The following is a 72,089-nucleotide window of genomic DNA, read 5'->3' on the forward strand; positions in this document are numbered from 1 at the left end:
GGTATAGGTTTTCTCCTGAGTTTTCTGGTTATATCTCTGTCCCCCAGTGTCTCTCCCTGCTGCAGCTCCAGATTCTGAGGGCAGTAGCCATGGAGACTCAGACTTGTACTTGGTGAGTCTCTGGGGAGTCCTCTCCTCCCTTCAGCTGTCCCCTTGTTGGTGGAACAGACTGGAGGTGGTGTCTCAACTGATAAACCGCCGGACTGTTAGCAGCCACTTAGTCTCTCCCTAGGCTCTTCTGTCACCAGCCACGTGTGTTTGCACTCACCGGTGATTTGGTGGGTTCCTGTAGTCGTTCTAGTCCTGTCTTGTTTCTGTCCCAGGTGGTCTCCTTTGGTATTCCTAGTTGATCCTGGAGAGGAGAGGAGAGGAGAGAAAGAGATCAGCTGCTGCTCGTAGCCCTGCCTCTGGAAGTCTCTTTGCAAAGATTCTTAATAACTGTTTAGCCATGTGTTCTTAACCTGCTGCACTACCACCCAGCCCCTGATTTCCAGTAGTTTCTTGGCAGAGTTTTTGTGGTTCTTTAGGTATACCAACATATCAACTGCAAATAATGAGAGTTTAACTTCATCTTTTCTGATTTGGATTCCTTTGATATCTCTTTCTTGTCTGATTGTGATGGCAAGAACTTCTAGGACTATGTTGAATAAAAGTGGTAAGAATGGGCATCCTTGTCTAGTTCCTGATTTTACAGGGAAAGCTTTCAATTTTCCCCCATTGACTATGATGTTAGCCACGGGCTTATCATATATGGCTGCCTTTGTTATATTAAGGAATTTTCCTCCACCCCCAGTTTCTAAGGGACCTTTATCATAAATGGGTAAATGGGTGTTGAACCTTGTTAAATGCTTTTTATGCATCAATTGATAACATCATGTGATTTTTATGTTTATTTTTGTTGATATAGTGGATTACATTGATTGATTTGTGTATGTTGAACTGTCCCTGTTTCCCAGGAATGAATCCCGCTTTATCTCGGTGGATTATTCTCTTAATATGTTGTTGGATTCAATTAGTCAAGATTTTGTTGAGGATCTTTGCATCAATGGTCATCAGGGATATAGGTCTATAGTTTTCTTTTTGGTGGTGTCCTTTCATGCTTTGGGGATCAGGGTGATGTTAGTCTTGTAGAATATGTTTGGGAGTGTTCCCTCTTCTTCTATTTTCTGGAAGAGTTTGAGGAGGATGGGTGTTAGTTCTTGTTTGAATGTTTTGTAAAATTCATTAGTATAACCACCAGGGCCCGGGCTTTTGTTCTTGGGTAGGTTTTTGATTACTGTTTCAATTTCTTTACGAGTGATTAGCCTGTTAATTTTATCTAATTCCTCTTGTGTCAAGGTTGGCAGTTGGTATGACTAAGAATGTGTCCATTTCTTCTTAGTTGTCAACTTTGGTTCCATATAGATGTTCATAATATTCTTGCATATTTCTTTGAATCTCTACCTCACCAACACCAGTAATTTCCTGTTTTATTTATGTAAACCATTCTCATAACTGTGAAGTGGACTCTCAATGTAGTTTTAATTAGCATTTCTCTAATGATATGTTAAATGGAGCACTTCTTCATATGTCTCTGGGCCATGTGTATCTATTCTTTAGAAAACTGTTTAGTTCTTTGGTCCACATTATTATTATTGTTGTTGAGCTGTACCAGTTCTTTATTAATATTTGATGTCAATTGCTTGTCATATGTGTGATGTATAACTATCTTCTCCCAATTAGAAGTACACTTATGTTTGCCATATGATAGTAAACATGATAGAGCCAACCCTTTATCAACAGCTTCTGTATTGCAATTAATCTATGTATTTTTTGATAAGAAAGAGAGAAATTGAGAGGGGAGGAGGTGATAGAGAGGAAGAGGGACAGAGAGATGCCTACAGCACTTGCTTCACTGCTGGTGAAGCTTTCCCACTGTAGGTGGGGACTGGGATCCTGAACCTGGATACAGCTAACTATTGTTTTAATCCTTCCTAGACTTTATGGACCTTGAAGTCAGAGATGGTTTTTGGTTCACTCTTATATTTCCTGTGCTTGCCACACAACAGAAAAATCAGTAAATATTTATTGATCAGTTGAGTTGAAATATACTATTTTTATTGTCTAGGTATAGCAATGTGTAGGGAATGGAGCTATCAATTTGTGTGTAAAACATGGCAAAGTTAAAGGCCTTGACTGAGAAGGCAACTGAAGGAATGAACCCCAAAGCTTGCATGCCCCACAAAGTTTATTATGCATTGGATATCTGTTCTGAGGACTGAATTCTATGTACAGGCATATTTCAAAAGGAGATAAGGCAACAAACCAGGATAATGATTAACACACTATGAAAACATTTTATAAACCATTATGTTTCTAGGAAATTATCCATAGTAACCACAGAGCCAAACATGAATGAATATGAACTAATTTTCCAAAGAGCAAACATGATCCAGGAAACTGTGTTATCCCAGGAGAAATACTGAATACATGTTTACTAAAACTGTTTTGAACAAAAGGCTCTGTGTGAAACAAAAAGGTAAAGAGGTATGAATATGTGAAGGCTTGACCTGTTCTCATTTCCCCCCCTAATTAAAAATGATTTTATTTTACTTTTTATCAGTGAATTAATAGTTATCTACAAAATTGGTGTCTATAAATGAACCTATTACTGGTCTCAAAAATGCATCTTATGATTTAATCAAGCATGTTCTCACCAAACCTGGTCTTAGACTCTAGTCCCCAGAACTGCAGGAAATAAATTTTTATTATTTAAGCCACCCAGTCTATGCTATTTTTTAAATTTATTTATTGGGGAATTAATGTTTTATAGTCAACAGTAAATACAATAGTTTGTACATGTATAACATTTTCCAGTTTCCTATGCTATTTTCTTATGGCAGCCCTAGTAACCTATTTCATTATCATCTGATTAAGTAAGAATGATTATATGCTAGAGCTACATCAGGACAGAGTTCTTGGGTTGGAGAAACTGAGAGCTGCCACATCACAGACATGACCTCCTTGTGGCAGACCAGATTAAAGAAAGGTGGAATCTTTTATAGCTTCTAGTTGATAAAGACCTAATAGAATTGATGTTTTATATATACTATTCAAGGTATGTCTCAAGAGCAGGAGTCCCTTTGTATCCCACCATTATGGCATTAATTTTACCTATTAAGTGTAACTGAAAATTTTAAGTGATTAATACAGAAATAAATTACTGTTCACTCAACAGATAACTTTCAAATTGGCTGTAACATATCCTGAAGCAGTTTTACAGACAGAAGGGATGGTAGAGCCAGACTTGACATTGCATTCTGAATGTATCCAGCATCTGGATTTTCTGCTAAGGACTATTACTTTCTTAGATGCTTTTACTTTCTCTTCTTCTTCTTCTTTTTTTTTCAGTTACCAGCACCAGCATCTGACTTTCATTTGGGAGATAATATTTATATAGAGACAGAATTTTAGTCACTTCATAAAAGTTACAACATATAAGACAACAATAGAAACATGATCAAATTGTGTTGGGATGCAGGTTCAGGAATCACATGAGGGATAGTCACTAGATAACTTGGTGACTTTATTCATACCATAGACCCTGCAGAATCTAGGATTAAAATTTGTGTTTTTATGATATGTTAAATCCAAGAGCCAAGTTTTTTGTTCTTAAATACTGCAGACTGGATGAACTGAAGAGGCAGAGGATAAGTAAGAAATAGCATTTTCCAAGAATAATCTGAAATATAAACAAAAAATGTTCAAGCCAGATATAAATACCCTGTGCCTGGTGGTTGACAGTTATTGCCTGATTTGCAGTGTGTAGGGAAGAGGAATTCTGGTTGTGAAGTCCCAGCATACCCTGTGTTGTTGGCAGGGTATTGACAAGTACAGTAAATTGGATGGTGTTCTTAGTATAGAAACAAAACTTTGCCATGCTCATTGTTTTATTACCTTTACAAAGTGTTGAGGTAAAAAAAAAATATCTTTAGTTATTTTATGCAGATAGCCAAACTCAGAAATAATCATTATAATCAAGAATCTGATTTCCTCAAGGACCCCTAAATAAGAGGACTTTTTCCCCTTGCAGTAATCTGCTTCAGTGATGTTTTTAAATGATTTTTCTTTCCTTGGAGAGGCTAGGTATTATAAATATATCCTCCCAATGGCAGGCTAGGCACTAACATTAGTAGCAATCCTATCTTCTTCCAGAGACTCAAATATCCAGAGGTCTAAAGTTAAACATATTTCCAAGGTTACTTATATAAAGAGGCTTTTACAATTTTTCTTTTTTAAAACTTTTTTCTTTTAAATTATTTTATACTTTTAAAATTTGATTGGACAGAGAGAAATTGAAAGGTGAGAGGGAGAAAGAGAGAGACACCTGCAGCTCTGCTTCACCATTTGTGAAGATTTCCTCCTGCAAGGAGGACCTAATGGAGGTTGAATTGTTAAGTGGAAAACTGGGAACTGTTATGCATGTACAAACTATTGTATTTTACTTTCAACTGTAAACCATTAATCCCCCAATAAAGAAATAAAAAAAATTTCTCTCTACAATTGGGGCCTGAGGGCTTGAACCCAGGTTCATGTGCAATGCAATGTGTGCACTCAAACAGGTAAACCACTGCCTAGCCCCACAAAAGACTTCTTTAAAAATCATCAGCTTCTGCACCCCATAATTCCCCTTGGTCCATGCTCTCAAAGGGATAAAGAATAAGAAAGAAAGCTATCAGGGGAGGGGATGGGATGTGGAGTTCTGGTGGCAGGAATTGTGTGTAGTTGTACCCCTCTTATCCTATGGTTTTAGTCAGTGTTTCCTTTTTATAAATAAAAATTATATGTAGCAGATGAAAAAAAATCATCAGCCCCAAAAGGTTCAATCAATATACTTTTTAAAAAAGTTTTGGGCAGGTGTAGATAATGTGATGGCTATGCAAAGAGACTGTCATGCCTGAGGCTCCAAAGTCCCAGGTTCAATCCCTTGCACTACCATAAGCCAGAACTGAGCAGTGCTCTGGTTGAAAAAAAAATTTGACTTAGAGAAGCCAATTTCAAGCACCTTTTCAGTGCTAACCTTTGCATATTGGATTTACTTTTTCCCACTGTCCTTGCCCTGATCACAGACAGGTCCTCTCTCTCTCTCTCTCTCTCTCTCTCTCTCTCTCTCTTTCTCTCTCTCTTTCTCATCCATATGGCCTCCAGCTCTCAATCAACTCTTTATGACAATGATGCCAGCTGCTTCTTCAGTGACTCTATTCCCCCAGAGTCCTTGATTATCTTTTTTTTTCCTGTTCAAGAGTAAGACCTCAGGGGCACTGAACAAATTTTCTTCCCTTTTTGTCTTGATGCCCCAGGGGACTTCTGGTATCACTGACTTCTGAGCCTGTCTCCTTGTTGGGAGAAAGCAATCAAAAGAACAAAACCATTAAATTGACCCTTGAACCAAACCTGAGGCATTGAACACCCCCCCACCCCCAACAATGTGCATTCCCAGCTGCTGCTCCAAGGATACAGCCTTGTGGTGGTGCACTATGCTATGCATTGTGTTGCTAAGGCTACCTGGAATACACAAGTGACTGAACACAACTAAAGCTGCTATGATTTGATGGGGAACAGTATTGAAAACTACTCATTCACTTTAATCTTTGCAGTTGTATCCATATTTGGAAATAGTGAAGTAAATGATACTAGAAGCCTGGTCAGTGCTCTGGAGCAGAATTCAGATGAGCAGCTGCTCTATCATCTCCCTTAATTGTGAGCAGTCAAGGCCAACCTGGAAAAGCCTTTCGCTGAGTTGTTCAAGACAAAGTCACTAAGTAAGTTCCATTACTCATTCAAACTGCCAACTACCGACACAGAGTAGCTTGACTTTTTCTTTAAACTCTTACAGCCCTGTGTGCATGGGTACAAGTTTCCAGGGACACTTGGGGTCTTGTGCCTCAACGCTGCTGTGTCTGGCTTGTAGTTAGAGACACCCACCCTTGGTTTTGTTCTGGTCTCTGACAGCTTCCTGAATCAGAAGAGCTCTTTGTTCTCTGTCCTTTGCATACTTTCCCATTTCCCTTCATTTCTTTTAAAAATTTATTTAAACTATCTTTTATTTATTGGATACAGTCAGAAATAGAGAAGAAAGGGAGAGATAGAAAGGGAGAAAGATGAGCCCCCACACCTATGGACATCTAATCTTTGACAAAGGGGTTCAGACTATTAAATGGGGAAAGCAGAGTCTCTTCAACAAATGGTGTTGGAAACAATGGGTTGAAACATGCAGAAGAATGAAACTGAACCACTGTATTTCACCAAATACAAAAGTAAATTCCAAGTGGGTCAAGGACTTGGATGTTAGACCACAAACTACCAGATAATTAGAAGAAAATATTGGCAGAACTCTTTTCTGCATACATTTTAAAGACATCGTCAATGAAACGAATCCAATTACAAAGAAGACTAAGGCAAGTATAAACCTATGGGACTACGTCAAATTAAAAAGCTTCTTCACAGCAAAAGAAACCACTACCCAAACCAAGAGACCCCTCACAGAATGGGAGATCTTTACATGCCATACATCAGATAAGAGGTTAATAACCAACATATATAAAGAGCTTGCCAAACTCAACAATAAGACAACAACCCCATCCAAAAATGGGAGGAGGACATGGACAGAATATTCACCACAGAAGAGATCCAAAAGGCTGAGAAACACATGAAAAAATGCTCCAAGTCTCTGATTGTCAGAGACATGCAAATAAAGACAACAATGAGATACCACTTCTCATTCCTGTGAGAATGTCATACATCAGAAAAGGTAGCAGCAGCAAATGCTGGAGAGGGTGTGGGGTCAAAGGAACCCTCCTCCACTGCTGGTGGGAATGTCAATTGGTCCAACCTCTGTGGAGAACAGTCTGGAGCGACTAGAAATGGACCTACCCTATGATCCTGCAATTCCTCTCCTGGGGATATAGACTAAGGAACCCAACACACCCATCCCAAAAGATCTGTGTACACATATGTTCTTGGCAGCACAATTTGTAAGAGCCAAAGCCTGGAAGCAACCCAGGTATCCAACAACAGATGAGTGGCTGAGCAAGTTGTGGTATATACACACAATGGAATACTACCCAGCTGTAAAAAATGGTGACTTCACCATTTTCAGCCGATCTTGGATGGACCTTGAAAAAATCATATTGAATGAAATAAGTCAGAAACAGAAGGATGAATATCAGATGATCTCACTCTCAGGCCGAAGTTGAAAAACAAGATCAGAAAAGAAAACACAAGTAGAACCTGAAATGGAATTGGCATATTGCACCAAAGTAAAAGACTCTGGGGTGGGTGGGTGGGGAGAATACAGGTCCAAGAAGGATTCAGAGGACCTAGTGTGGGTTGTATTGTTATATGGGAAACTGGGGAATGTTATGCATGTACAAACTATTGTACTTACTGTTGAATGTAAAGCATTAATTCCCCAATAAAAGAAAAAAGAAAAAAAAGGGAGAAAGACAGAGATACAGCTGCAGCACTGCTTCAGCACTCACAGTGCTTTCCCACTGCAGGTCCTTGTGCAGTGTAATGTGTGTTTAACCAGATGCGCCACCACCTGGCCCCCATTTCCCTTTGTTTCTGCATTTTACCATATGGATCATCCTTGCCCCATTCCTTGTCAACATGACCCTGCTATCCTCGTATGTGTGGAGACCCCCACATGTCTGAGGGACTTGGATCTCCTTGCTGATCTTGCAGATGCTCTGAGTTCCAGTTATTCTGGCATTTCTCCAGCTTGGCCTGGACAACTCATGAGCCCACATTTGAGGGAGGTGATGTGGCAGCTGCTCATCTGAATTATCTTCACACATTGACTAGGCTTAACTTACATTTACAAAAATCACCACAGCTGGGAATGTTCGAATTAACTCAATTCTGTACAGGAAGAATGTCCACTCTCATTTCATCTATATATTGGGATACTAGTTGTAATTAAATTTTGGTTTGGAATCAACTCTTTAAATCTTGGGACAATGACAACATATTTTGTGGTGTGTGTGTGTACTTTGGAGTCTTCTTTCCTGAATTACAGATTTTAGATATGAACACTACAGTGAGGATTGGAGAGATAGCATAATAGTTATGTATAAAATTTTCATGCCTGAGGGCACCAAAGACCCCAGGTTCAATCCTCAGCACTACCATAAGCCAGAGTCGAGGAGTGCTCTGGTAACAACAACACACAATGATATTTGATCTTCTGAACTTCAGGTGGTTTAGGAAGGCTCATGAGACCTGAGATAGATGTAGTTGAAGTTCTTTGATAACTAGCCTGGGAGGTAGTCTATTAGAAGTGGAGGGGGTTGAACCAAGAAGAACTACAAAATCTAAATGCACCAATCACAGACAAAGAAATTGAAACCATTATTAAGAATCTCCCCAACAACAAAAGTCCTGGACCAGATGGTTTCACAAACGAATTCTACAAAACTTTCAGGGAACAGTTAGTACCCATACTTCTTAAGCTTTTCCATAAGATTGAAGAAACAGGAATACTCCCTTCCACCTTCTATGAAGCCAACATCACCCTGATACCAAAAGCTGATAGGGACAGAACAAAAAAGGAAAACTACAGACCAATATCTCTGATGAACATAGATGCCAAAATATTAAACAAGATCTTGGCCAACCAGATACAGCAACCTATCAAAAAGATTGTTCATCACGACCAAGTGGGATTCATCCCAGGAATGCAAGGCTGGTTCAACATCCATAAGTCAATCAATGTCATTCACCACATCAATAAAAGCAAAGCCAAAAACCACATGATTATCTCAATAGATGCAGAGAAAGCCTTTGACAAACACCCATTCATGCTCAAAACTCTACAAAAAATGAGAATAGATGGGAAATTCCTCAAGATAGTGGAGTCTATATATAGCAAACCTACAGCCAACATCATACTCAATGGACAGAAGCTGAAAGCATTCCCCCTTAGATCGGGGACTAGACAGGGCTGTCCACTGTCACCGTTACTCTTCAACATAGTATTGGAAGTTCTTGCCATAGCAATCAGGCAAGAGAAAGAAATCAAAGGAATACAGATTGGAAGGGAGGAAGTCAAGCTCTCACTATTTGCAGATGATATAATAGTATACATAGAAAGACCTAAAGAATCCAGCAGAAAATTACTGGAAGTTATTATGCAATATAGCAAGGTATCAGGCTACAAAATCAATGTACAAAAATCAGTGGCATTTCTTTATGCAAACACTAAATCTGAAGAATAAGACATCCAGAAATCACTCCCATTTACTGTTTCAGCAAAATCAATCAAATACCTAGGAATAAAGTTGACCAAAGAAGTGAAAGACTTGTGTTGTTAAAATTTCGGAGGCTCTAGCCGGGCGGGCTGGCTTCACGGGCAGGTAACAGAGACGCGGAGACAACGGCTGGGCAGGGCAGCTGTATTTCTTTATTCAGGAACAACGATTCATAAACTAAGACAAACTAATCACCAAACAGAACTCTGCTGTCTCTTTGCGGCGGCGCAAGCACTCTCTCTTTTACTCTGGAACTCAGGAACCCTGTCACTGGGGAACTCAGGAACTCTGGCACTCTTGAACTCAGGAACCCTCTCTCTTACTCTCGAACTCTGAAACTCTCGCACTCTCGCACTCTCGAACTCCGGAACTCAGGAACTCTGTCACTCTGGCACTCTCTCTTACTCTGTAACCCTGAAACTCTCGAACTCAGGAACTCAGGAACTCTGGCACTCTCGAACTCAGGAACTCTCTTTTCTCTCGAACTCAGGAACTCTCGGACTCCGGAACCCTCTCCCAGGGTCCCTTGGGGCGGGGCCAAGCAGGCCTGCGAAATTAACAGGACTCATCCAATTCTCTTGGAGGGGGAGGGCTAGAACAAGCCAATGTAAAGCATACGACAATTCCCCCTTTTCTTTTTAACTAAATGACTATAGTATCAAGGGTGTGGGGTGAACAGAAACATATATAACCAAAACCAGCATGTTGCCAAGGGAAGGCCTGAGGGGGCCATATCTGAAAAAAAAAAACATTTCTTGCCTCTGGGGGGCTACTTGCCTCGACGGGCATTTGCATGGGGGCGGGGAACGGCCTAGGGTCCCAAAGGCAGCTGGCTGCAACTTACTTACTATGAAACAAAACTTGTTATTAGCATATCTACTGCACGATCTAGCATTTTTAATAGAGAAGGAATTTGAGACTTTTACATATCAACAACGTCTTTTAACCTTTTGTTACACCCATTTAAGATGGAGACACACCCTAGGTGTGGGCCGGAGAGGAAACCTCAGGCATGAGAATAATTAGCATAGCCATTGTGTGATCTACCATTTCTAATAGAGAAGGTAGTGTTTTACATATCAACAAGTCTATTTAACCTTTTGTTTAGACCAACTTAGTTGAAATATATTGATTGTTAACTAATTTTTACCTCAGACTTTAAATGTAAGTTAATTTTTATCTTTATGAGAATTACGTTGAAAACCTTTTTTATTTATCTTTGACTAGTAAGAATTTAGCCTTAAAGCTACTGTTTACCAAACTTTAAACATACACATAAACATAGTCATTAATACACGAGGAGAGAAACCTTTGTTACGAAGACATATCATTTTAAACACGAATTTAAATCTATATTGTCTTAGTTGTTGGGGGGGGGTTCACCATCTGGAGGTGGCTTCTCGCGCAGCTCTACTTTTAGGAATTGCAGGTTGTGATCTCTGCACAAATCTCTGCGTACTCTAGCTTGTCTGTCTTCAGACCGGACCGGCGGCTGGAGATCTCGTGTGCCCAGTTTTGGCAGGGAGCCCGGGGGTCCGGGAGGCCCGGGATGGTTCTAGAATTCATAGAAAGAGGGCAGGCAGGCCATCTTTGTAGAAGGCGTGAGCCTAGGTGCCCAGGGGTGGCGGCCATGATAGAACGCCGCGGCCCTGCCCCATGGCCCTGCCATGTCTGCTGCCCTGTTCGCAGTGGCCGAGCAGCGTGGAGGGATCAAGCGTCCAGTGTCCTGCACCACGCGGTTGAGAGCCGGCTCCTGTGGGCTGGCCTCAGGCTCTTGCATGTTGGCCTCGGGCTCCAGCATGTTGGCCTCAGGCTCTAGCATGTTGGCATCGGGCTCTAGCATGTTGGCCTCAGGCTCCAGCATGTTGGCATCGGGCTCTAGCGTGCTGGCATCGGGCTCTTGCATGGTGGCGTAGGCCTCCTGCGGGCTGCGGGGCTGCGGGGCTGCGGACGCAGTGCGCGGGGTTGTCTGGGCGCAGCCGGCTGGCTGGCTGTTTGACCAGGTGGAAACAGCAGCTCCGCGCCTTGTCTCCCGCCCGCTGGCTCTTCCCGCTGGCTGTTCTGAGTTTGCCCGAGCGAGTGGAAACCACAGAGTGGTCCAGAGATAAATGTTCCAGAAACAGCAAAACAGTCTCGTGAAGAAAGAGCAGAGGCCTTTGGAGATCTCTTCACAAGCAGAAGAGAAGGCCATCGTACATAGGTAGCCAAATTGTCTTTACTTATCTGAGAGATGTGCAGGTCAGGTCCACGTGGGCGCCATTTGTTGTTAAAATTCGGAAGGCTCTGGTCGGGCTGGCTTGCTTCACGGCGGGTAACAGAGATGCGGAGACAATGGCTGAGCAGGGCAGCTGTATTTCTTTATTCAGGAACAACGATTCATAAACTAAGACAAACTAATCACCAAACAGAACTCTGCTGTCTCTTTGCGGCGGCGCAAGCACTCTTTTACCCTGGAACTCAGGAACCCTGTCACTGGGGAACTCAGGAACTCTGGCACTCTCGAACTCAGGAACCCTCTCTCTTACTCTCGAACTCTGAAACTCTCGCACTCTCGCACTCTCGAACTCCGGAACTCAGGAACTCTGTCACTCTGGCACTCTCTCTTACTCTGTAACCCTGAAACTCTCGAACTCAGGAACTCAGGAACTCTGGCACTCTCGAACTCAAGAACTCTCTTTTCTCTCGAACTCAAGAACTCTCGGACTCCGGAACCCTCTCCCAGGGTCCCTTGGGGCGGGGCCAAGCAGGCCCGCGAAATTAACAGGACTCATCCAATTCTCTTGGAGGGAGAGGGCTAGAACAAGCCAATGTAAAACATACGACAGACTTGTATACTGAAAACTATGAGTCACTACTCAAGGAAATAGAAACTGATACCAAGAAATGGAAAGATATCCTATGCTCATGGATTGGAAGAATAAATATCAAAATGAATATTCTCCCCAGAGCTATATACAAATTTAATGCAATACCCATCAAAGTTCCACCAAGGTTATTTAAGAGAATAGAACAAACACTACAATCATTTATCTGGAACCTGAAAACACCTAGAATTGCCAAAACCATCTTGAGGAGAAGAAACAGAAATGGAGGCATCACACTCCCAGACCTTAAACTATATTATAAAGCCATCATCATCAAAACAGCATGGTACTGGAACAAAAATAGGCACACAGACCAGTGGAACAGAATTGAAAGCCCAGAAGTAAATTCCAACACCTATGGGCATCTAATCTTTGATAAGGGGGCCCAAAGGATTAAATGGAAAAAAGAGGCTCTCTTCAATAAATGGTGCTGGGAAAACTGGGTTGTAACATGCAGAAGAATGAAATTGAACCACTTTATCTCACCAGAAACAAAAATCAACTCCAAATGAATCAAAGACCTAGATGTCAGACCAGAAACAATCAAATACTTAGAGGAAAACATTGGTAAAACACTTTCCCACTTACACCTCAAGGACATCTTTGATGAATCAAACCCAACTGCAAGGAAGACTAAAGCAGAAACAAACCAATGGGACTACATCAAATTGAAAAGCTTCTGCACATCCAAAGAAACTATTAAACAAACAGAGAGACCCCTCACAGACTGGGAGAAGATCTTCACATGCCATACATCAGACAAGAAACTAATCACCAAAATATATAAAGAGCTCAGCAAACTTAGCACCAAAAAAGCAAATGACCCCATCCAAAAATGGGCAGAGGATATGAACAAAACATTCACCTCAGAGGAGATCCAAAAGGCTAACAAACATGAAAAACTGCTCTAGGTCACTGATTGTCAGAGAAATGCAAATTAAAACAACACTAAGATACCTCCTCACTCCTGTAAGAATGGCATACATCAAAAAGGACAGCAGCAACAAATGCTGGAGAGGTTGTGGGGACAGAGGAACCCTTTTACATTGCTGGTGGGAATGTAAATTGGTACAGCCTCTGTGGAGAGCAGTCTGGAAAACTCTCAGAAGGCTAGACATGGACCTTCCATATGATCCAGTAATTCCTCTCCTGGGGTTATACCCCAAGGACTCCATAACACCCAAACAAAAAGAGGTGTGTACTCTTATGTTCATAGCAGCACAATTCATAGTAGCTAAAACCTGGAAGCAACCCAGGTGCCCAACAACAGATGAGTGGCTGAGAAAACTGGTATATATACACAATGGAATACTATGCAGCTATCAAGAACAATGAACCCACCTTCTCTGACCCATCTTGGACAGAACTAGAAGGAATTATGTTAAGTGAGCTAAGTCAGAAAGATAAAGATGAGTATGGGATGATCCCACTCATCAACAGAAGTTGAGAAAGAAGATCTGAAAGGGAAACTAAAAGCAGGACCTGACCAAATTGTAAGTAGGGCACCAAAGTAAAAACCCTGTGGTGAGGGGTAGACATGCAGCTTCCTGGGCCAGTGGGGGGTGGGAGTGGGTGGGAGGGATGGGTCACAGTCTTTTGGTGGTGGGAATGGTGTTTATGTACACTCCTAGCAAAATGTAGACATATAAATCACTAGTTAATTAATATGAGAGGGGGAAAATCAATTGTATGTCTCGAAGTTTTTCAAAACACAAACTGAATCTTTTTAATATATAGGCTGTGTATTTGATATGCGGACTCTCTCAAAAGCCTAGACCAAGTAGATTAGAAGCATCCAATAGCACAGCTATATACAAGATACTGGATACAGAAAACCATAACAAAAGGACTTTTCAAAGTTAACCCAATTACCAAATAATGTGATGATAACATTAACTATTGATTGTCTTTTTGAACCCTAAGACAGCAGGAACCTCACATCTCCACTATAGAGCCCCTACTTCCCCCAGTGCCGGAACACTTGGATAGGGCCCACTTTCCCGTATGCTTCTCCCAATCCATACCAAATAATATTGCATCCGCCGATCACAACCTAACCAACGCAACGATTGCCACCTCAACATGCTTCACCTCAGACTGTGTCCAGAGACTTCACGTGTGGAATGACAACCCTTCAGCTTCATTACTCGGGTGAGACCTTTCCTTTTATAGTACACTCTAATTTCATCTCAGGTGGTTCACCTTCTAACAAAGTCCCATAACCTAGATATACACCAGTTTCTGTGAGAGAGAGCTTATGTTCACACGTATTCATAAACTACTGCAAAATATATACCTGAAAGCAGAAGTACACTAGAGTTTGCAGTTCCAGATGCCACCAGGATGCTGGCCAGGCTTCCCTGGATTGAAGACCCCACCAATGTGTCCTGGAGCTCAGCTTCCCCAGAGACCCACCCTACTAGGGAAAGAGAGAGGCAGACTGGGAGTATGGACCGACCAGTCAACGCCCATGTTCAGCGGGGAAGCAATTACAGAAGCCAGACCTTCTACCTTCTGCAACCCTCAATGACCCTGGGTCCATGCTCCTAGAGAGATAGAGAATGGGAAAGCTATCAGGGGAAGGGGTGGGTTATGGAGATTGGGTGGCTTTTCTCCATCCTTCCAGAAGCACTTTTTGAACTATTAGGTTTCTTTTTTCCTTTTGTTGCCCTTGTTGTTTTATCCTTGTTGTGGTTATTATTATTGTCATTATTAATATTGTTGTTGTTGGATAGGACAGAGAGAAAGGGAGAGAGGAGGGGAAGACAGAGAAGGGGAGAGAAAGATAGACACCTGCAGACCTGCTTTACCACTTGTGAAGCGACTCCCCTGCAGGTGGGGAGCCGGGGGCTTGAACCAGGTTCCTTACGCTGGTTCTTGGTGCTTCTCCGCCATGTGCACTTAACTCACTGCACTACCACCCAACCCCCTGAACTATTAATTTTTATTTACTTATTTTTACTTCCTGAATTTGTTGGCTTATTCTTCCCATAGTTTTGTGAAATTCCACTTAATTCAATTTCTTCACATACTCATCAGATAACTTATCAGTTAACATTTTATTTTTTCTTGGACCATGCCATACTAGAGCTCTTCTCATTTGGTTTCAGTCGTAAATATTTGGTCTCTGGATGGTTTCCCATCCTGGGTAGTCTTTTTGTTTTCCATGCATGCTAAGTCCTCTCTCTCTCAATTGTCCTTCACCTTGGCTTTTAGCATGAATCTCCAAGGATTGAACTGGACAATGGTTGAAGGATAGATATTATTCTGTACTAGTAATTACTCCACCTTTCCTGGCCCAGCAGTCTTTAAGTCAGACTGATTCACTTTAGTAATTTCTTCCCTTGGGGGAATTATGTCCTGAAAGACTCTATAGTACTTCATGTAAACTGACTCTTAGAAGGTTTGGCTTACCAACCTTCCACTCAAAAGCAGAGATGTTTGAATAACACCAAATATTACATAGTGTCTTAAAGCTTGCATCTAGGGAAGTGAATGGAGCAATACCTGTATTGTTACCTTGGGGTCTGCAGGAAAAAATAGTGGCAAAAGGCTGAGTTCATAAGTACTCATAAGAAGTTTATACTGGGTAACAGAAAATAAGCTACAACTCTCTCTCTCTCTCTCTCTCTCTCTCTCTCTCTCTCTCTCTCTCACACACACACACTATCTAGAAACTCTTCCATATCCAGCTCCAGACCTTTACCCTACCCCTCCCTGCCACTATTCAATATAACTGGGTTTATTTTACTAAACACACATCTACTGTACCTCAGATCCTGAAGACTAGTACTCTAAAATGTATAAGAGTCACCCAACCCCTCTTAAAAATTTTTTTTTAAACCGGAGTACTACTCAACCCTGGCTAATGGTGGTATGAGGGATTGAACCTGGGACTTTGGAGTCTCAGGCATAAGAATATTTTTGCGTAACCATTATGCTATCTACTCCTGCCCCTCAATTATTTTTTAATTGTTATAAGGGTTATTGCTAGGGTTTGATACTGGCACTATGAATCCACCACTCCTAGTGGCCATCTTTACCTTTTTTTTTTTTAATACTTTATTTGATAGTACAGAGAGAAACTGAGAGAAGCATGCAGGAAGTGAAGGAGACAGAAGTGGAGGAGACAGAGGAAAAAAGATAGACATGCTTCACACTCATAAAAGTGCTGTCCCTTCCTGCATGCTTCTCTCAATTCATATCAAATAATATTGCATCCGCTGATCACAACCTAATCAATGCAGCGAATGCCACCTCAGCATGCTTCACTTCAGACTGTGTCCAGAGACTTCAGGTGTGGAATGACAACCCTTCAGCTCCATTACTCTGGTGAGACCTCTCCTTTTTTTAAATAAACAAATAAATAAAAAAGTGTTGTCCCTGCAGGTGGGGAGCTGGGGCTTGAACTCTGGTCCTTGCACGTGGTAATGTGTGCTCAACTAGAGTTCCACTCCCCAGCCTCTAAAGCTCCCATTTGTAAGTGGTGTTCAATCCAGAGCAATATGGAAATCTTGCCAGGGGCAGGGTAAGGTATTCCTATCCAGTGATTGGTGAGATTTCTTGATTTGACCTGGCTTCTTTGACTGAAGTCCTTACTTACATCTTTATTGTTCTCCACTCTACCCTCTGTGCATCTACCTTATCCCTTCAACAGTAGCTGTCTAGAGTAGCCTTTGGGAAGATGAGACTTCTTATGAACTATAGAAATTTCCTGATTAGATGATGATACAATTTGGTCAAAGGCTTATTTGGACTAAAGACTCTAATACTCAATTCTTTCTGATTTCTACTCCTGGCAATCCCAGATGGCTTTCTCAAATGGTTTTCCCAAATTCCTTTCCTAGCCACAGTTTTCAAACCTCATTTATCTCTTCTAGTCCTTGTTCCAATCTGATGCATCTGCAACATTAAATCTTGGTGGGGAGAACTCCCCTTAATCTAATCTTTGTCTCAGGGCATAGTCTTGCTGGGTCATTTTCCTTTAAAATTTCCATCCTTCAGATCTATTATTGTTTAGGAAGTTGAAATAGTAGGCTTTCTCAATCTTTAGAGGTCCTAGATTTAATCTTTCTTTTTAGCTACCTCCATCTCTTATTAAATGGAGGAAAAAGGAATGAATCTTTTCTCCACTGCTTGTCTAGAGCCACAGGCTCAGCTGACACATGAGCTGCATCTCAGGTTATGGCAGGGGACAGTTTAAATATCATAGCCTGGAATATCATGGGCCTTACAGTTTCTGCTTTGCTTACTGGTTGTTGCTAAACTGATGCTGTTTAATTTAGGTTTCTCTTATGCCAGCATTTCTCTTGTTATAAATTGTCTTTTTAAAGTATAGTAATGCTAGCTACAATAACCACAAGTGCTCAACAAATAACCCTTCAGATTGCAGTGACAATAGGAATTTCTTTTTGTCATTCTCTTAAATTCAAGTGAGTATTCCTAATCACAATTCTTCTAGAAGTCGAGACAACGTCATTCTGCTTTTGGGCTTCAAAGTCATCTGCATTTAATCAAATGAAGAGAGAAGAGGAGTAGTCATGCCTGAGACTTGTTTGTGAGTGAACTTTGGCACATACCTTCTGCTCACATTCTACTGGTTAGAACTGATTTATTCTTAATTATTTCTTTATTTGGCACTTACTCATTGTTAGGTGTGAGGGCCGTCATACCTCGTTACAAAGGAGGGAAAGGAAATTTGATCTTGTTTATAATCAGGAAGAAAAGAAGATGGGCTTAATGGAAAGTGAAGCTTTTTCAAGCGTCTTAACTTAAAATGTGCTTTAATACTGTGACCCACCTGAAATCTTTTTGGAACTAAGCATGTTATAAATTAATATTACTTTATTATTTTAAAAATATTTATTTGTTATTAATAGTGTGTGACAGGATTATAAGATTATAATGCATAGTTCCACACCCATAACCAGAGTTCCATATCCCCACCCTCCCGCCTCCCAAGGATAACCACCATAGTTCTTTCAAGTCCTAAAAACAGTTTGCTTGTTTCTGTGTAAATTAATTTTAAATGTGAAACAGTCTGCCTGCTCTTTAGATTTTTTTTTTACTCTAGAAAATATAAGGTAAGGAGAAATAATTTACTGTTCTTCATCTGGAAGTTCATCAATTTGGTCCCATACCAATGATACTGGTCAGATCATCAGAAGTATTTTGAGTGCTTCGGGAGGTGGCACAGTGGTTAAAGCACTGGACATTCAAATTCAACCCTCAACAGCACATGTATCAGAGTGGTATCCAGTTCTCTTTATCTCTCTCCCCTGTCTCTTTCTCTTTTTTTAAATTTTATTATCTTTATGTATTGGATAGAGACAGTCAGAAATCAAGAGGGTAGGGGGAGATGGCGAGGGAGAGAGTCAGAGAATACCTGCAGCCCTGCTTCACCATTCATGAAACTTCCTCCCCTTCAGGTGGGGATCAGGGGCTTGAACCTGGGACCTTGTGCACTGAAATGTATGCACTTAACCAGGTGCGCCACCACCTGGCCCCATCCCCTGTCTCTTAAATAAGTGAATAAATAAATAAAATCTTTAAAAAAAAATCTTCTGAGTACCCAGTACCGTTACTGGAATTTTACCCAGAGTTTAGTTACTTCTTTCCTTTTCAAATAGCCTAATTCTTATGCATCTCATAAAAATATATATTTATTTATTATTGGATAGAGAAAGAAAGAAATTGAGAGGGAGAAGGGAGATAGAGAGTAAAAGAGACAGAGAGATACCTGCAGCCCTGCTTCACTACTCATGAAGCCTTCCCCCTGCAGGTGAAGACCAGGGGCTTGAACCTGCATCCTTGCACACTGTAATATGTATGCTTAACCAGGTGTGCCACTACCTGGCCTTTCTTCTTCATCTCTAACAGTGATCAACTTCTCATCTGCCTTAGTTTGGACTAAGGTTAAGGCTTTGATCTACGTACTTACATTTGGATTAAGCACTGTCTTTTGTAATTTTGCCTAAGACTCATAGCTTATACCTAGTTAGCACTAACTCTCTGCTTCAATTTATTCAAGGTAAGAGATTTTATTGTATCTTTTTATTGTCACCAGGGTTATCACTAGGACTTGGTGCCTGCACAATGGTGGCCTCTTACCTTCCTACTTTCCTTCCGTCCTTCCTTTCTTTTTAACTTTTATTTATAAAATGGAATACTGACAAGACAGTAGGATAAGAGGGGTATAATTCCACATAGTTCCCACCATCAGAACTCCATACCCAATCCTTTCCCTTGATAGCTTTCCTATTCTTTATCCCTCTGAGGATCAAAAGCATGGACTGAGGGTCACCATGGGGTGCAGAAGGTGGAAGGTCTGGCTTCTGTAATTGCTTCCCTGCTGAACATGGGCAATACCCATGTTCTTTTTTTCACTTTCTCATCCTCCTTCTCCTCCTCCTTCTTTTATTAGATAGGACAGAGAGAAATTGAGAGGAAGGGGAGACACAGAGAGAGAGAGATAAAGAGAGACATCTGCATACCTGCTTCACTGCTCCTGAAGTTTCCCTCTTGCAGGTGGAGAGAGAGGGCTTGAACCAGGTCCTTGTGCATGGTTATATGTGTGCTCAACCACCTGGCCCCGGAGTAAGATTTTACAGGCTATGGAGTTTCAAGGTGACCAGTCTTGTGCATAGTCTGGTAGGCTATGACCCCTGGAAGTTGGTCTGGGTAGTAAAATCCTTATTGTGACTTGTACTTTCCCTTCCCACTTTGCCCTTTCTCTCAATCTGGCTGCCCTTGCAGAATTCAGGGGCTACCCAACTGCCTCCTGATGGGCCATCTGTGGGCGCATTTGCTTTCTGGCACACTTCTTTGTGTAAGTGTATTTTAAGTATGATTTGTGTGACTCATCTAGGTTTCTGATTTTCAGTTCACATACCAAGTATTTACCGTCCCCCTTTGGTCATTGTGGTCTGCAAAATTTGAAACCTTCTTATCTCCCCTCTACTCTTCTGAACCTTTTACATAATAAAAAGCAGGGTTTCAGCATTATTCATTGTGATTAATGTGATTCCACTAATAACTTTTTTTTTTTTTTTTTTTACTTGGGAAGGCTCCAATTATGGCTGTATTTTGTGTTTGGATTTGTGCCAGTTTCTAACCCAGTGATCCAAATTTTCATTCATTTCATGATTTCACAGCATGGACATTAACCTCTCCTGGATCCATTCTCTACTATGAATTTCAGCCAAAGCCAACCTTCCAGCCTGTCTGTTGACCCACCCCTGGTTAAAATAAGGCAGCTGCCTGGGAGGGAAGGTCTGCCTCTCTCACACTTTCAGTATGCTCAGACATAAGCCTATTTAATATTCTTGATGTTTCCCCCAAAGGTGATGTCAAGTCACATTTAAGCTTCATAATTCTTTGGCTTACCATTCACCTTATAATTACCAATTACCTTCTAATTAATAATGGAATCCTGCCAGAAACTTTTTTTTCCTCTAAAGAATGTTCTTCAGGGAGAGCATTCAAAGGACTCTTCAGTATGAACTCTCCACAAGGTCTGTACTTCTTTCAGACATGGTGGGAGAAATAGACTAGCTCTTCAGAGTGGTCATATGATCCAGGGGGGAAAGAATATGGTATCCAAAGTAAAGATTAGTTGTGTGACCTTGAGAAAATTGTTTGCCTTTTGAATATCAATTTCCTTATTTATGAAATGAAGATGGGATGATCAATATTGCAGGAATGGAATGAGGATTAAATTGAATAGTGCATCTAATATGTCTGGGGTTTTGTTTCCAGTAATAGAATAGTCTAAGTAGTCTAAAGACCTACCCATGGGAAGATACCTATAAATGCTGAATAGAATATAACAAACATCCTTTTAAGTGTCTAGAAAGTAAAGGGAATCCCTAGGACCTGGACAGAGGGAACTGAAGATGAGAACTTGGGCTTAGGAACCTTGGGAAGGAACGGATTTAGCATTGCTGAACTAAGGGTTTGGACTTTAAAGTTCACACAGAGATGGAGAATACTCATTCTGAGAGCTTGTACAATAGTTGGAACAAACCATTGGGGGAAAAAATCTGGAGCTATCCCAATGAAGAAGTAGTCTACAGGAAAAATTTCTCCTACTAATAGAGAAACTAGAGTGTAGTTTATTTGTCTCCTCCTGAGTTTTTAGTGGGAGCACATTTCCCTTTGAGAACTGATGACAATATTAATTTATAGCCTCCTGTATAAGTACTGCGTACTAACCGATTGCACCGCTGGAGCTTCAGCCTCCTTACATGAGTTAGGGGTTCTAGTTTTTGTCACCTGCTTGGTTTTGAAACTGAAAATGAACATACAACTGGTTCCAAAACAGGTGATACCCTTGGAATGATTACTGAGACATACATAAGCTACCTTAGAAATCTGGATAAACTCTTCAGATCAAGTGATGTCCCCACAGACATTGATTTCACATTAGAGTTGAGCTCATAAACTATATTATAAAGTGGGCAAAGAAACCATTTGCTATATCCAAGAGTTATCAGGAAAAAATACTGAATGATTACAACCCACTAACTTATTTATTTGTTTTATCTTCTTTTTTTATTAGTGATTTAATAATGATTGACAAGATTGTGGATAAGAGGGGTACAATTCCATATAATTCCCACCACCAGAGTTCCATATCCCTTCCCCTCCATTGGAAGTTTCTCTATTCTTTCTGTATTCTGGGAGCATGGACCAAAGATCTTTATGGGGTGCAGAAGGTGGAAGGTCTGGCTTCTATAGTGCTTCTCTGCTGGACATGGGTGTTGGTGGGTCAATACATATCCTTATCTATCTTTCCCTAGTGGGGAAGGGCTCTAGAGAGGTGGGGTCCTAGGACACACTGTTGAGGATGTCTGTCTAGGGAGGTCAGGTTAGTTTCATGGTAGCATCTGCAACTTGGTGGCTGAAAAGCATTAAGATATAAAGCAGAACAAACTTTTTAATAATAAATGACTTAAAGGTAATAATAGAGCAGATGAAAAAAAAATATGGCAGATATGATTTGGTGTCTGTTTAGTCTTCCTTGCAATTAGGTCTGTATCATCAAAGATGTCCTTGAGATTTAGATGGGAAAAGTTCCACCAATATTTTCCTCTAAGTATTTGATAGTTTCTGGTCTAACATCCAGGCCCTTGATCCATCTGGAGTTTGCTTTTGTTTCTGGTGAGATATAGTAGTTCAGTTTCATTCTTCTGCATGCTTCAACTCAATTTTCCCAGCACAATTTATTGAAGAGACCCTCCTTTCATCATTTAATAGTTTGGGCCCCCTTATAAAAAATTAGATATCCATAGGTGTGGGAGTTTATTTCTAGGCTTTCAATTCTGTTTGACTTATCTGTGTACCTATTTTTGTTCTAGTACCAGGCAGTTTTGATTATGATGGCCCACTGACTCTGTGCTCGGAGAAACTAAGATGGAACTTTCGGAAAGCAAACTGGCGTCTGTTCAGTGATCTTACCAACAAATCTATTCCTGCAATTCCAATTAACTCTATCCCCTCTGAAGATTCCTACAGGCGCTTCCACCAAGCCATCTTCAAAGCAGCTTCCCAAGCCATTCCTCGTGGGAGACGTGCTAACTGTATGCCTTGTCTTGATGCTGAATGCGAGCAACTACTAAAGCAGTATGATGAGTCGGGTGACCCAGATGTGGCTGACCATCTCATTGCCTCCCTGGATGCAGCACGCCAAGCCCGCTGGCAACAACTCACGGAAAGTCTGAACTTCACCCACTCAAGTAGGAAGGCCTGGAAGCTTCTTCACAGACTGGGTGCCGGTAGCCAACCCCCTCCCGTCTCCCATCCTCCCGTATCTCCAAACTCAGTGGCCAGTCACCTAACTCAAGTTGGCCGTGCTAAGATCGACCTAGTCTGGAAAAGAGAAATTTCCCACGAGTGGTCATCCCACTTCCGGTTATCTTGTCCATCTCCAAAACTCTCTCCCTTTACACTGTCTGAACTGGAAGACGCTTTGAAGAGGGTTAAACCGGGAACAGCTGCTGGCTATGATAGCATCACCCCAGAACTCATTCTTAACCTGGGTCCCGCGGCAAAGAAGTGGCTTGCTTCATTCCTGTCCCACATCTTGGAATCTGAGTCTATGCCCAAAGTTTGGCGTCGTGCGAAGGTAATAGCTGTTTTGAAACCAAAGAAAGACCCAACACTGGCCGCCAGCTATAGACCAATTTCCCTCCTCTCCGTGTGTTACAAACTCCTTGAGAGGCTGCTTCTGTCACGTATTTCTCATCTTACAGAGAAATTCCTATCACCCGCCCAAGCTGGTTTCCGCCCAGGAAGATCTACCTGCAAACAAGCCCTGGCCCTCTCAACTTACATTGAAAATGGATTCCAGAAGAACTTAAAGACGGGTGCTGTCTTTGTTGATCTCACAGCAGCCTATGACACGGTATGGCACCATGGTCTCCTAGTCAAGATCTCAAGATGCCTGCCTCCATGGGTGGCCAACACTATATCTTTTCTTCTCCAAAACAGAAGATTCCGGGTGCATCTGGGTGACAAGTCTAGCAGATGGAGACTTGTCTCAAGTGTCCTCCCCCAGGGCTCTGTTCTGGCTCCTACGCTATTTAATATTTACATCAATGACCTCCCAGAAACTTCTTCAAGGAAGTTCATCTACGCCGATGACATCTGCTGTGCAACTCAGGCATCAAAGTTCGACATCCTCGAGGAAACACTCACGAAAGACATGTCTCTGATATCTGATTACTGTAAAAAATGGCGACTAATCCCTAGCACTGCAAAAACGGTATCATCTGTTTTCCATCTACACCATGCCTCGGCCTCACGTGAGCTTAATGTGCAGCTTGGCGATACGAGAATCCGGCATGAAGCCCAACCAGTCTATCTTGGCGTTACTCTCGATCGCACTGTCATTTCACGAACATCTCATAAAAACTGCAGCAAAGGTGGGCGCGAGGAATAACATCATTGCAAGACTGGCCAGCTCCTCATGGGGCACGAGCGCTTCCACACTACGATCATCATCTCTGGCATTATGCTATTCCACTGCAGAATACTGTGCCCCAGTATGGTTCCATAGCCCCCATGTCCACTTGATTGATTCCAAATTATATTCCTCCATGAGGATAATTTCTGGAACCATCTGTTCCACCCCGCTTCCATGGCTGCCAGTTCTTAGCAATATCGCCCCACCAGATATTCGTCGGGATGCGGCATCATCTAAGTTCATTTCCCACGTCTACGCTCGACCGGACCTGCCAATATACGCGGATATCTTCGCCCACCCTGTCCAACGCTTGACGTCTCGTCACCCAATCTGGTCCCCTATGCCTACACTGAACTTCTCTGTCCCAGACTCTTGGAAACAGAGTTGGCAGTCAGCTGAGGTAAAGAACAAACACCTCATCACAGACCCCCCTGCAAGCGTCAACCCGGCTTTGACCTAGCACGTTATGATTGGGCCCTCCTCAATCGCTATCGAACAGGCCATGGCCGGTGCGCCGCTATGTTCCATCGCTGGGGGGCCAGAGATGACCTGAACTGCCCCTGCGGCTACAGACAGACTATGACCCACATAGTCAATGACTGCCACCTCTCCAGATTCAAAGGAGGTCTCGAAACTTTACATCAGGCTCAACCTGATGCTGTTGACTGGCTACGGAAGAAGGGCAAACGCTAGAAGAAGAAGAATGTAATATAGTTTGAGATCTGGGAGTGTGATGCCTCCATTTCTGTTTCTTTCTCTCAAGACTGTTTTGGCAATTCTAGGTGTTTTCTGCTTCCAGATAAATTATTGCAATTTTTGTTTTATTCTCTTAAAGAAAATTAGTAGGACCTTGATACATACCACATTAAATTTGTATATGGCTCTGTTTAGGATATTCATTTTGATGATGTTAATTCTTCTAATCCATGAGCATGGAATATCTTTCCACCTCTTTGTATCATGTTCTATTTCATTAAATAATGACTCAGAGTTTTCAGAATACAAGTCTTTCACTTCTTTAACAACCCATAAACTTATGATTGCAAAGTTGTTAGAGACCACAACATGAGTGAAATTAAAAATCATCAAAGTACCCAGGATTTCCAAAGCAATCCTGAGGGAAAAGATCAAGAATATAGGCATTATTTTTCCTGATCTCAAAACATATGACAGAGCCACTATAATCAAAATTGCCTGGTGCTGGAACCAAAATAGACACATAGATCAATGGAACAAGATTGAGAGCCATCATCCCTTGGGCCAATTAATTTTTGACAAAGGTGCCCAAAACATCAGATGGAAAAAGGAAAGGCTATTTAACAAATGATGTTGGATGTTAGACTAGAAACTATCAAATACTTAGAGGAAAACATTGGCAGAACACTTTCCCTCATAAACCTCAAGGACATCTTTGATGATACAAACCCAATTGCAAGGAAGACTAAAACAAAAACAAGGGATTGGGCAGATTAAGCGCACATGGCGTGAAGCACAAGGACTGGTGTAAGGATCCTCGTTTGAGCCCCTCACTCCCCACCTGCAGGGGGATCGCTTCACAAGTGGTGAAGCAGGTCTGCAGGTATCTATCTTTCCCTCCTCCTCTCTGTCTTCCCCTCCTATCTCCATTTCTTTCTGTCCTATCCAACAACAATAGCAATAATAATAATGACAACAACAAGGGTAACAACAAGGGCAACAAAATGGGAAAAATGGCCTCCAAGAGCAGTGGATTCATAGTGCAGGCACTGAGCCCCAGCAATAACCCCTGGGGGCAAAAAAAAAAATCACTGGGACTACATCAAATTCAAAAGCTTCTGAACAGAATAAGAAACCATCATCCAAACAAAGAGACCCCTCGCAGAATGGGAGAAGATCTTCATATGCTGTATGTCAGACAAGAGACTAATAACCAAAGTTATTAGTAACCAAAGGCCTTACAGATTTATACACATATATCAGAGGGTTTGGAATCAGAGCACTTGGTCTTAAAATTGTGGCTCTATAACTGAAGAGGGAGTCATTTTATTGGACATTGGTATCACATTCCCATTTCTTACTCTGCAGAGTTACTGACAAGATCAAGTAGATCCTGCTGTGAATAGTATATTGTAAAGGGCAAAGCATAGTCTAGAGCTAGCAGGTTGTTATTACTGCTTCTTACACCAAGGAATAATTAGAAGACTTAAGGGGCTATTTCTTGCATGCTTATTTGTCTTCAGCAGGAAAGTTTATAAGTAAAATAAACAGGTCTCTTATGGTGGGGGTTCAGACATTACAAAATGTGGTGGGCAACATGGGAAGCATTGTACTGAACCTTTTTTAATAACCTTAATATCACTCCAAATAGTCAAGTACCATATATATTTTTCACATATGTTTTGGGGGCAAGGTAGTGTGGGGTAGTAAATTTTAACAAAATTACTTCATGTATAAAAGTTTTCTCTTGGATGGTAAAATGGACTCAAGGAAGGAAAATATGTGTTTCTCTGTTCCTTGCCAGAACAACCAAGTTCTTGTATTTGGCAAACAAGTTTTATATTTGTTGTCTGTTTGCATTACCTGTTCATTGAATAGTTGTGCTCTTCATGATTGACAATTCTTTCTTGCTATTGCTGTTGAACTGTTGGTCCTTTACTTATTGATTTTGTAGGTGCTCTTCACTTATTCAAGGGAAAGTTAATGTGCCTTTTGTATTATGTAGTTCATCAATTTTTTTTTCAGTTTATAAATTGTACATTAATCTGAGTATTGCTTCAGAGATTTTAATGCAATTAGCATCGGCAGTTCAATCCCTCAGACTCTGTGACTTTTTCACTTTCTCATTTAGAGTCTTTAAAAAAGATTTATGACAGAGAGGGGAGAGGGAGAGGGAGAGGGAGAGGGAGAGGGAGAGGGAGAGAGAGAGAGAGCTTGACAGTTTTACCCTCTATAGTGCCAGGGTCAAACCTGAGGTCCCATAGGTATAAGCTGTGCAAACCACTTGCTGGGGCTCAAGTGGGGTGGCTCCAGCCAGGAGGTAATCTTACTGAGGCTCTCTCACAAGTTCTAGTGACTGCGTGACAAAGAAAGAGAACTCGGGGAGTATTTTGGTACAAACACTCGATTTATTTGAGGGTGGGCTTGGGTATATATAGAAAGTTAAACAAAGAACATTTTTCAAATATGTCAGAAATTACAGATTTCTTAAAGGTCAGCTTGTCCCTATGGTAGGGGGCTGGTATGACAAGAATTGATGCGATACATAAAGGTCAAGACAATTATTCTCCATGATGCAGGCAGGTTAATTATCCAAAGGTATTTGAGAGAAACATAGGGGTTAAACCAGTAAGATGAGATAGAGAGAAGATAAACAAGGCTTGATATAAATCATAGATATCAAAGAACAAAAGGAAATAACATTTTGAGGTTACTGTCTGGTGTTGGGGAGGTATATGATAGAGTGTGTTCCCCTTTGTGATCAAAAACGTGGGGTGGATGTCTGAACTTTGAGTGACTATATAAACTTTGAATGAACCTTAAAGCAGGCAGCCATGTGGCCTGCTGCTAGCAGGGAGAAACTGTAAGATTTCTGTGAGCTTGAGAGACTAATAAGGAGAAACTGAGTCTGGGAGACTTTTCTCTCTTGGCTCATCTCTATGAGGAGAGAGGCTAGCAAGCAGGGAGTCTTTCTAGACCTCCATCTGAGGATGGGAGAGCTTCCCTAAGTTCTACCACGCTTTCACATAGTCCCACAACCACTCACTGGATCACCTCCCCAGTCATCCATGTAGAGTCTTATGACATTTTTTCTGGCTTCACTTTGTTGTGAGATGTCACAGACCAAAAAAGAATAAAGAAGCTTTTTGTATCTAGATAATTTCCCTTTATTTCTCCTTCTCTAATGATTCCTTAGTGACTTGAGCTATTTTTTATAATGATTTTTTTAAAGATTGTTTTTGTTTTTAAATATTTATTTATTTACTCCCTTTTGTTGCCCTTGTTTTATTGTCGTTGTTGTTGGATAGGACAGAGAGAAATGGAGAGAGGAGGGGCAGACAGAGAAGGGGAGAGAAAGACAGACACCTGCAGACCTGCTTCACCGCCTGTGAAGCGACTCCCCTCCCCTGCAGGTGGGGAGCTGGGGGCTCAAACCTGGATCCTTATACCGGTCCTTGTGTTTTGCGCTACCTGCGCTTAACCCGCTGTGCTACCGCCCGACTCCCTTGAGCTATTTTTTAAAAAATATTTTAATTAATTTTTTCCCTTTTGTTGCCCATGTTTTATTATTGTTATTGTAATTATTATTGTTGTTATTGATGTTGTTATTGTTGAATAGGGCAGAGAGGAATGGAGAGAGGAGGGAAAGACAGAGAGGGGGAGAGAAAGAAAGACATCTGCAGACCTGCTTCACCGCCTGTGAAGGGACTTCCCTGCAGGTGGGGAGCCTGCTTCTTCGCACCAACTGTGCTTAACCTGCTGCACTACCGCCTGACCCCCAAGCTGTTTCTTTCTTTGCAGAAACTTCGTAGAACTCAGACTGTTTTGTTGTTGTTGTTGGTTTTTGTTTGTTTGTTTGTTTCTGCCACTACAGATTTTTCTCCACTATTGCTGGGGTTTGGTTGCCTGCAAGATGAATCCATTGCTCCCAGTGGCCTTTCCCCTTTTTTTCCTTTACCTTTTTTTTTTTTTTTATTAGACATGACAGAGAGAAATTGAGAGGGGAAGGAGGGAGAGAAAGAGAGACACTTGCGGATTGGCTTCACTGCACATGAAGCTTCTCCTGTGCAGGTGGAAGCAGGGTCTTGGATCTAGGTGCTCAACAGGGTGTGTCACTGCCCAGTCCTTAGCAGACTTGTTGGTAGATCTGTGTCTAGCTTGTGAAATTTATATGATAGGGGCATCTTTTATTTTTCCACTTACAATACTTCTTTGAGAATTATTTCCAAAAGAGTTCAGGCCTTCCTTTCTTCCTTCCTTCCTCCCCACCCCCCCCCCCCACTTTTTACCAAAGCACTACTCAGTTCTGGCTTATGGTGTGGGACCTCCTCAGGCTTGAGAGTCTTTTTGCATAACCATGCTATTTCCCCCTCCCTTCAGGACTTTTCTATTATTAAATATAAAAACAAGTTACTGGGTGATATAAAGTCATAGATGCATTTCCAAGTCCAATTTATAAGTGAATCAGAGGTGGCTTCCTTAAGTCTCTAATTCACCAGTAAATTTGATGCAGTAAAAGGGTGAATAGTAAAGGTAGAAGACTGCTAGCTACCTGTCTGTCAGTAATAAAGGCTACAGAATGGGATTCAGGAGAACACTATTGTGTAATTTGGATCTATACCAGATAAGACTGTAAAATGGAATGGGAAGCTATAAAAGTGAAATTTCAGAATCTTTACAACAATTTATTTAAGTTACCCCATTTTATTGATAATAAGCAGAAATAAATGACCCAGCTGCCAAGTTCACGGAACTAGTAGAGGAGATACAACTTGATCCAGTTATTTTGATTTGAATTCTGGCTCTCACCATAGATTGTGAATGATCGATCTCTTGAAACCCTAGATTAAAAGCAGACTGGCAAATGCCATAAAAATGTTGCACTTTATAGCTGTTTTGTATGAGGAGGAGGAGAGATGATAGTTGCATACCCAGTAGCCATTCTCCCTTCATTACTAAAAGAATTCCAGATGAAAGCTAATGGTATGCTCACTGAAAGAACATACTTCCCAGGTTTCTTTGTAGAAGGGATGACCATTGTGGTATAGTCTGGCTAACCAGATGTAAGTAGAAGTCATAGGATGGTATATTGGTATTAGTTATTTAAGATATGAATATTCAGAGTATTTGGTATTATATATTTCCACTTAATTTATACCATATTTGCTATTTTGTACACTTACTATTAAAATTATCTCACAACACGTGCATCTGCTGAGGAATGTCAATTCCATACATCCTCATCCTTCCTCATCTTGTTTTCCCACACAAGAACCATTTCCAGTCTCTATTGGAGGTCTGACATACTTGAGTTGATGAATGAATGTCAATAACTGCTTTATGCACTTTAAATTAGCTACTCTAAATTAATTTCTGTCATTTGCAATCACATACATTCTAATGATATGGTTCTAAAAGAAATATGTATGTGATTTGTACAGCCCAATTATTTAGAAAATGGCTTTTTCATTATTAAACAGTACTGGACATGTTAGCTAACAGATTACTAGAAGATGAAATTATTCACATTATCAGAGGATTTTTCACATTACAAAATGATCACAGAACACATTTCAATTGCACCTTTTAAAATGTTTGTTTATAGATCATTTTATATTTAATAGAGGAGAAACAAATGCTGTGTTGCTCCATGCTATTGCTGATTAGGAATCAATCAGAAATAAAGAGAAAACAAATCTGAAAGTATATTAACATTACTAGTTAATTTTTTCCTTTTTTAATGTTTAGACCGGAAACTTAAACATTACATAACCTATTTCGATACCAGATACTTTGTTTCATAAATGACTAAATCAGACAAATTTCCCACAATGTCACATTCTTTCCATGAAGCTTACTTTTTACATTTTTCTTCCCCATTCTATTGAAAGCCCCTCTATCCTGCTAGAAATACAGACTTGAAATATCCATCATCTTTTCTTTCCCTATTCTAAAATTCAATTCATTTTTAAATCTTGGGTGGGTGGGGTAGGGCCTATAAAAAAGGATCTAAAGAGATTTAGGCCCAGAAACATATGATGAAATAAAATATCAGGAAAATATCCCCTTAAAATACAACTATAGCCAATTTAGCATCTCATGCAACTCACACCTGCTTATTATTGGAAGATACCTGATTAATACACACACACACACATATATATGTTTTTTTTTTTTTACCGGAATCCTACTCATCTTCAATTATGGTGTCCAGGAATCAGAACTGGGACCTTCAAGCTGACTCAAGCCTGTTGAGAAAACAATGAGTCTGTTATGCAAACCATTAAGCTATTTTCTTGGCTCCATGTCTACATTTTTAAAGTTATGATGACCAAAATCACTTGGTATTGGCAGAATGGGGAGAGGGAAGTAGATCTTCAGCCACAGCCATATCAGGGTGATGATATCCCATTGCATGAATTTCAGACCAGGCAGAGAAGGAACCAGGAGTACCCACACCTCCAGAAATCTTGTGAGCTTTCTCACAGAGAACAAAAGACCCATACTGTGATTTAAAAAAAAAAAATTCTACCAGGGTTATTGCTGGAACTTGGTTCTTGCATCACAAATCCACCACTCCTGGTGGCCATTTTCCTTTCCTTTCCTTTCCTTTCCTTTCCTTTCCTTTCCTTTCCTTTCCTTTCCTTTCCTTTCCTTTCCTTTCCTTTCCTTTCCTTTCCTTTTCTCCTCTCTCTCTCTCTTATTTTCAACTTAATAGTACAAGTAGAAATTGAAAAGAGAGATGGAAATAGGGAGAGAGAGAGAGAGAGAGACACCTGTAGATGTGCTTCACCTTTTGTGAAACTTCCCCATTGTAAGTGGGGATTGCGATCTCAAACCCAGTTCTTTATACATGTAATGTGTGTGCTTAACCAAGTGAGCTACTACCCAGCCACTTTTGTCCCCTTTTAAAAAAACCACTTTATTGGGGGTGGAGGGTATTTAATGGCTTACAGTACAGTTGTTGACTAGTGGGCACATTTTCTCATTTCACCATGATAGGTATCTGAGAAAACACGCTCACCTCCAACTTAGGTCCTTTTCCACCATCATGAACCAGGACTCCAAATGCTCCCACTCACTCCTCAGAGTCTTTTGCTTTGATGCACTACATCAAACCTAGTCCAGGTTTTATTGTGTGTTTTCCCTTTCTGTTCTTGTTTTTTAAGTGCCACCTATGAGTAAGATCATCTGGTATTTATCTTTCTCTTTTAGCTTATTTCACTTAACATTATGACTTTAAACTCCGTCTAAGATGAGGTAAAGAAGATGATTTCATCATTTATAACAGCTGAGTAGTACTTTGTGAAATACCAGTGCTTTTACCAGTCATAGCATGACAAGCTAAATACTTCCCCATTCCTTGGAAATTCAGGGACATTCAGAGATAGGTAAAAACTCCTGTGTCTCTGAGTTGGCAGAATAGAAAGACATGGTGGCATGGTCTACAGAAAGGTAGGATAAGAGACAGAACTCCAAATCTACAGGACTCTAGGGAGTTTTTCTGGTGAGGGGTAGATTTCACTACCTTGTGAGACTGGGTGCTGCAACCAAACACTAAATCCTAGTAATTTTTAGCAGAGACCAGTGTGGCATGCTGAGTCACCTCTCCCTGCTCCTTGAAAATCTAGGCAAGTCTGTCTTTAAAATAAAGTACTGGGGCCCCTATTCAGCACAAGAGCCTATGTAAACTCTATATCCCTGTAGGTCTGGGCTCACATGGCTAAGGACATTCCAGACTGCACTAGTTTTGGGACTCATCTTCCTTGGGTAGTAGGTATAGTATGTTGTCCAACTTCCTTTCAGAGAATGGAACATTCCCTACCATTGGTGATTCACATTGAGGGCAAGGTCTTATAGGGGCCCACAAAGGGGGCCATTGTGTTGTTCCTGATGGAGATGACCTGTGAGAGGGATCTGTCAGAGGTCTAGGCCCATCATGTCTATGTGGGAACCCCAGGGTTTCCTAACTAGGGCCCCAGGTGATGGGGTGGCTTGGTGGTGACTAAAGGGTCATTATTAAAGTATTCCAGTCTCTTGCCCTTATTCAGCTTTTGCAGTCTTTACTTTGTCTGACAAGGTTGGCTTTGGAGTGATTGGGGGACGTGCAATAGGAGGTAGATGAGGAGGGTATCTAGGTCTAAGTAGAAACTTGCAGGTTGTCCCAGGGCTCTCTGTCTCCCTGGCCACTGGTGGTAGAGACTGGGGAGGTCTCTGGAGATCCTAAGGGGGCCCTGATGACAAGGGTAGAGTGCACCGAGAGGAAACACACAACCAGCTCCAGGAGAAGCCTCATTGATGACTCATTTATTGGGGGACACAAGGAGATAGATATACCCAAAAGGTTTGAGAGAGGTTAAGATAATCATTAAGCCATATACACAATGCAAATTTAAATCTTGACCTGTCAGGTGTTTGATCTTAGCTGAGAAGTTACCATACAGGATCCAGTCATGAGCTCACAATGCATAGGTAGGCTTTCTTCTCTAAGGGTGGATTACAAGCACCTCCAGGAATGGGGGTGGGGGAGGAGGGGGGAGTAGAATAAAGCAAGGATAATTGTGGTGGGTTTCAGGTTGGCCATACACAGTAATTCATGGCTCTTGTTCAAAGGGAATGGGGGAGCATGTACAGGAAGGTACCCCGTCTGGAAAAGCCCATCCATTATAAGTTCATGAGGTCAGGAGGACCAGCCTACTGCCCCCCTGAGAGGGGCCTCAGGGTCAACCTGCTCAGACTTTCATGGAAATAATGGTTTAGACTTCCCAGACAGTGAGTAGTCCCTTTTCCCACAGAAACTATTTCAAATACCAAACTGTTTGGGGCTTATAGTTAACAATATTTATATACTTTCCTCATGTTTGGGAGCTACTTTCTTCCCTGATCCAGCTTTCTAGTCCTTTTTCCTACCATGACACCATCTCCCCAGAAAATAACCTGGGTTCACCTGTAGGCAAAAACTAGTAAAGTCATGGGCTCCTTGGAATACACCTACAATAGACCTACTAGCTTTTTCCGAAATGGAGACCCCAATCTTCATCTGCAATATTCTTGCCTTTAGGCTCATGATTAGTCAACAATTTGTTGACTTTTATTGACATTATATCTTAACTATTTTTCAGCCACCAGGTTCCAGATGCTACCTGGTTCATGATGCCAACCTGACTTTCTTGGGTAGAAGACCCCACCGATGTGTCCTGGAGCCCTACCTCCCCAGATACCTGCTCCACTAGGGTAAGAGAGAGAGAAAGGCTGGAAGTATGGATTGACCTGCTGATGCCCATGTTCAGTGGAGAAGCAATTACTGAAGCCAGACCTTTCACCTTCTGTACCCCACAGTGATCTTGGGTCCATACTCCCAGAGAGATAAAGAATAAGGAAGCTATCAAGGGAGGGGATTGGATATGGAGCTCTGGGGGTTGGGCAATGTGTGGAATATACCCCTCTTATCCTATAGTCTGGTCAATATTTTCATTTTATAAATAATAATAAAAAAGCAAGTGAAGGGGAAAAAATAAACCACTGTGGCCTATAGATATCTGTGGCTAGGCCATGAGGAGGTGTCTGGAACCACAGAATTTGTGTTTATATTGAGAATAGGTTCAGACAGAAGGGAAGAAGGGACAGTGAGGGATTTTATACCCAGGCTCCACTCCCTCTCTCTCACCAAGATAGCAATTACAAGAAGCCCCCAACAGATTAGCCGCTCTCTCTCCCCAAACAAACCCAGACCTATGAAACAGAATTAAAAACCCAGAAATAAGTTTGCACAAATGTGGACAGTCAATTTATGATGAAGGAGCCTAGATTGTACAATAGAGAAAGAAAAAATCTTGTCAGCAAATGGTGCTGAGAAACCTGTGAACCCATATGCAATAAATAAATAAATAAATAAAATTGTGAAGCTAGACCATATTTTATACCAAAAAGAAAAAGTTGACTAAAGACAGACTAAAGACTTAGGCATAAGACCCTAGGACATAAAGCATAAACACTAATGAACATTAGCTATAGAATTTTTCTTGGGGATTTGACACCAGTGGCAAAAGAAAAAAAAGCAAAATAAATGTGTCTATATCAAACTAAAAGCTTTTATATAGTGGAAGATGCACCCACAAAAATGAAAGGAGAGCTTCTTGACTGGAAGAAGATATTTTCACATTATACAGTAGACAATCTAAATATATTGATTTATATATATATATATTCATTCATTCAACTATTCATTCAACTATTACAAAAGATAAAAAATTTGCCTTTTGCAATGACATGTAGGTGACTTTAAGTGATTATACTGAACCAAATAAGTCAGAAAGTAAAGATAATACTTTGTCATATGTGTAATATAAATAATCAAAGCAGATACACTAGCAAATCACAGCACAGATAATGGTTGTTAGACTAAGAGGAGGGGCAAGAGGTATGGGAAGAAGAAAGGGTAGAGGAAGTCAATTTGATCCCTAGGTTCGAATAGGAATGGTGCTAGAACTTTGGTGGTAGGTGTAGTGAGGCTTATACATACAATGAGATGTGAAACTGTACTCCTGAAATTTATGTAGCATTGTAAATCAATAACCAATAAGATTATATCTTAAGGGTGAGGAAAAATAGTTCAGTACTAGAACACAGAACTGGTATTCCTGAGACCTTAGAGACCCCAAATTCAATCTCTGACACCATATACCAGAGCAGAGTGGCGCTCTGTTCTCTCTTTCATTAATTCAGTCAATCAGCCATTGATTTTTTTTTTTTTTTAAGTTAGAGGATTCCAAAGTGTTTTTATCCAGTTATTTTTTCCATTGCAGACATACATGCTCTTTGGCCTGACCATTCATTAGCTGCTTGCATGGGAAACATCAATTTGTGTGATGGTGACTTTTGAGGCTTACAAGATTGCTTTGATATCTTAGTTTTGGAGACTAGACACCCCAATTAGAGCCAACAGACACTTTTAATTGGGACACAGAGGTAAAGGACTTTTTGTTGCCATAGTTTCAGAGGCACATGTGTAGTTACTTGTCCAAAACTGGATATATTTTCAGAAATAAGATATTACTGATAGTAAGCCCTCCTGGTGACAGAGGGACATCTGCTGTTATGGTAGGAGAGGGGTGTGATCCTGATACATAACTAAATTCATGCTCTTAAGTAGAGCACATTTTGTAATGCTGTTGCTTTCTTTTATTTCTTTGATTATCTTGTCACCACCAGGGTTAACGCTGGAACTCAGTGCTGACACTGAATCCTCCACTTCTGGTGGCCATTTTTTTCCTTTCTACCTATATTTATTGTTTGTTAATTTGATAGGACAAAGAGAAACTGAGAGGGGAGTGAGAGATAAAGAGGGAGAGATAAAGATAGACACCTGCAGACCTGCTTTATACTCATGAAGCATCCCCTCAGCAGGTCCCTTGCACATGGTAATGTGTGTGCTCAACTGAGTTCTCCACCATCTGGCCCCCAATGGCATTGATTTCAATGTCTTCAGGCTCATATTCATAGGTTGTAAGTATATGTCTGAAGAGGAAATATTAGCCTATGCTGTAGTGAGCACTTTAATGATGAACTATTGTTCTGAGGTGGGGGGCTTGTGGGGGAGAATAATGGAGTCTTCTGAGCAAATTACTAACTTCAGTACCTGGATTTACCTCCTATGGTTGTAGAATCTTACAGAAATGGAAGGGTATGAAAAGAAGGAGGTACTTACATTTGACACCAAGAAAACTTCTAGTCACATGAGTAGGAAGTTAGTGATTTTTCTGCTAAATTTGGAGCAAAAACAAAACAAAACAAAAATACCTCAATAAATCTATTCTTGAATTCAGGACTTCTAAGCTTGGAGTTTGACGTGCTTGGCAGATGAGTTGAAGAGACTTCATTGATGGTTTTCATTCTGAGGGATGCTAACTGGAGGTGAGAGTGGGCTGCAGACAGAGTCAGAGCTAGATCATATAAGAGCAAACCAATTAAGTGTCCTGGACATCTACTCAGAGACCCCACTCAGCACAAACATTTTTTGTTGTTGTTGTTAGGCAAAACACAGGGCATTTCCCAGCCAACTCCTGATTGCTACTCCAACATGGCAAAAAGAATTATAAAAACAGATAAAACCTATGCTGAGGTATTTTTGCAGCATCAGCCTTGTCCCTCAGTCCACTAAGTTTCTGGAATTCTGTAGTAAATCTAAACTTTCCTCTGTTTCATTACAACTGAAGGGCTAGTTAAACAACTGGGCTATAAAACTCAAATTCTAAAATCAGGGAAACCACACAGGTCAAGCTCTGTAAGTATAACACTATTAATAAAGAAAAGTTGAAATAAAACTCAACTTCTTGAAAATTAAAAACAAGCATTTTAAAACAATAAATTTAAATTTAATATAATTTAAACTTAATTAGAAAAACAATGCTCAATATTTGCCTAGGTAATTATTAAGCCAAGGAGGATATAAGAAGTATAATTAAAGTCTAATCATGTTGGGGTGAAGCTGTGCTGCAGGTTAGGGTTCTCTTTCTCTCTCTCTCTCTCTCTCTCTCTCTCCATCTCTCAGCCTATTCTTGCTTCTATTGTAATAAAAATTTTAAAAAATTTAAAAATCTAATTAGATAATAATGACTTTCAGGACACAGTATCAAAATTGGCAGATTAGAATTAACAGTGTACTGAGAAAATACATAGTCTTCAATATGCTGTTTTAAAACCAGGAATAAATTGGTTATAAATATTTAATTCAATGCCTAGGAGAGCAAATGCCTAATGTATATCAAACAAAAATTTCATCAGAGCTTTATACTTTGTAATATAATAGGTAAATTGCCAGCAATTCAAATTAAGAATTAGGAGAAAATAAGCACTCAAAATGAAGAATTAAAAAGAATACATAATTACAGACAGTAAAGTGGGACATAAAATTTCATTACATAGGAACAAATTTGCAATTTAAAGAAATAAAATATTTTCTGAGGATATACATTATTACAGTTGACTCAGGCAAAGCTAGAAAATATGAGTACTCCATTAATCAAGGTAGAAATTTACACTTACATTTTTCTTCTAATTTTATTAAGATATTACTGCATACAGCATACACACTCTTAAGGTATATAATGTGAATATTAAATACATGTATATGTTGCAAAATGATTAGCACAATAAGATTATCTCAATTCTGTCACATATTTATAATTTTTCTGTTCTCTTATAAAGAGAGATTCCAGAGATTCCTCATGCCTCTTTTGACATGTTAAGGACACAGTGAGACAAAATGTCTCTGTGAGCCAGAAAGAGGACTAAATATACCTATTCTTTAATCTTGGATGTCCTAACCTCCAGAACTGTGAGAAGCAAATTTCTGTTTAAGTCACTCAGCCTGTAGTTTTTTTATTATAGCAAGTGAATGGACTAAGAGGAGACTATTAATGGAAGAACTGGCAAAATCAAAATAAAGTGTGCAATTTGCAACTTTTCATCCGCACTATTCCAGCCTTTAGGTTCAGGATTAGTCAACAATTTGTTTGGCTTTATATGTTAACTCTCTTTTAAGCCACTAGGTTCCAGATGCTAGCAGATGTCGAACAGACTTCGCAAGACAGATAACCCCACCAATGTGTCCTGGAGCTCTGCTTCCCCAGAGCCCCGCCCCACTAGGGAAAGAAAGAGGCAGGCTGGGGCTATGGATCAACCTATCAATGCCCATGTTCAATGGGGAAGCAATTATGGAGGCCAGACCTTCCACCTTCTGCATCCCACAATGACCCTGGGTCCATACTCCTGAAGGGTTAAAGAATAGGAAAGCTATCAGGGGAGGGGATGTGATACTGAGTTTTGGTGGTGGGAATTGTGTAGAGTTGTACCCCTCTTATCCTATGGTATAGTCAATGTTTCCTTTTTATAAATAAAATTTTTTAAAAGGGGGGAAAAAGCCTGCAATTTGGGTAATAGTAAACTAACCATGTCAGTTGCTTGATTTTTGCCAGTGCATCCTGGTGATGTTAAGAGATTGACAATGGGAAGCTTTGTGTGAGGGGTAGACTAGAAATCTCTGCACCACCCATGCAACTTTTCTATGACTCTAAAAGCTATTTTAAATCCAGCAATTCATTTTAAAATAGACATGTTGCTGAACTTTCTCAGGGATTTCAATGATGTAAATACCAGCACTAAAGTGTTTAGCACATAGCATACCCAGTAAAGAACAGCTGTGATTGAACTGGCTTCACCCAGGGCCTGAGATACAGCATCTTTCCACATTGATTCCAGTCAATAGACATCAATGTAGGGAATGGAGTCGGTGCAGTAGCTTTTTCTCTCATGATGATTTATTTTCTCCCTCTTGACAAGACTCCCAAGAGAAAAAAGCAACAGAAGCCATATTCCATAACACTAAAGGGACTTAGAACTGGGTTCAAGATTTCCTGCCAGTTGCTTAGTAATAACTAACAACTATTCGCATGCCTTATGCTTTCATTGTCCATTTAATTTAATTTTTTTTTAGATTCCACATAGAAGTGAGATCATACATTTTTTTCTTTCTCTGATTTATTTAACTTAGCACAATGCCTTTAAGATTCTGACATCCATGTTGTTATAAATGGCAGAAATTCTTTCTTTTCACAATGTAGTAACATTCCATTATACATATGTGTATATGTATATCACATTATCATTATTCATTTTTATATTGATAGACACTTAAGAGTGTTTCCATGTCTTGGCTTTTGGAAGTAATCCTATAGTGAACAAGGAGTGCCTATATTTTTTGAATTAGTGTTTTCATTTCCTTTGAATATATACTCAGAAGTGGGATTTCTGGATCACATGGCAGTTTTAATTTTCATACTACTTCTCATAGTTACACAAATTTACATTCTTTTAAAGATATTTATTTTAATTTGGGGCATGAGAATCTCTTTGCATAACCATTTTGCTGTCTACTGCCTATTTTTTTTTTAATTAGAACACATATCAGCTCTGGTTTATATGGTATGGGGGATTGAACCTGGGACTTTATTTTATTTTAATGAGAGAGTAATACAGAGAGAAAGACACAAAGAGAAATACCATAGCACTGCCCAGCTCTGGCTTATGGTTATGCTGGGGATTGAACCTAGGCCTTGGAGCCTCAGGCATGAAAATCTTTTGCATAACCATTATGCTCTTTCCCCAGGCCACCAATTTACATTCTCATCAGCAGTGCACAAAGCTTTCCTTCTCTCCACATCCCTGCCATCTCCTGTTATTTATTGTCTTTTGCTGTTCTCACAGATGTGAAAGGATAGATAGCTGTACATAGCTTTGATTTGTATTCCCCTGATGACTGATAGTACTGAGCACAGTTCTTATTGGACATCTGATAATGTCATCTTGGAAAAAATGTTTATTGAAATAGTCTGCCCTTTTTCAGTTGATTATTTTTCACTTATTTGTATGAGTTCTTCATGTATTTTGGGTACTGACATCTCTCCAATGCTTTTACCATCCTGTGAATTGCCTTTTAGTATTGTCATCAATGATGGTTTGTGTGTGTGTGTGTGTGCATGTGTGTGTGCATTCTGCAAAACCTTTTGTGTTTGATGTAGGTCTGCCTCTTTGTTTTTGCTTTATTGCCTTTGTTGTCAAGTCTTAAAAAAAAATCATTAAGTCTTATCAGGTAGTTAACTTTCTGTTTTCTTCTAGGAATTTTATGTTCAAGTCTTTAATCCATTATGAGTTTTTAAATAGTTATTTCATTTTTTTTTTTTTTTTAGTTTTTTTACCCCTGTTACCTCTTTTTTTTTTTTATTGTTGTTGGGGCAAACGCTAGAAGAAGAATTGTTATTGATGTCGTCATTGTTGGATAGGACAGAGAGAAATGGAGAAGGGAGAGAAAGAAAGACAGCTGCAGACCTACCAGTGAAGCGACTCCCTTGTAGGTGGGGAGCCAGGGGCTCAAACCCAGATCCTTACGTGGTTCTTGCACTTTGCCATATACGCTTAACCCTCTGGGCTACTGCCCCACCCTGTCACTTCATTCTTATGACAAGACTGTCCAATTTTCCCAGAAGTATTTCCTTTTTTTTTTTTTTTTGGATTTATTTATTTATTTTTAAAAGGAGAGATTAACAAAACCGTAGGACAGGAGGGGTGGAGGAGTACAAATCCACACAATTCCCACCACCAGATCTCTATATCCCAACCCCTCCCCTGATAGCTTTCCCATTCTTTATCCCTCTGGGAGCATGGACCCAGGGTCATTGTGGGTTGCAGAAGGTGGAAGGTCTGGCTTCTGTAATTGCTTCCCCACTGAAAATGGGCGTTGACTGGTCGATCCATACTACCAGTCTGCCTCTCTCTTTCCCTAGTAGGCTGGGGTTCTGGGGAAGCAGAGCTTCAGGACACATTGGTGGGGGTCCTCTGTCCAGGGAAGTCTGGTTGGCATCCTGCTGGCATCTGGAACCTGGTGCCTGAAAACAGAGTTAACATACAAAGCCAATCAAATTGTTGAACAATTAAGGACCTAGAAGTGTTGGGGGGTACTCACTGCAGACTACTGTGTACTTTTGCTTTCAGGTATATATTTTGCCCTAGTTTCTGGATACGTGTGAACATATGCTCTATCTCAGGGGACCTGGTCTATATCTAGGTTATGGGACTTTGTTAGGAAGTGAACCACCTGGAATGGAATTAGAGAATACCATGAAAGGAGAGGTCTCACCCGAGTAATAAAGCTGAAGGGTTGTCATTCCACACGTGAAGTCTCTGGACACAGTCCGAAGTGAAGCATGCTGAGGGTGGCATTTGCTACGTTGATTAGGTTGTGATTGGCGGATGCAATATTATTTGATTTTAATTGAGAGAAGCATGCAGGAAAGTGCTCCCCACCCTAAGGTTCAAGGACTGGGGGAAATATAGGCTCTATAGTGGAAATGTGAGGCTCCTGATGTCTTAGGGTTCAAGAAGACAATAGATAATTATTGTTATCATCACATTATTTGGTAATTGGGTTAAATTTGAAAGGTCCCTTTGTAGGATTTGCTGTACAACACCCAAAATCTTGTATACAGCTGTGCCACCGGTTGCTTCTGTTCTCCCTGGTCTAGGCTTTTGTGAGAGTCAACATATCAAAGACTCAGCCTATGAATTAAAAGACTTAGTCTGTGTTTTAAAAAGTTCGAGACATACAATCAATTTTTCCCCTCTCACATTAATGAAATAGTGATTTGTATGACCACAATTTAATAGGAGTGTACATAGACACCATTCCCACCACCAAAAGACTGTGTCCCCTCCCACTTAATCCCCCCCCACACTGCCCCGGAAAGCCAAATGTCCACCCTCCCGCTCACCACAGGGTTTTTACTTTGGTGCTGTACTCTAGATTTAGTCAGATCCTGCTTTTAGTTTCCCTTTCAGATTTTCTTTCTCAACTTCTGTTGATGAGTGGGATCATCCCATACTCATCTTTATCTTTCTGACTTAGCTCACTTAACATAATTCCTTCTAGCTCTGTCCAAGATGGGTCAGAGAAGGTGGGTTCATTGTTCTTGATAGCTGCATAGTATTCCATTGTGTATATATACCACAGCTTTCTCAGCCACTCATCTGTTGTTGGGCACCTGGGTTGCTTCCAGATTTTAGCTGTTATGAATTGTGCTGCTATGAACATAGGCATACACAAATCTTTTTGGTTGGGTGTTATGGAGTCCTTGGGGTATATCCTCAGGAGAAGAATTACTGGGTCATATGGAAGGTCCATGTCTAGCTTTGTGAGAGTTTTCCAGACGGCTCTCCAGAGAGGCTGGACCAATTTACATTCCCACCAGCAGTGCAGAAGGGTTTCTGTGTCCCCACAGCCTCTCCAGCATTTGTTGCTACTGTCTTTTTGATGTATGCCATTCTCACAGGAGTGAGGTGGTATCTCAGTGTTGTCTTTATTTGCATTTCTCTGACAATCAGCAACCTGGAAAAGTTTTTCATATGTTTGTTAGCCTTTTGGATCTCCTCTGAAGTGAATGTTTTGTTCATATCCTCTGCCCATTTTTGGATCGGGTCATTCGCTTTTTTGTTGCTAAGTTTTCTGAGCTCTTTGTATATTTTGGTGATTAGTCTCTTGTCTGATGTCTGGCATGTGAATATCTTCTCCCATTCTGTGAGGGGTCTCTTTGTTTGTGGGATAGTTTCTTTGTCTATGCAGAAGCTTTTCAATTTGATGTAGTCCCATTGGTTTGTTTCTGCTTTAGTCTTCCTTGCAATTGGGTTTGTTTCATCAAAGATGTCCTTGAGGTTTAGGTGGGAAAGTGTTCCACCAATGTTTTCCTCTAAGTATATGAGAGTTTCTGGTCTAACATCCAGGTCCTTGATCCATTTGGAGTTGGTTTTTGTTTCTGGTGAGATAAGGTGATTCAGTTTCATTCTTCTGCATGTTACCATCCAGTTTTCCCAGCACCATTTATTGAAGAGAGCCTCCTTCCTCCATTTAATACTTTGGGCCCCCTTATCAAAGATTAGATGTCCATAGGTGTGGGGGTTTAGTTCTGGGCTTTCAATTCTGTTCCACTGGTCTGTGTGCCTATTTTTGTTCCAGTACCAGGCTGTTTTGATGATGATGATGGCCTTATAATATAGTTTGAGATCTGGGGGTGTGATGCCTCCATTTCTGTTTCTTTCCCTCAAGATGGTTTTGACAATTCTAGATGTTTTCTGGTTCCAGATAAATGATTGTAGTTTTTGTTCTATTCTCTTAAAGAAGCTTGGTGGAACTTTGATGGGTATTGCATTAAATCTTTATATGGCCCCAGAAGTATTTCTTGAAGAGATTATTCTTTCTACATTATATATTCTTGGTTCCTTTATTGTAAATTGATTGACAATATTTTCATGCAACTGTTATTTGGTTTCTGGTCTGTTCCTTAGGGATTTAGAGATATAGGTTTTTTAAATTTTATTTTATTATTTTTTATTTTTAATCAATATCACATCTATATATGCTTAAAACTACATAGCAGTGGTCCCATGTATAAAGTCTTATGTGCAAAGTAGTGGATATGTTTTATTAGCAGTGACATAGCTAGTAAAGTGAGTTCTAATTCACAACTCAGTGGGGTTCTCCTACATCAAGGATCTTTCATTTTTTTCTATATTAAGTTCCACAATGGGGGGCAATGTTTTAATTTTTGATTGACATAGTATTGCTGTATCTTCATCCAGCTCCAGGAACATAGATGGTGATATATCTGTATATTTTTCATTTTGCTACCAAGGTTATTGATGGAACTTGATGCCTGCCTGAGGACTCCATTACTGCTGGTGGCTATTTCTTATGTTTTCATTAATTTTTAAAAATTTACTTCTTGGTGGATTAAAAGTTTACAGTCAGTAGTAAAATATAATAATTTGTACATGCATAACATTTTTCTACCAGTTTACTACATAACAATTCAAACCCCCTCCCCATAGGTCCTCCTCTGTGATCATGTTTCAGGATTTGAACCCTCCCCTACCCAAAGTCTTTAACTTTGGCACAATGCACCAACTCCAGTCCAAGTTCTTTTTTCTTTTCTCTCTCTCTTTCTTTCTTTTTTTAAAAACATTTTTCCCTTTATTGGGGGATTACTGTTTTATATTTGACAGTAAATACAATCATTTGTACATGCATAAGATTTCTCAGTTTTCCACATAACAATATAACCTCCACTAGGCCCTCTGTCATCCTTTTCCAGGACCTGTACTCTCCCTCACCACCCACCTCAGAGTCTTTTACTTTTGCGCAGTACACCAACTTCAGTCCAGGTTCTGCTTAGTGTTTTCTCTTCCAATCTTGTTTTTCAACTTCTGTCTGTGAGTGAGATCATCCCATATTCATCCTTCTGTTTCTGGCTTATTTCACCTAACATGATTTCTTCAAGCTCCATCCAAAATGGGCTGAAAATGGTGGCATCATCATTTTTTATAGCTGTGTATATATACCACAACTTACTCAGTCACTCATCTCTTGTTGGACACCTGGGTTGCTTTCTGGTTTTGACTATTACAAATTGTGCTGCTATGAACATAGGTATACACAAATCTTTTTGGGTGGGTGTGTTTGGTTCCTTAGAATATATACCCAGGAGAGGAATTGTAGGGTCATAGGGAAGGTCCACTTCTAGCCTCCTGAGAGTTCTCCAGACTGCTCCCCACAGAGGTTGGATCAGTTTACATTCCCACCATGAGTGCTGTCCCCACAGCCTCTCCAGCATTTGTTGCTGTTACCTTTTCTGATGTATGACATTCTCAGAGGAGTGAAGTGATATCTCATTGTTATCTTTATTTGCATTTCTCTGACAACCAATGACTTGGAGCATTTTTTCATCTGTTTATTGGCATTTTGGATCTCTTCTATAGAAAGTTTTTCTGTTCATATCCTCTCCCCATTTCTGGATGGGGTCATTTGTTTTCTGGTTGCTAAGTTTGGTGAGATCTTTATATGTTTTGGTTATTAAACTCTTGTCTAATGTATGACATGTAAAGATCTTCTCCTATTCTGTAGGTGGTCTCTTCGTTGGGTGGTATCTTTTGCTGTGCAGAAGCTTTTTAATTTGATGTAGTCCCATTGGTTTATTTTTTATTTAGTCTTTTTTGTAATTAGATTTGTTTCATTGAAGGTGCCTTTAAAGTTTAAATGAAAAAGAGTTCTGCCGATATTTTCATTCTTTTTTTATTTTTATCACAGAGAAAGAGAAGTAGAGAGGGAGAGGAAAATAAATACCTGCAGCACGGCTTCATTGCTCATGAAGCTTCCCCCTGCAAGTGAGGACCGGGAGCTTAAACCTAGGCCTTGATGCATATTAATGTGTGTGCCACTGCTGGGCCTACACACACACACACACACACACACACACACACACACACACACTCACACACAGCCTCCGGGGTTATCACTGGGGCTCAATGCCAGCACTATGAATCCACTGGTTCTGTGGCCATCTTTCGATTTTTTTTTTTTATAAGACAGAGAGAACTTGAGAGAGGAGGGGAAGATAGAAGTGGAGAAAGATAGACACCTGCGCACCTGCTTCACCGTTTGTGAAGTGACCCTCTTTCAGGTGGGGAGCCAGGGGCTTGAACCGGGATCCTTGCATGTGTCCTTATGCTTGGTAATATGTGCTCTTAACTGGTGCACCACCACTTGGCCCCTGGTCTCAATAATTTGTGTAATTGATTTGTATATTGGATTTATATGATAGATGAATAGTGGATGAATGGAATGTTATGAAAATGGAACTATAAAAAGAGAGCAGTTGTCATGGAGATCTCTTTGACTGAACAATAGCATAATGTCCAGCTCACATAGATAGGGAGAATCAAAAATCTCTTTTTGATACTTCCCCATCAGGTATAGGTTGTGGCTTCTTGGTGGTGGTGGTGCTGGGAGGGTGGGATGAAAGAGCCGACATTACTAAGAAATATTTTTTTCATTTTCATCTTGAGAGAAAAGGCAGCTATCTCTTAGAACACAGTCTTAGGACACAGTGTGTAGGAATCTCATTACACCAGATATGGCTATAGGGATTTCTTACAAACCACTATTTCCTAACCAGTGTCCCACTGGGCTCAGGTCATCACATAAATTTGTGTTATTTCAGTTCCATGAAAGCTTTAGAATTTTTAAAGAGTTGCATGAGTAAGCTAACCTTTAAGAGCAGGAAGAGGAGGAGGGGGAGGAGAAAAAGAAATGTTTTCTGCGTTGTTTCTTCCTTGTGTTTAGTTAAACAAGCATTTTGGTTCCAGGCATTTACTGCAGAAGGATAAATATAAGGTTTCAAACCAGCTATTTGAAAGCATCTGAGTTTCAAAGAACCTTTTAAAAATGTTGTGTTACTGGAAATTGATGGTCAAATTGTGTGCTTTTATTTCATGTGGAATAATCAGTTTTTTTTTCTGTGATTGTTTGCTTATTCTTTTTACCGTTTGTTCCAAATTGCCAGGGCTTAGGGAGGCACAAACTATTCAAGAGACACAATATATCATTAATCTCTTAAAAAGGGGAGAAAAAGAGACAACCTTCAAGCCCATACTCCTCACCTGTGTGTGTGCAGGGGGTGGGGGTGGGGGGGAACTTCATGAGTGGTAGAGCAATGCTGCAAGTATCTCTCCTTCTCTTTGCTCCTCTTTCTCCTCCTTTTTTGGTCTTTCATTCTCCTTCAGAAAGAAAGAAAAAGAGAAAAAATGGCCAGGAATGGTGATGTGTAGGCACCAAACCTCAGCAATAATCCTGGTGAGAGATAAATCAAAAGAGGAGAAAAGAAGCTAATATTTATTAAGGACTTTTTTGTTTGTTTGTGCCTCCAGGGTTATCACTGGGGATCCGTGCGTGCACTGTGAATCCACTGCTCCTGGAGTCCATTCTACCCCCGTTTTTGTTGTCCTTGTTCTTATTGTTATTGCTGTCGCTGTTGTTGGATAGATAGAGAAAAATGGAGAGAGGAGGGAAAGACAGGGGGGGAGATAAAGATAGACACCTGCAGACCTGCTTCACTGCCCGTGAAGCGACACCTCCTGCAGGTGGGGAGCAGAGGGGGGGAAGGGGGTTCCGAATCAGGATTCTTGCACCAGTCCTTAAGCTTGACGCCATGTGCGCTTAACCTGCTGTGTTACCACCCGGCGCCTTATTAAGGACATTTAATGAGCAATGCTTTACATGTAATTTAAATTTATCTGACTCTTATAGCTCTTTTAAAATTTACATATGATTGGCATAATGTTATTTCATAAAGTATGTAAAATCCAAAGCCTTCTCTCAGATTCATGCAGACTACTTGGAAGCTTTGGTCCCCATGGTCTGCTCTGGCTCTGAGCATATTTTTCTGCTAAAAAAAAAAAAGAGTGTTTAGATTATCTTGTTCCCTGGAGACCCATATTAATTTAGATGTGGGGTAGTTTTTCCAAGGCTGTCCCCCCCTCCCCCCAGCCAGTTATACAGTTACTAAGGACATTTATATATGGGTAGAAGTTTTAATGGAAGGTTGGAGAAAAAAAGAAGAGAGTTATATCACAGGAGTATAGGCTATTTCAAATTTGCTATAAGATTGCTCCACTTGTATGTCTCTGTGAGCCACAATTATGAGGTTGCTGAGTACTTCAGATCACACTATGCTTAGCCTTGTACCAGCTCACTGATACTTCTCTCCAGCAAGACACCATTCATTTAAAGGATCTTAAATAGCATTCTTCCTCACTTAGTAACACTCAGGTGTAAAGTATCTGCTGCCCTTCCCTTCTTATACACAATTATCTTGGAGCCCTGAAAGGTAAATAGTGTAGTTGGCTGTTGAGAAACTGGATTTCAGCCTGAGGTTTGTCTAACTTCAAAGTTCATACTCTTTTTTTTTTTTTGCAAGCATTGCCCCCTTTGCCAGGAGGAAGGCCTATTTTTGAAATCTCTGCTTGAGTAGTGCTTTGTTTCTTTGTTGGTATGCTTATCCACTGAGGTGCTCATTTGACACAGCTACTGAGTGCCTCCTAACAAGTCATATGCTTTGCATTGGATGCTAGGTGCTTCAAATGACACAGACAAGGAACTGGGGGATAAATGTGGACATCTCATCAGTGGGAGAATAGACTGTTCAGAAAAGATGACTCTTTTTGTTTTTTATTCTATTTTATTTGTTTACTTCGGTCATCTCTGGGGCTTTACTTCTTCAGTTTGACTTTTTCAGATAGAAAGACAGAGACAGAGATAGGGAGACATTCAGAAAGATGTCACAGCTCTGAAGTTACCCTCACTGCAGTGAGCTGTACCCATGACAAAGCATGACTCATTTTTTATTTGCAAAAGGTCAACTAATCCTACTATTTTGCTTCTTTCTGAACAAGACAGTTGAAAAGTTGTAGCCAGAAAGATGGGAGGACATCTCAGCTCTCTGGGCTTCTTTGCCATGTATTCTCAAAGTAGGGCACAATGGGCTGATAGAAAGGGAGGCTCAGGGTACAATATGGAAAGTCTGATTACTGAGTTGAAGTCCTTGGGTCACCCTAAGAAGGACACTCCCTTAACCCCAGCCCCACCTAATCTCTCATGTGCACCGTAACTATATGTCTGTCTTGCAGGCATTGCCAGCAGAAGTGTTTGTAATACTGTCATGTTCCACTCACCCACCCATAAGCTCACTACACAGTAGAAGTAAAATCTGGACAAATCCCAGGGTACCTAGGCCTTGGAAGACTTACGTAAAATGGAAGGTAAAATCCTCTAGATAAAGGGAAATGTATAAGAAGTGAGATTATAGGTGTGGGCTTGGCTTTGAAAAGGAAGTGAAAGTGGGGCCTTAGAAGTATATAACAGGGATAGGGAGACAGCATAGTGGTTATGCAAACAGCCTTCACCTGAGTCCCTGAGCTCCCAGGTTCTGTCCCCATCGCCATAAATGAGAGCTGATCTGGTCTCTCTGTGTATATTTTCTCTGTCTCCTGTTTTATTAAAAATAAATAAAATATATTTGGGGGTGGGTGTTGTTTTCGATGGGTTATGTTGTTTTCACCGGGCTGGCTTCACGGGCGGGTAACAGATGACCAGGGACTCATGTCTGGGTTGTACGCAGTATCTCTTTATTCATGCAGGATGCAGCACAATCTAAGACGAGCTAAGCTAAATTCAAGGTACAGTACAGTACTACTCACAATGCTGTCTTTATATATACTTGCCAAGTAAGGTGGAAACAGGATGTGACATAGAGAGGGTGGAGAGAAAAGTGACTGGTGAAAATCAGAGTGTGACAAAGAAGGGATCAGGGTGTGACAAGGAGGGGGTGGAGCAGGTGAGAATCCTATCACTGAACCACAAATGCCCTGGAGGGAGGTGGAACTTGTTAACAGTGGTTATGTAAATAGAATAGTGTTAAGCAGGGGGGATTTAAACCAAATGAAACAGAAGGGGGTCTCATGCATACCAACAGGTGGGGAGGTAGCGCAGTGGGTTAAGCTCACATGGCGCAAAGCACAAGGACCGGCTTAAGGATCCTGGTTCAAATCCCCGGCTCCCCACCTGCAGGGAGGTCGCTTCACAAATGGTGAAGCAGGTCTGCAGGTGTCTGTCTTTCTCTCCCTTTTTCTGTCTTCCCCGCCTCTCGCTATTTCTCTCTGTCCTATCCAACAACAACATCAATAACAATTATAGCCAAAACAACGATAAGACAACAAGGGCAACAAAAGGGGAAAAAATAGCTTCCAGCTAGTAGTGGACTCGTGGTACAGGCACCAAGCCCCAGCAGTAACCCTGGAGGCCAACAAAACAAAACAAAACAAAACAAAACAAAAAGAACAAAAAATAAATAAATAAAATATTTTTAAAGCTGTAAAAAAAAAAATGAGATTGTTTAGCCTGAGAAAGAAGGTAGTGTGTATGTGGTAGTGCAAAATTATGGACAGGATTCTGTTCTCTGTTTTTTCAAGATCTAGGGCAAGTTGCTTTGTCTAATTTGCAAGCTAATAAATTACTAATGTATCCTAGAGCCCTGCTTCCCCAGAGCCCCGGCCCACTAAGGAGAAGGCAGGCTAAGAATATGGATTGACCTGTCAGTGCCCATGTTCAGCGGGGGAGCTATTACAGAAGCCAGACCTTCCACCTTCTGCACCCCATAATGACCCTGGGTCCATACTCCCAGAGGGATAAAGAATAGGGAAGCTATCAGGGGAGGGGATGGGAGACTGAGTTCTGGTGTTGGGAATTGTGTGGAGTTGTACCCCTCTTATCCTATGGTTTTGTCAATGTTTCCTTTTTACAAACAAAAATTAAAAAAAAAAGAAATTTCCTGAACGTGTCCAGATATGATGTTTAATAAATTTCCCACAAGCTTTGGAGACACGGATCCTTGACCTCTATTTACTGGGAAGATTTGGATCTTGATTGTTACAGAAGAGATTGATTTTAATCTCTGCTTGTTTTTAGTTCTGTTACTTCTTCTTCACTGCTGCTGGGTTGGATTTCTTATTTCTCTCTTGGAAATGCTGTTCATCTATTTCAGTCCTTCCTTTTTTTTTTGTCTTCTCATTGACAAAAGATGGAAAAACAGACCCATATTAGGAATTGGAGCTGTCTGTGGCTGAAGGAGTTTCTGCTCAAATCACTGTGAAGTTCTTGGACTACGTGCCTTGAAAATATTGATTCTGATTTTATTTTCTCCTTTTGGTTAGGAATCCTAATTGAACTGTGGGCAGCCACGATTACCACAGGCTCCCCCCTATTAAGCCCCCTGTACATTGCCCTGAAATTTCTTCTCAATCAATATCACCTAGTTTCAATGAGAAGAGAAAGGTTACAAATGTTATATATAAAAGTGGGTATTGAAAAATTCCTCTGGTTAGTTCTGGGTCAGCATCCAATTCACAGCACTTTATGAGAGTAAATCTTTCAGAGAGAATTTTCAGCCTGTGGAAGTGACTTTCATAAGGTATGAGGACAAGCTGAGGATGTCAGCATGAAAACAATTTTTTGCAGAAAAAAGTGACAGGGGTAAGAAGAAGCAGTCAGATCTGTGTGTGCCCAGGTGTTTGGAGGAAGTAAGGAGCTGGCAGGTCTGTGGTCTGTGAACACACAGGTAGGTACTACCAGATACCTGGTGGGCATCTGCTTTCTATCCCCTTCTATTTTTTTTTGCCTCTAGGGTATCGCTGGGGCTCAGTGCCTGCACTACAAATCCACTGCTCCTGTGGCCATTTTTTCAATTTTTTTGGATAGGACAGAGAGAAATTGAGAGAGGGGAACAGGGAGAGAGAAAGACGCCTTCAGACCTGCTTCATCACTTGTGAAACAACCTCCCCCAGCAGGTGGGGAGCTGGGGGTTCAAACCAGGATCCTTGCACTTGGTATTATGTGCGCTTAAACTGGTGTGTCACAGCCTAGCCTGCTCCCCTTTCTATTTAAAAAATATATATGATAGAAATTGAGAGGGAAGAGGGAGATAGAGGGAAAGAGAAGAGAGATACCTATAGACCTTCTTCACCACTGGTGAAGCTTTCTTCCTGCAGGTGGGGGCCAGGGACTTAAACCCAGGTCCTAACACTGTAATGTGAATGTACCACCACCTGGTACCCCTTTTTGTCCCCTCATACAAAGGAGAAACAGCTTCCACAAATCCCTCCTTACTAGTGATCATACAAGTTTTACTTCATTCATAGGTATTAAGTATCTAATGTATTCCAGCTGAGGAAAATCCAGTGGAGATTCCTCTGCCAGATACTTTAATTCTTTCATATGTGTCAGGGACCATCATTTCTAAGACAAATCTCTCTCCTGTTGCAAAGCTTATAGAAACTTTACTTTTCAAGTAAGAGGTGCTAGTCTTCTTTCTCCTAGAAGCAGACACCAAGTTAGAAATGCAAGAGAATAACCTGGGAGAAACACTGATGAAGGGAAGTGAGTAGGGGCCTGGGGAAGGGTAGGGGAGCCATCAGGCTATGTGGTTTAGTATGACTTCTGTAAGAGATATAAAGAGAAGGAAGGAAGGAAGGAAGGAAGGAAGGAAGGAAGGAAGGAAGGAAGGAAGGAAAGAGCAGCAAGGAAAGGAGGGGAGAGAATATGCCTGAAGACATTTAGCCAGGCTGGTGGGGAATTTTTTTTTATAAGATTTTTTTTTCTTTTCTTTTAAATTTTATTTATTTATTATTGGATAGAGACAGAGAGAAATTGAGAGGGAAGGAGACAGAGAAGGAGAGAGACAGAGAGACACCTGCAGCTCTACTTCACCACTTGTGAAGCTTTCCCCCTGCAGGTGGGGACCAGGGGCTTGAACCCAAGGCTTTGTACATTGTAGTGTGTGCACTTAACCAGGTGCACCACCACCTGGCCCCAACCGGTGGGGAATTTTAAGTCAAAGGCACCCATGAAAGGAGTTCTGCCTCTCCCAGGAACAGGGCTGCCCTAGTACCCTTACTCTGCTCACTCACTACTCATTAAGTTATGGTGCAGTCCAGGGAATGCATCACTTTGTGTACAATTGGTGATGAATTTAAAGCACAGTACTGGGGCTGTTGATAAATTATGCTCCTAATGGTAGGTGTGTAAAAGTCATTGCTGCAGTTCAAATCCCTGCTTTGCCACTCATTAGCTGGTGACTAGGCAAGTTAACTAATTTCTCTAATTCTTATTGCTCCTCATCTCCAAAATAAGATATTTCATATCTCATGAGATTATATGGAGGAATGAATGAAATCATACATATAAGAAAAGTGTTTTGTGGGGGGCTGGGCAGTGGCACATCTGTTTAAACACATGTTAAAGCGCCTGGTCCCCACCTATAGGTGAAAAGCTTCACAGGCAATGAAGTAGTGCTTCAGATCTCTACTATCTATCTATCTATCTATCTATGTATCTTTTCCCTCTCAGTTTCTCTTTGTCTTTATGCAATAAGATATTAAAAAAATCTTTATAGTGCCTGGCACAAAGCAAATGCTTGATAAATGTTAATCATTATTGAATTTTATTATAGCCGTGATTCAAATTTTTTTCCCTTCAAATGAATTTGAAGAGTTTAAATTTTTTTAGCATGTGTGCTCAACCAGGTGCACCACCACCCTGCCCCAGAGTTTTTATTTTTTAAACCTAAGTACATGAAAGATGGGAGTGGAACATTTTGGTTGAATGGAGGTGGGAAGCTCGTCCATCCCTCTCTCTTAACCTCAACTGTACCCTTGAGGAACCCTAGAGATTAGAGAAACATTATGTAGAATCTTATAATATATACACTTTATGTTTTATGTATATTGAATTTTTATATTGATAAATTCTGAAAATTAATATATAGTAAGTATAACTTTGTAAGGCTATACTACTTTATGACTTTTAATGTATGTATGAATTTGTGGAATTACTGATGGAAATGTAGGACTGTTTCATCAGTCACTTATTTTTTTATAATGCTTTTTTATTTAATTTATTTACTTATTTAAAGACAAAGAAATAGATTTAGAGAGTTAGAGATAGAGACACAAAGAAACTGAGAAGGAAGGGAGAGATAGAGAAAGTTAGAGAGAGAGAGAGAGTTTCACTGCCTGTGAAGCTTCCTGTGCTATAGATGGGGACCAGTGGCTTGAACTTATTCAGGTATTTTAAAACATTTTTTTTCTTATTATCTTTATTTATTTACTGGATAGAGACATCCAGAAATTGAGAGGGGAGGGGAAGAAAGAGAGGGAGAGAGACAAAGAGATACCTGTAGCCCTGCTTCACTGCTCATGAAGCTTTCCCCCTGCAGGTGGGGACCAGGGGGCTTGAACCTGGGACCTTGCGCAATGTAACGTGTATTCAACCATGTGCACCACCGCCTGGCTCCAGTCAGGTCTTCTTTTTACCAGGTGTGCTACTGCTTGGTCCTAGTCACTTCTTAAACATAATTCCCTCTTTTAACTCCTAGTAGCCACTTTTCTGTAGTTTTTTCTTTTTTTCAAATTGTTAAATTAACAGACTTGTGTACTATTTAAAAAAAAATTTTTTTATTTATAAAAAGGAAACATTGGCAAAACCATAGGATAAGACAGGTACAACTCCACACAATTCCCACCACCAGATCTCCATATCCCATCCCCTTTCCTGATAGCTTTCCTATTCCTTATCCCTCTGGGAGTTTGGACCCAAGGTCATTGTGGGATGCAGAAGGTTGAAGGTCTGGCTTCTGTAATTGCTTCCCTGCTGAACATGGGTGTTGACTGGTCGATCCATACTCCCAGCCTGACTCTCTCTTTCCATAGTAGGGTTGGGTTTTGGGGAAGTGGAGCTCCAGGACACATTGGTGGGATTGACTGTCCAGGGAAGTCTGGTCTGTATCATGCTAGCATCTGGAACCTGGTGGCTGAAGGGAGAATTAACATACAAAGCCAAACAAATTGTTCAACAATCATGGACCTAAAGGCTGGAATCATGCAGATGGAGAGTTGGGGGGTCCTCCATTATTAGATAGCTAATAGGCATATTTTAGTTATATTCCAAAGGGCCTGTGGCTACGCTAGTTTGTTTGTTTGTTTTCTTTGCCTGATCCTGAAATCTGATATGCAGGTGGATCCAAGTTATTGTCTGGGGTGATGATGTCATGGCTGGGAAATGGACCTGAAAACTGGATCAGGTAAGAGAGTAGCACCCTAATATGGGAAAGGGGTATAAATATTGTTGACTGTAAACCCCATCAATTTGATGTGATCTGGGGCCTATAGTTAGCTTAGCAGCCTGTGTGACCTCTGCATCCCTCTAGATCTGAGCTCCCATTCTGTGGTCATGAGTAGGAACATTCCATGCAGCTCCAATATTGACCCATGTTCCTCAGGTGTAGCATAGAGTCTATCCTCCCTTTGGAGGATGGAACATTCTCTACCTTTGTTGATCCAAATTGAGGACAATGTCCTTTGGGGCCCACAAAGGGGTCTATTTTGTTTTTCCTGATAGAAATGACCAGTAGCAATGGAGAGAGGGATTTATTTGAGGTCTAGGCCCATCAAGTCTGTTTGGGAATCTTAGAATTCCCCCAATTAGGGCTCCAGCTGGTGGAATGGCCTGATAATAACTAAAGAGTCATCATTAAAGTATGCCAGTCTCTTGCTCTTATTCAGCTTTTGCAATCCTTGCTTTGCTAAGGTTAGCTTTGGAGTGAGTGAGAGAAATGTAATAGAATGTAGGTAAGAAGGGTATCTAAGTGGACACTATTTCATTATGAACTTGATACTGACTCACTACAGACTATTGTGTATTTTTTCTTTCAGGTATAGATTTTGCCAAAATTTATGGATACATGTGAACATATGCTCTACCTAACAGGACCTGGCCTATATCTAGGTTTTGGGACTTTGTTAGGAAGTGAACCTCCTGGAATGGAACTTGAGAATACCATGAAAGGAAAGGTCTCACCGGAGTAATGAGGGTGAAGAATTGGCTATCCATGCCTGATATCTCTGGACACAGTCTGAGGTGAATCATGCTGAGATGGTACTCATTGCATTGATTAGGTTGGGATCAGCGGATGCAATATCATTTGGCCTGACTTGAGAGAATCATGCAGGAAAGTGAGCCCCACCCCAGAGGTTCCAGGATTGAGAGAAACATAAGTTGTTGCCCTCTTATCCTATGGTTTTGTCAATGTTTCCTTTTTATAAATAAAATTTTTTTTAAAAACTAGAAAAAAGAGTTGTGTTTATTAATATTGTATTATTTTCTTCTTATTTAATGTGGTATTAAGGAGTGAATCCCAGTTATTATGTTTAGATAGTTTCACTGAGTTGCCTCCCAGGTCTTTTTTTCCAGATATATATAAATAGATAGATAGATAGATAGATAGATAGATGGTAGGTAGATACATGAGAGAGAAAAAAGAAGATAAAAGAGAGCCAGAGAAGGAGAGAGAGAGAGAGAGAGAGAGAGAGAGAGAGAGAGAGAGAGAACTGAAGAGAGAAAGAGAGAGGAAAAGAGAGAAAGGAGTTGAATACCAACGTGTCATTCTCTCATCTATGGAATATTTCCTATTTTTGTTTTCTTGCAGTCCTTGATGCTTTTATGTGGTGCTAGGGATCAAACCCAGGGTTTCACACATAAAAGGCATTATGCACTTTTAGATATACCCACTATACTATTATACCTACTGAGCCACCTTCTGATTTTTTAAATTGCTGAATAGTATTCCAGTGTAGGGGAACTCTGTAGTTTGTCTATCCATTCTCTAGCTAAGGGGACAGTTGATTGTTGCCAATTTAGAACGACATCTGGCACATAATTGTGGTGATCAATAAATGCTAAGTTTTATTGTGGAGGCTAAGAATGGAAGTCTATATTCTGACCCACTCTATGAGGTTTCTATAGATAGGATTTTTTTTCAATTATTTATTTATTTATATATTTTATTTAAATGAGAGATAAATTCACAGAGAGATCAGAGCACTGCTCAGCTTGAATTATGGTGATGTTGGAGATTGAACCTGGGACCTCAGAGCCACAGGCATGAAAGTCTTTTATATAAACAATATGCTATCTGCCTGGCCTGGGATTCTTTTTTTTTTCTTTAAACTCTACACTTTGGGTTTTTGTTTTTAAATTTTATTTTTGGCAGAGGAACAGAGACAAGATGAGAGTGAGAGTGAGAGAGACTGGAGCACCATCCAGGTCTGGCATATGTAGTTCTAGAGATCAAACCTGTGACCTCATGCATGCAAGTCCTGTGCTTTACTGCTGAGTATCTCCCTAGCTTCCAGTACTTTGGTTTTTCATGATAATTGTTTTTGTAAAAAAAAAAAAAGAAGAAGAAGAAGAAAGAGGAGGAGAAGAAAAAATTTAATTGAAAGTAGTGAATCAAAAATTCACTTCCTTTGTATCAGAGTGGTTAACTGGGGGAAGCAGCCACCCGATAATATTTTTTCACCTTGCTTTTTAAAAAAATTCTTTATTGGGGGATTAATGGCTTATAGTCAACAGTAAAATATAATAGTTTGTAGATGCATAACATCTCCACATAACAATACAACCCCCAGGGTAGGCTTGGTGATAGTTGATTCCTTCAGTTTTTGCTTTTCTGAGAAGATTTGTAGGCCTCCATCTACTTTGAATGACAGTCTAGCAGGATATAGTAGTCTTGGTTGAAAGCCTTGCTCATCAAGCACTCAATATATATCTTGCCATTCTCTTCTGGCTTTTAGTGTTTGTGTGGAGAAATCTGATGCTAATCTTATGGTTTTCTTCTGTTAGGTGACTCTTTGTTTTTCTCTTGCAGCTTTCAAGATCTTTTCCCTATCCTTATTCTTTTTCATTCTAAATATGATGTGTCTTGGTGTCTTTAAGTCTGGGATCCTCTGAGCTTCTTGAACCTTTATGTCTTTTATGTAGGGAAGTTCTAGAGTAGGGAAGTTCTCAGCTATATGAGTAGGGAAGAGTAGAGTAGGGAAGTTCTCAGCTATATGTCCTATAGAATGCTTTCTTTCCCTCCCTCTCTTTCTTTCTCTGGCAAGACAATAATGTGTATATTACTTCTTTTGAAGTCATCCTATATGTCTCTGTTGTCGTTTTCAGTATCTCTTAGTCTCTTTTTGAGATCTTTTGCTTCTTTCTTAGTTTTCTCTAATTCATCCTCGATCTTGTTAATTCTGTTTTCTGCCTTACTTATTCTGTTCTCTTTCCCCTCTGTTGTTTTCTGTTGTTCAGCTATTTTGTTACCCTGTTCTGATACTGTATTAGCTTGTTCAGCTTGTTGTGCTCTTAGCTCAGCTATTTCAGCTTTCAGCTCTCTAATTACCTGGATAGTTAGTGTTTTCTTTCAGAGTCTCATTTGCTGTTTCCCCATTTCTGGTATTACTTTCAAACTCTTTCCTCACTCCTGTGACTAATACCTCAATTAGTGTTTGGATCTTGTCCTCATTCTTATGTGCTTCTACCTTGCGTGTGTATGTGTGGGGTGGCTTATCTGGGCTTTTGTCCTGGTTCATTACTCCAATGTTTTTCTTGGTTTAACTATTATATATGGTTTGTTGTAAGGTCCCTCTTTCAGTACTATTCAATCCACTAATCACTCTTGCCTGGATTGACTTGTGTCTAAACACAGTACTTAAAGAGTTCATAGTTATGGAAATTAATAGTTGTTTCAATGTTGTCTCAGTCTTTGAGGTAAAGTATGGTGGCTGTTAAACCCTCTTTTGTTCTCTATCTTCCCTGTAGTCTATGGGAGACTTTGGGCTTTTTAAGTATAAGTAGATATTTTAGCTTAATTACTAACTCTTAACCCATGACTTGGTGGTTCCCAGAGTATTCTGAGTCTTTTCTTGTTGTGTTCTCAGGTGATCTTATTTGTTATTCTTAGTTGACCAGGAGAGGAGAGAAACACAGCTGCTGCTACTCTGTAGCCCCGACCCACCTGATAACATTTTTATCAGTTTTTCTCTTTGAATAAGTGTTTTATGTTTTATATCAGACTCCTTTCCCTTGTCCATCTATCCTCACCACCCAAGTCATAAGCTATTACTTCAGAACTAAACTGTATCATAGTTTGCAGCTAAATAACCACCTAGGACTGCAGCTTGTAGCACTAGCTTTCTTTCTCAGATTTTTCCATTTTATATTCCTAGGACACTTATTAGCATCATGCACTTTTATCCATCCCAGCTGACACTTTTCTAGCATTTTAGTGACTCTGACCTCATTCTTTATTTAGTAACTTTTATCACTTCAGTCCCATGCTGTTAAAAAATTCATCTTCACTAATATCAACATCATTAGGATTTGTTTGAGTAATGAAGACACAAATGCTATTTAAAATCACAACTGGAACCTAAGGGAAGTGGGGAAGGTTAAATCAAAGGCCTTTCATGCTGCTGATATCCCAACGGGTTTGGTCTGGCTACTCAGAGTCAGTATGGAGCAGACTTTGTTAAGAACTAGAAAAAGCTGGAAAATTCTACTAAAGAAGAGAGAAGTATTTGGAGTTTGTTGTGGCATTCTTAGAGAGTGAGGATCAGAAAGAATAAAGGAAGGTCAAATAAGAAATGAGATGCTGTACATTAGATTGGAAGGCACATAGGATGAAGCAGCAAGAAAAAAATCCCTCAGGGTGGAATTTTACTACTTCTGTACTATGGTATTGTGAGATTGTGATTTATTATAAGAAATATCAATTTGGAGCCAGGCAGTAGTGCACCAGTTTAAGCGCTCATAGTGTGAAGTGCAAGGATCCAGGTTGGAGCCCCCAGCTCCCACCTGTGTGGGGGGGGTTTGCTTCACAGGCAGTGAAGCAGGTCCACAGGTGTCTTTCCCCCTCTCTGTCTTCCCCTCCTCTCTCAATTTCTCTCTGTCCTATCTAACAAAGCAAAAACAACAATGAAAACAGTGCCTCCAGGAGCAGTGGATTCGTGGTACAGGCACTGAGCCCCAGTGACAACCCAGGAGGCAAAAAAGAAAGAAAGAAAGAAAAAGATTGCGAGTTTCTTTGGGTTCCCCGCTTACCCAGCCGCAGGCGGCAGAGAGACAGGTGGCCCCTTGGGAGATCTAGGGTGGCTCTGTGTGACAAAAGTGTAATGCACGAGAGGAAGAAGCCATGCCAGACTTATCCAGCTCTGGGAGAAGCCTCAGAGGGACAACTCATTTATTGGGGGATGTAAGCAAGTAGATATACCCATAGTCCAGAAAGAAAGTTTAGGTAATCATTAACCCAAACACAATGCAAAGTTACATCTTGACCTACAAAGTATTTGATCACAACTGGAAGGTCATGAGCTCAAAAACGCAATTTTCTCTGGGGGTAAATTACAGGCACTTCTTAACTTGGGCCCCGCAGCAAAGAAGTGGCTCACTACATTCCTGTCCCACATCTTGGAATCCGAATTTATGCCCAGAATTTGGTGTCGTGCGAAGATAATAGCAGTTTTGAAACCAAAGAAAGACCCAACACTGGCCGCCAGCTATAGACCAATTTCTCTCCTCTCTGTTTGTTACAAACTCCTTGAGAGGCTGCTTCTATCACGAATTTCTCCTCTTACAGAGAAATTCCTATCACCCGCCCAAGCTGGTTTCTGCCCAGGAAGATCTACCTGCAAACAAGTCCTGGCCCTCTCAACTTACATTGAAAATGGATTCCAGAAGAACTTAAAGATGGGTGCTGTCTTTGTTGATCTCACAGCAGCCTATGACACGGTCTGGCATTGTGGTCTCCTAGTCAAGATCTCAAGATGCCTGCCTCCATGGGTGGCCAACACTATATCTTTTCTTCTCCAAAACAGAAGATTCCGGGTGCATCTGGGTGACAAGTCTAGCAGATGGAGACTTGTCTCAAGTGGCCTCCCCCAGGGCTCTGTTCTGGCTCCTATGCTATTTAATATTTACATCAATGACCTCCCAGAAACTTCTTCAAGGAAGTTCATCTACGCCGATGACATCTGCTGTGCAACTCAGACATCCAAGTTCGACATTCTCAAGGAAACACGAAAGACATGTCTCTGATATCTGATTACTGTAAAAAATGGCGACTAATCCCTAGCACTGCAAAAACGGTATCATCTGTTTTCCACCTACACCATGCCTCAGCCTCGTGTGAGCTTAATGTGCAGCTTGACGATATGAGAATCCAGCATGAAGCCCAGCCAGTCTATCTTGGCGTTACTCTCGATCGCACTCTGTCATTTCACAAACATCTCATAAAAACTGCAGCAAAGGTGGGCGCGAGGAATAACATCATTGCAAGACTGGCCAGCTCCTCATGGGGTGCGAGTGCTTCCCTCTGGCATTATGCTATTCCACTGCAGAATACTGTGCCCCAGTATGGTTCCGTAGCTCCCATGTCCACTTGGTCGATTCCAAATTATATTCCTCCATGAGGATAATTTCTGGAACCATCCGTTCCACCCTGGTTCCATGGCTGCCAGTTCTTAGCAACATTGCCCCGCCAGATATTCGTCGGGATGCGGCATCATCTAAGTTCATTTCCCACGTCTACGCTCGACCGGACCTGCCAATATACGCAAATATCTTCGCCCACCCTGTTCAACGCTTGACGTCTCGTCATCCAATCTGGTCTCCTACGTCTACACTGAACTTCTCTGTTCCAGACTCTTGGAAACAGAGTTGGCAGTCAGCTGAGGTAAAGAACAAACACCTCCTCACAGACCCCTGCAAGCGTCAACCCGGCTTTGACCTAGCATGTTATGATTGGGCCCTCCTCAATCGCTATTGAACAGGCCATGGCCAGTGCGCTGCTATGTTCCATCACTGGGGAGCCAGAGACGACCTGAACTGCCCCTGCGGCTACAGACAGACTATGACCCACATAGTCAATGACTGCCACCTCTCCAGATTCAAAGGAGGTCTCAAAACTTTACATCAGGCTCAACCTGATGCTGTTGACTGGCTACAGAAGAAGAGCAAATGCTAGAAGAAGAAGACAGGCACTTTTTCATGGCCTTTGTTTTAAGGGGATGGAGTGGCATGTATAGAAATATTGTCCCGTCCAGGGGGGCCATCCATCATTAGTTCACGAGGTCAGGAGGGACCTGCCATCGTCTCTACCCAGGAAAGGGGAGATCTTGGGGTCAACCCACTCAGATTTTCTTGGAAACAATTGCCTGGACTTCCCAGACAAGGGCCCATTTCCCACAGAAGATCAATTAGATCTTCATCCCCATTTTTGGCACAAAACTCCACACATCCTTGGAATTTCTTAAGTTATGAAAGCAACATAGGCATCTTATTATGTTTATGGACTCCACCTAAGTAGTGGTGGCTGTCAGGAGAACCCACTATTTAACTGGAAGGTTGTAGTTTGCAGTCCCCACCCTCTGACCTCCAAGGAGGGGAGATGTCAGTGACTGATGATTTAGTCAATCATGGGGAATTTTCTCTTACTGCTTCATCATATGTACCCCCCTGTCTAGTATATATCATAGGCTATTTCCTCTCATTCAGTTTTATTCTCCTTATACTTACCTACATGCCTTCCCCATATTTTTTGTTCTTGGACTTAATAATATCTAACATGCCAAGTCACTCCTGGGAATAATTCTACCCTGGGAAACACAAGAACTGTGTCAGTGAGGGAGGCAATAGGGAGAATAGACGCTGAATAGAAACAAATGAATAAGCTGATTTAATTTGAATAAAGCAAGAGTCTGGAAACAGAAAAGTACATTTCTCTTTCTTTATCTTCACAATCTTCTCCATCACCAAGAAGCTGCATCATGTTGTGTTGTTAAAATTCGGAGGCTCCAGCTGGCCGGGCTAGCTTCACAGGCGGGTAACAGAGACGACCAGAGACATACGGCTGGGCAGGGAAGCTGTATTTCTTTATTCAGGAACAACAATTCATAAACTAACCCAAACTAATCACCAAACAGAACTCTGCTGCCTCTTTGCCCCACGACGGCGCCAAGCACTCTCTAACTCTGAAACTCTCCAACTCTGGAACTCTGAAACTCTCGAACTCTCCAACTCTGGAACTCTGGAACCCTCTCGGGGTTCCTTTGGGCGGGGCCAAGTGTGCCCGCGAAATTAGCAGGACTGATCCAATTTTCTTGGCGGGGGAGAGCTAGAACAACCCAATGTAAAGCATACAACAATTCCCCCTTTTCTTTTTAACTAAATGACTACAGTATCAAGGGTGTGGGGTGAACAGAAACCTATATCGTACAGGCATTTTTAAAAAAAGAAACTGGTACAAACATGGAGAAACATGTAAGCAAGTAACAAGAACCAGTGTGCTGCCAAGGGAAGGCCTGAGGGGGCCATATCTTGCCTCTGTGGGCAAAACTTTATCAGCTTTAAAAAAACATTTCTTGCCTCTGGGGGGCGTACTTGCCTCGACAGGCATTTGCATGGGGGTGGGGAATGGCCTAGAGTCCCAAAGGCAGCTGGCTGCAATTTACTTACTATGAAACAAAACTTGCTATTAGCATAACCACAGCACAATCTAACGTTTCTAATAGAGAAGGAATTTGAGACTTTTACATATCAACAATGTCTTTTCAACCTTTTGTTACACCCATTCAAGATGGAGACACACTCTAGGTGTGCGCAGGAAAGGAAACCTCAGGCATGAGAATAATTAGCATAGCCATTGTGCGATCTACCATTTCTAATAGAGAAGGTAATCGAGAGTTTTACATATCAACAAGTCTATTTAACCTTTTGTTTAGACCAACTTAGTTAAAAATATATTGATTGTTAACTAATTTTTACCTCAGACTTTAAATGTAAGTTAATTTTATCTTTATGAGAATTACGTTGAAAACCTTTTTCATTTAACTTTGTCTAGTAAGAATTTAGCCTTAAAGTTACTGTTTACCAAACTTTAAACATAAACATAAACATGGTCATTAATACACAAGGAGAGAAACCTTTGTTACGAAGACATGTCATTTTAAACATGAATTTAAATCTGTACTGTCTTAGTTGTTGGGGGGGTGCGTTGTCCAGTGGTGGTCTCTTGGGCAGCTTCACTTCTAGGAATTGCAGGTTGCGATCTCTGTACAAATCTCTGCGTACTTCAGCTGGTCTGTCTGCCTTCAGACCGGACCTGAGGATCTCTGCCAGGATGTCCAGTTTCAGCAGGGAGCCCGGGGGTCCAGGAGGTCCGGGATCATTCCAGAATTCATAGCATGAGGGCAGGCAGGCCAGCCTTGTAGAAGGCGTGGGCCTAGGTGCCCAGGGGTGGCGGCCATGATAGGCTGCCAAGGCCCTGCCCCATGGCCCTGCCATGTCTGCTGCCCTGCTCGCAGTGGCCGAGCAGCATGGAGGGATCACTTGTCCAGTGCCCTGCGCCACGCGATGGAGAGCTGGCTCCTGTGGGCTGGCCTGCGTGCTGGCATTGGGCTCCTGCGTGGTGGCATCAGGCTCCTGTGTGTTGGCATCGGGCTCCAGCGTGTTGGCATCGGGCTCCAGCGTGTTGGCATCGGGCTCCTGTGTGGTGGCATTGGGCTCCTGTGTGGTGGCATCGGGCTCCTGCATGCTGGCGTCAGCCTACTGCAGGCTGAGGGGCTGCGGTGCTGCGGGCATGGTGCGCGGGGTTGTCTGGGCACAGCCAGCTGGCTGGCTGTTTAACCAGGTGGAAACAGCAGCTCCACGCCTCACCTCCCGCCAACTGGCTATTCCCGCTGGCTGTTCTGAGTTTGCCCAAGCGAGTGGAAACCACAGAGTGGTCCAGAGATAAATGTTCCAGAAACAGCAAAACAGTCTCATGAAGAAAGAGCAGAGGCCTTTGGAGATCTCTTCACAAGCAGAAGAGAAGGCCATAGTACATAGGTAGCCAAATTGTCTACTTATCTGAGAGATGCAGAGGTCAGGTCCACGTGGACGCCATTTGTTGTTAAAATTTGGAGGCTCCAGCTGGCCGGGCTAGCTTCACGGGCGGGTAACAGAGATGACCAGAGACATACGGCTGGGCAGGGAAGCTGTATTTCTTTATTCAGGAACAACGATTCATAAACTAACCCAAACTAATCACCAAACAGAACTCTACTGCCTCTTTGCCCCGCGACGGCACCAAGCACTCTCTAACTCTGGAACTCTCCAACTCTGGAACTCTGCAACTCTCGAACTCTCCAACTCTGGAACCCTCTTGGGGTTCCTTGGGGCAGGGCCAAGTGCGCCCGCGAAATTAGCAGGACTGATCCAATTTTCTTGGTGGGGGAGAGCTAGAACAACCCAATGTAAAACATACAACAATGTTGAAGATGGCTTTATATTCCCAAGGACGTAGAATGATGTGTGGTATGTACTGAAATGCCGCAGCCCCCATTCTTATGTTGAAGTCTAAAACCTTTGGTACCTTAGAATGTGGCCATATTTGGAACTGGGCTTTTAAAATAGTAATTAGATCACATAAGGTCATAAGGTGATACCTTAATCCAGTAGAATTGGTGTCATTGTGAGAAAGGGAAGAGACTTCAGCATGAGTGTCCACGGAGAAAAGGCCATGTGAAGACACAGTAAAAACATGGCAGTCTGTGAATGAAGGAGAAAAGTCTCAGGAGAAATCAACCTTACCAGAAGCTGGACCTTGCATTTCCAGTCTCCTGAATTGTGAGAAATAAGTTTCTGTCATTTAAATCACCCAGTCTGTGGTGCTTGGTTGTGGCAGCCCTACCAAACTAATGCAAAGGGTGAGTTAATCTCATCTAGATCTTAAGAAGCAGGCAGATCTTAGCTGGCATCTGGGAATTCTTTGGTAAAAAAAAAAGACGTCTCCATTTCATCTTATACAGTGCTTGACAAAGAAGCGGTGGCTAAGGTGTAAGGGAAAAAAAAACACTGAAATTTAGAGCCAGAGGACTGGCTACTGTCTTAACATGTAGACTCAGCTTATTGTGACCTTGGACAGCAATTTCTTTCTGTCCCACCTTCCTCGAGCACTAAGTAACATGATGATAGTGAACCTTGTCATGACTGCTTTAAAGAGCTTAGCTTCTCCAGAGATAGTACATGAAAGTTTGCTATTACTTAGAAAGCATGATAACTCTTCTAGCCTCATTTGTTTTTTTAGCCAAGTTCTACTGTTTGACCAGAAATAGTGAGAAGCAAATGATTTTCACTATAAAGATGACTAACTTTTGAAGTTTCTCTGTCATGTTTTTAATGGAACAAAGACTCTTCTGAATGAAGGATGAAAGCAGAATTCCCTTTTTATTTCTAAAATGTGTGACACTACTCTGAGTTGTCACCAGTAAAGAAAATTCCAGTGATTTGGTTGCTTACACAAATTTCTACTAGTAAAAACTCTACTCAAGCTGTAAAAACTCATTAAGAAAAAGTATCAAAGATTTAAAAAATATTTGTATTCCTGACATTGTAGTTCTGTTTGTAATAATTTAGTCTATGGTGCACATGTTTTAAATTGATGTTCTCATATACTCATCTAAATACCTAGGAGTAGTCTTAAGTGGATCATATGGTATTAAAAATAATAATTTAGTCTATGAAAATAATTTTAAACACATAAATTTTTCTGATTAAGATGAGATATTCCTTATATCTTTATTTCCTATAAATAAGGAAATATCTTACCTGAACATCTAGCATTAGGAAGTTAAAATGAATAAAGAAGCTATTGCATATTCATATGATGGTATTATTAAAATGGGGATATAATATTCATATGGTTAAATGAAAAAGAGAATGTGAACAAAATTGGAAGGAAATACAACAAAATAATAGCAGCGGTTACTGCTAGAATTATGTACTTTTTATTTTCTGTGTTTTTTACTTCTGATTTTGATGAATTTTCCATTGCAAACATGCATTACTATGAATCTACCATTTCTGGAAGCTTTTTTTTTTCCAGTGGGACAGAGAAAAATTGAGAGGGGAGGGTAGATAGAGAAAGGGAGAGAAAAATAGACACCTACAGCCCTGCTTCACTGCTTATGAAGTGACCCTCCTGCAGGTGGGCAGCTGGGGGTTCCAACAGGATCCTTGAGCTTGGTACTATGTGCGCTTAACCCAGTGTGACACCTCCTGACTCTCCCATGCATTTCCTTTATAATCAGAAAAAATAAGGACGTAAAGGTTAAATAAGAATTGAGAGGGAATTGCCAATAATTCAGGTTTTTTTGGTTTTTGTTTTCCTTTTGTTGCCCTTGTTGTTTATCATTGTTATTACTGCTGCTGTTGTTGTTGGATACAGCAGAGAGAAATCGAGAGAGGAGGGGAAGACAGAGAGTGGGAGAGAAAGATAGACACCTGAAGACCTGCTTAACCGCCTGTGAAGTGAACCCCCTGCCAAAGGGGAGCCGGGGGCTTGAACTGGGATCCTTCCGCAGGTCCTTCTGCATCATGCCATGTGCACTTTACCCGCTGTGTCACTGCCCGGCTCTCATTAATTCAGTTTTTAGTAAGAATTTTAGTAGGCTATAGTTAAAAGTTTGAAGAAATTAGTGTTATATAAATATATAAAATATATCTACTTAGAGTGTGACAAAATATTAGAGTGTTATACCCAGGACATGTCCAGACTTATTTAAGTTGCTATAAAGTGTGGACCCGATAGATAAGAAGCTACCTCCCTTACCTGTGTTGCTGGGAAAAGCACCAAAGCTGCTTGTTCCTCCCTTACTGGGAAAGATGCCAGGCCTGCTATCTGGACTAATATGCCCGAGTGGTGGTCCACTCATGAATACCCTTCTGGAAACCCCAGACCAATCCTTGGAATTACCCCATCTAAAATTAGCTAATCGCTCCTGACATTCAATTTTGTATTCAATGCTTACGGCAATGTATTCAATGCTTACGGCAACCCCTGCCCAGATTTAGGGTATAAATAATCAATAGTGTTCACAATGGGATCTTGGGTTCTCAGTGCTAACTCGACTCTTGGCACAGCTGAAATAACTTCCTTTCATCTTCATCCACCTGTAGTTCCAGTCTCTTTCATATTTTGTAGAGTACTATCAGATTGGAGAAGAGTCCTTATCAGAATGACAATGTTATTCGGGCAAGGGTAGATTGCATAATAGTTATGCAAAGAGACTCTCATGCCTGAGGCTCCAAAGTCCCAGGTTCAATCACCTGCATCACCATAAACTAGAGCTGAGCAGTGCTCTGGTAAAAACAACAACAAAAAAGAATGACAATGTTAAATAATATCCTCCCCTGTGACAAGGAGACCATTGGGTCTACAAGAAAACCATATAGTATTATAAAGTTTAAATGCAATAATGTGCAAAACATTCTCTCCCCAGATTGCTTCCTCTGTCTTTCAAAAGAATAGACAGAACACTGTTGGCCAGTCAGTGGGGAAGAACTGAAAGGACAGTCTCCTTTTCCCTCTACATATTGATTATTCATCTTTCTCCAAGGCATGCTGAAGGGTGTGTGATGGGCATAAGGCTAGAGAACAGGGGGGAGGGGGCATGCTAGCCTGATAAATGAAGCAGCTAAATTCACTAATGTTCATTAGTCTAGTTGATTGAACAAAGTTCAAATTTCTCTTTGGTTTCTTGAGCTAACTTGGAGATGCTCTGCCTTAAGTGTATGTTAGAATTAACTGGGAGCTTTAAAATATATATATTTGTTCAACTTTGTTACAGAGTACTGCTCAACTGTACTGGTTTACCAGAGTACTGCTCAACTGTACTGGTTTATGGTGATGTAGGGGATTGAACCTGGCACTTCAGAGCATCAAACATTAGACTTCATTTGCATAACCACTATACTATCTCCCCCATCCCTTAAATACTATTAAAAAAAATTTTTTTATTTATAAAAAAGAAACATTGGCATAATCATAGGATAAGAGGGGTACAGCTTCTCACAATTCCCACCACCAGACCTCCGTATACCAACCCTTTCCCTGATAGCTTTCCCATTCTTTATCCCTCTGTGAGTATGGATCCAAGATCATTGTGGGGTGCAGAAGGTTGAAGGTCAGGCTTCTGTAACTGCTTCCCCGCTAAACATGGGCCTTGACAGGTCGATCCATACTCCCATCCTGTCTCTCTCTTTCCCTAATGGGGAAGGGCTCTGGGAAGCGGAGCTCCAAGGCACATTGGTGGGGTTGTCTGTCCAGGGAAGTCTGGCTGAATCCTGCTAGCATCTGGAACCAGGTGGCTAAAAAAAGAGAGTTAATATACAAAGCCAAAAAAACTGTTGGACAATTATGGACCTAAAGGCTGGAATAGTTTCCGGGAGCCAAAACCTTAGCTAAGTCCCTCACATAACCCATGAGCAGACATTCCAATCATTGGAACTGAGATTACTATCTAACTGTTTGGAAAGTTGCTCACCCACCTCCCTCCCCCCACTACCTTAGAAGAACTTCCTCATGGTGTGTGCTTAAAATGCGGCTGCAAAATAAAATTTTCAGAGCTTGATCAGATCTCATGACTTGCTCTCGTTCTTCGTGTCTCTTGTCCCCTCCATTCTCTCGCCCCCTACCCTAGGTTTCCGTCGATAACCCCACAGGCCGGGGCACCTGGCGCCTGACGTGGGACCTTTTTGGGTCTGGGGTCCAAGAGAACGTCGCTCCCCGATGGTCGACTAAGGAGCATAGGACCACCACTTCAGAGAAGGAGTGAGTGAAGGTTCGCATAGGATCGCCGCTTTAGCCCAGAGTGAGTGGTGATCGCCGCAGATTTACCCGTCTGTGAGATTGATCCGTTTTAAGGTAAGAAAGAGTGACGCAATTATGGGACAAGCATTGAGCAAGCATGATTTATTTCTTAGGGGCCTCAAAGAGTCCCTCAAGACATGAGGAACAAGGGTTAAGAAAAAGGATCTCAAAAAGTTTTTTGATTTTGTGAATGATGTTTGTCCATAGTTTCCCTTAGAAGGGACTATTGATGAAAAAAGATGGGCCAGAATAGGAAACTGTTTAAGAAATAACCTTCTGTTTGTGAGTCTGTCTCTATTTCCATGCCTGATTCAGGAGACCCCATCCCTGAGGCTCCTGCTAAGTTCCCTCCTATTAAGATTTACCCCTTTGACAACCTTAAGACCCACCACCAAAGATGGGCCTGATGATAGTCTTTCTCCTGAAGAGGCCTTATCCCTTGATAAAGAGATGGCCAAATATCATAATCCTGACCGGCCACCCCTACGCTCTTCTTTGTCCAGACTGCCTCCCTATGCCACCACCCCTCCGTTTTGTGCTACTGTCCTCGACTTGGCCGACATCACTGATTATACCACCAAGGCTAAAACTCAACTAGCACAAAAAACAGCTTCCCTTAGAAAATTAGTAGAAGAAAAACGAGAGCATTTACAATTAGTTAAAGAACTGTTGGGAGTTGGGCTGTAGTGCAGCGGGTTAAGTGCAGGTGGTGTAAAGCACAAGGACCAGCATAAGGATCCCGGTTCGAACCCCAGCTCCCCACCTGCAGGGGAGTCGCTTCACAGGCGGTGAAGCAGGTCTGCAGGTGTCTATCTTTCTCTCCTCCTCTCTGGCTTCCCCTCCTCTCTCCATTTCTCTCTGTCCTATCCAACAGCGATGACAACAATAATAATAATTAAAAAAAACTAGGGCAACAAAAGGAAATAAATAAATAAATAAATATTTAAAGAACTGTGGGCTCTTGATTTGGCATTATCTTAAAACTAGCCAGCAAAAAAAAAAAAAAAAAATCCAGGTTTTTCCCTCTGGCTACCACCAAAGCTCTCAGAAAGCGTTAAACCAATTCTGAGCGAGATCTTATCTGGCTAGCAAGCTATTCTCTAAAGAAAGAATAAAATCAATCAAACAAGACATTCTGTCTAACTTAAAAACTATTAATTAGAGAACCAGCACACAATTTTGATAGAAATTTAATGATTTGTTTCTTTAAAACTCTAAAAATATACCTTAGCCCAGAAAAAGAATTTCAAAGATTTTTCTCCACGCGCGGTAAACTAAGCCCGCCTGTTCCGTCCGTGCAGCCAATCACGGCACAGAGCTACTGCTCCACAGATTGGCAAAGACTGCAGTCAATCATTCTTAGCCACAAACGCCCCTCCTGGGGGTGGGGGGGTGGAGAGTTGGTGAGTTAGAAATCCAAAAACCAAAGCGGTTTTTCAAAGGGAAAATTTTTCTTTTCACCAAGAATGTCTGTTTTAAGTCTGTACCTTGTTCCCATTAATGTGTGTTGACCCCTAAGTAACTAAAGGTTGTTTTAAGTTTTAAATAAGATTTAGTTAAGCTAAATGTGGTGTTAAAGATCCCGACTCATAGAGTTGTCACACCTTTACCAAAGTAAAATATAGGACAGTTTCGTCCTTCTGATAGCTAATATCAGCATCAATTCATTAGTTAAAAGATTTTCTGAGATCTCTAGGCATGGTAAAATGCCTCTACAGTCTCTCTCACTCTTGTGAGAATTGTAAATATTACCAGCACCCCAATACCAACTGCCACTGTTTGTTAATTTGTTAATTCCATGCTTGAAATGGCTTTCTAGTGGCCCAGTCAGTGTAGAGCAGTGGCCTTGCCAGGAAAAAAGGGTTAAATGTGGTATTCCTGGCCTGATAAAAAATTTTCATTTGACAGATGTGATTCAACAAAATTATTTAGTGCAAAATGGTCATCTAAAAGAAATGCTAACAGTAAAAAATTATTTTGAACATTTCAGCTATAAGGTTTATCTTAGCTTTTTAAGTTACCTATCCAAATCAAAGTGAAAGATCAATTAAGTTGTGTACCCACCCTTGTTCATAGCTGCCCTCAGGGTGTGATAGCTTTGTGATAAGCAAAGATCCTAACAAAGTTTAACATTTTACTTAAAATTGTTTAAGTGATTTAAAAAAAATAGTTTTTAAAAAACTTTCTCAACTAAACAGGCAAAACTGGCTTGGGTTAGTAAAAGACAATGCAATGGTTATGTTAATTATTTACATTCCAAAGGCTTTTGCTCTGATAAATGAGGTTTAATTTAAATAAGATATGTAAAAAATTTTCCAGATAAAACTTATCAAATAAATATGAGACAGCCTAATTTAGAGCTGTATAGATATTTTAGCTAACCCTTTTATATTTTATTCAAAAAGTATGCCCCTGGTTTTCCCTGAGAAAGAACTTTAGATATTAAAACATAAGAGAGACTAGGTAAAAAGTTAAGAGAGTTTTATGTCTTATATAGACAAAAATGTTCCCGGTTAAAACTTTTATTTTAAAACTTGGTAAGAGATTTTTTTTATCTTACTCATGAGTTAGTTACTTTTGCTTTTACAGTGACTACTTAGTAAACTAAGTTATAATAGTGTGCTTAAACTGTCTAATCAGTTTAAAATAATGCTAAAAAATGGTAGATAGCTTTTTTTTTTTTGTAGATAGCTAATAGGCATATTTTAGTTATATTCCAAAGGGACTATGGATATACTAGATTTTTTTTCTTTTTCTTTTTCTTTTTTCCACT

The 72,089-nt window shown here is 40.8% G+C and overlaps 1 long non-coding RNA gene across 1 annotated transcript; it reads left to right on the forward strand.

Annotated features, from left to right (window-relative positions):
• Nucleotides 1-51,212: 51,212 nt before the first annotated feature.
• Nucleotides 51,213-55,651, forward strand: LOC132541730 (uncharacterized). The gene is made up of 3 exons (XR_009552827.1): nucleotides 51,213-51,367; nucleotides 54,820-54,886; nucleotides 55,518-55,651. It is a non-coding gene; the product is annotated as an uncharacterized LOC132541730 (long non-coding RNA).
• The last annotated feature ends 16,438 nt before the right edge of the window (nucleotides 55,652-72,089 follow it).

Source organism: Erinaceus europaeus, chromosome 12, assembly GCF_950295315.1.
Source record: "Erinaceus europaeus chromosome 12, mEriEur2.1, whole genome shotgun sequence".
Lineage (NCBI taxonomy): Eukaryota > Metazoa > Chordata > Mammalia > Eulipotyphla > Erinaceidae > Erinaceus > Erinaceus europaeus.